This window comes from Amblyomma americanum, chromosome 4 (assembly GCF_052857255.1).
Source record: "Amblyomma americanum isolate KBUSLIRL-KWMA chromosome 4, ASM5285725v1, whole genome shotgun sequence".
NCBI classification, from domain to species: Eukaryota; Metazoa; Arthropoda; class Arachnida; order Ixodida; family Ixodidae; genus Amblyomma; species Amblyomma americanum.
Genome location: NC_135500.1, coordinates 36,514,094 through 36,586,182, shown reverse-complemented (window position 1 = coordinate 36,586,182; position 72,089 = coordinate 36,514,094). Strand labels below are relative to the sequence as shown.

Below are 72,089 nucleotides of genomic sequence, written 5' to 3'. Positions count from 1 at the left end.
GGGGCAGTCTTTCGGGGAAGAGTCATGAGGGCTGTGGCAGTTGGCGCACTTCAAGGCAGTCGCGCGGCAAACATCACCGCTGCGTGACTCGGAGCATCGCGGGCACACGATGGAGTTGATGCAGACGCCGCTCACGTGGCCGATCCACATGCAGTTCCTACATTGAAGTGGCACAAAAGGTCGAACTGGATGACGAAAGTGCCCAACCTTCACGTACGATGGTATGCAGTCACCCTTGAAGGTCAGCTTGATGCATGGAGATCTGCCTAACCGCTGAACTTGAATGATGGAAATGTCGTCGGTTGCCGGCTTAATCAACATGGGTAAATCTGCATCACAGATGGCGATATAGACGTTGTAGATTACGCCAGCCGTAGTGCCGCTGTCCTGGAGAATAAGGGGGCGTACACTGATGCTGCCGAGTTTTGTGATTGCGGTTAAACTCCCTAGTGCACTTCGCTCTACCACATCAATGGCAATGACGTTTTTGAACGGGTTGATTCTGACATCTTTAATGCCTCCCGGTGCGAGGCTCTCCAGATAAACAGAGATGACTTGCCTGTTCAGGAGGTTCGAGTTGTCCGTTGAGTTCAACGGCACAAACAAGGCTGTATGCGCTGAGGAACTTCGCGCCCTGATGATCGTTGGCGTTCTTGATGAGGACACCGTTGACGTGCTCGATGAGGACGATTCGGCTTGTCTACGCAGTCTGCGCTTGGCCTTCTTGCCAACAACCGGTATGAAACCGTCGTCGGCCGAGGACGAGGAGTCTTCACTTGGCACCGAGTACACAAGAGTGCCCTGGCTGCTCGAGTCACTCTGGCGGTGCAGGCGCTTCCTCTGGGCGGCTGCTGCCGACCCACCGGGTTCCAATAGAGGCACAACAGCCTCCACTTTCATTGCCGTGGCAAAAATGGAGCGGCGCCTCCCTGATTATAGCACAAATTACCGAAAAACTGCAGAGACGTGAAGTCAGCGTTCCGATACAGAACAACTTCCAAAAATGAAAAGCATTTTCAGTAAACTGCTGTGATTACAATTTATTTTTTGCTTAGCAGTGTGCAGTAGAGTTGCATTTCAGACAAATGCTTGCAATATTAAGTCCATTATCGTGGTTGCCATGGCTATTGGTAAAATGCAGCGATCTCGAAGTGCTCCGTGAGCCATGACAATCGGGATAGGAACTGTACTCTTTGTATAAGCACCTGATCCTATATTTATTGTTGCTTTTTACTACACTTCTGTCGCCGAGGTGCTCAACAACTTGACTTAATCGGTGTCGAACAGTTGTTAACTAGCGCTTCCTATGTAATCTGTACCAGCTTGTGTGAGACATTCTTGAAGCCTTTAGAAGAACATGCCATCAATGCACATGCATCTGCTGTGTTTATTTACCCCTGACTGCTTGCAGTGAACATTATTTGCCTTCTGGGTGAAGGCGATGGTGGGCCTATGACAATGTATTTGTCATAAATGTAGATTGCTTCCTAGAATTCCTTCGCCTTCTTTGCATTTGCTGCATTTCTAAATTTGTTTGCTTGAATGTAGATGCTTGTTCGCACCTTCTACAATGCTCAGCTATAGGTTTCTGTAGACACACATCTGTTCACATTTGTCGTATGGTCGTGACAGGGCCACATTTGTGCATATTGCCAAGCCCACTTTAACAAGGTTTATTTTGATTTTTCAAAATGTGCTAGGCGCTATTGCACTGTGGTTGGCCCTGCAATGCTGACATTGAGCCGTTTCTGAATGTCCTACAGTGCCGGTGCAGCCATCGACCTGTCGAGGTTGAGATCACATTTAATTTCAACCGATTTCCATACTGCTTGGATTGTATTTGGAGATTCCCTGCTTTGCACTTGTGCTGAGTTCTCCTCGTGGCCGACATGTTTTAACTCGAGTAGTTTTTTTCTTCTTGCCGTGTGCCGTGTTTAAAAAAAAGCATTTAATTAGTGTTACAAGTAAACATCTGTGAGATTATAACAAAAACGTTATACAGTCAGCGAGCGGCCTAATTAATTAATTTGTGCAGTGAACAAAGTGCGCCAGGATATGAGTCGCCGAGCCTTTCAGTGCCAATGATTTTGACACCAGAAAGAGAAGTGCTTTGTCAGTCAGAAAGTGCACGCGGAGAGAGTCAGCGTGCCTGGCAGTTCAATGTTTAACAAAAACTCCACGCTATGCTGCAAGTGGTATGAGGGCAATTCAAGGGTGCAACAGCGATAGGATTCAGTCTATTTGTCGCCAAACACTTCTAACATTCCTTGCGCTATGTTATAGTATCTGGTTACCACAGTCCATACGTTCGCATTGTAGTCGATATCACACGACAAAAATATGCGGGTCCCAATTAGCTTTGTGCATTTAAACCCTGTCATATGTCCGAACAGCAAGTGTCCATGTTAAGGCATGCATGCTTTGATTACATTTCATCCCCGGAAAAACTGTCCATAATTCAAGGCATCATATCACAGGGTGGATATTAACGAGGCATGGCTGCATACAGCAGAATGTGGTAAATTTTTTAGTTCTAATAATATCACAAGCACCAAATCATTGCACCATTTCTATGAGTAGCATGGGTTCCTAATCATGAAAAGCACTATATACTCTCACACTGCTAAATTGTTGTGGCCCATTAAATTGTTCCTTCCAGATCGGTACGCTTTTTGAAAAGCATTCCTGTGATAGCCAACTTTTCGTTCTTCATGACACGCACTTGCTCCTTAGTCTCTTTGAGAAAGCACGCGATACAATCCTTTATAAAATAATGTCTTGCATCGTACTGTTCTGAGCGGGATTTAAGGGATCCTAGCCAGTTAACAGCAGTTGCCCATGCTAACTCTTGCTCATCCTGTCTTTCTTTTTTTGGAATCTCGGGCAATCCGAAAGGTATTGTACTTGACCCTTCCCTTTTTCTTACGTTCATTAATGACCTTCCTTTCACTTGATGGGACTAACGCGCTACACACGGATAAAAACCGGCAACTGGAACGATGGACACAGGACAAGCTCCCTATTGTGCAAATCACAAATGTTCACCTTACTTTGAACGGACTTCAGTTTTAGCTCGTGCAAGGAACAAGAAAGAAAATAAAAGAATCATTTGAGATATGGGAGGCCGGTGAAGACGAGTGCTCAAGCACACCCTCGGTGAGGAGTTAGAACTAATCAAAAAACGAAGGAGCGTGCGACACAGCCAGTGGCAATGAATTGATTGTTTTGAGCATGTGCATGAAATGCATTTATGTGCCGTCGTACCAGAATAAATTTTTGTTGTTAGTGCGCGTGTTCTGTGTCCGTCGTTTCAGATGTCGGTTTTTGCCCATGTACGCGCGTTATTCCCATCAAATGTACAACCAACTAGCCCACATTGCTGCCTTGCTTCTTTTCACGGCTTCATTTAACTTGTCTTCATTGATTGCTATATGGACTGCCATATCACTATCAATATCAACATTCCAACACTCCAGAACAACCGTTTCTGTGATCGAAAATGGCCTATTTGGCAAGGTTAATAGGATTGCAGTTTTTACTGTCAGCCATACCCGTCTTCATTAAGAGCTGATGTGGGTCAGTATTTCCTTTGTGCTTTTATCCTACCCTGTTTAAAGCGAGGCAACACAGATACTTCCATTGTGAGATGTGGTTAAAATGCTAGGTGCGTGTGTTTACGCATGTGACTGTTATGTGCGTGTGTCATTTTATCCTTATCCTCATCTGAAATGGCCAGCCAGGTATGTTATGGGGCCAGCATTTACAGTGTTTATAAAAGGGTGGCTCCATCTCCTCTATAATAAAGCTAAATTTCACATACAGATCTTTCATCATGAATGGAGTCAGATTACAGTTGCTGTGAATTCTGTGTGTGAATGGGATTTTCTTACATTGACGGCAGTGAAACGCATGGAAAGGCGCAAACCAGTACTCAATATTAATTTATTTATAGAGTTACTATCTTCCTTACATTAGTAACAAGAGTTTTCATATAAGGCCTTAAGAAGGATTGTCATTTTGGTGCATTATTTTGAAAAAAGAGGCCACAAAACAAGACATTTGTTTGCCTAATACACGCAGCCCTTCAAAGACTATTTAAATTCACATACACGCTCTGTATGAAGCCGAAAAGTAGGCATAGCCTAGGCAAAGATCTTCAAGCAGTTAGGTTTACGACTAAGTCATTTTAACGTAAGGTATGCCTAAAGGGAACATCGCCAGTTTTTAAACTAAAGTGGCAATGAAATAAGCTTTACTTTGCAGAAGATGTTGCTAATAACAACAGCTAGCACGGCAAAAATTTTATACATGAGAAGTTGTGCAGAAAATGCTCACTTTTATCTGCTGTTCTGTGAACCAGAATCACTGTTACGATCCCTCATTTTTTTCTGCTCAGAAAAGAGTCTTAAACATTACTGTAAAGCTATATGAGAGGATATACGCATGTATGCCCTGCACACACTTAAATGCTTATTTTTTATTTCAGTGTGTTTTGCAACAACACAGCTTTCACCTTGTAAATATATATCATGTTATGTTTACACTGAAGGTAAAAGGCATATATGGCCTTTTACTAGGTACTAAGCAATCACCTTGTTTTAATTCACATGGACACTTGCAGAATTTTTTGGAGTTGTACATGTAGCATGCCAGCTTCTTTCTCTGTATGTCCCCATTGACTGGCTCTGAGCACAACACTACAGGCTTGTTTGCACTGCTGCATTCTAGCTTGTGCAATTGTCATTGCAATATAAGCTAAGGAATGACTGCTAAAATAAAACTAGTCGCCCGCTGTCACTGCAAAAAACAAAGCTGTGCATTTCAGCACAGTGATAGATAGATGGCTTAGCCCTTTTAGTTGTCACCACCACACTGTGCTATTTCAATTTTGCCTTTTATAACGGACCGAATAACATTACAGAAAGAAAGTAGTACTGTTGCACGGCCACTCTTCTGTGAAATACACAACTGCTGCAGTTACAACTGATTTTATATATTCCAAATTACTGGGAATGTCATAATTTTCTTGTGTATTTGAGTTCGTATTCGACAGCGTAGTACAAAAATATTGAATTTTTAATACATGCACAATTCAGATACACACTACATATATCGACGAATAGATAAGTGTCTTTTGCAATAAGAGTTAAGTGGCGGAGACAGCAAGGAGGCCTGTTTACATGACATTGTTACTGTCAACTAAAGTTTGCATGGATTAATGGAAAAGCTACAAAATAAAGGCAATTAATATACACGTAAAAAGACTGCAGTGTGCTTGTTCTAATAACTGATGATTTAACCTGTGTCTCGTCTCAGCTATGTGACTTTCCCTCTTATAAATACAAACGATCGAATATGTACTGCTAACCTATAGCTTGTTCTAGTCCCGTATCCTTGGTTCCGAGGATTCGTGATACGAATCGCGTCGTCGTTCTGAAATCGTTATTTCATGCTAGGGTATAGCGTAACTTTCAATGGAGGCACTCTTCAAACTAATATTAGGAGGCAAAAACCTTAGATCGGAGATAGAACGGTTGCATATACGAGTGGTCTTCAGCGGAGTCTAGCCGACTACCGGTCGAACGAGTTGTGTCACGATCGCGGTGTGATGCCTTGTTTCACTTTATGAAGTAGAAATAGTTTAAACCTTAATCGTTTCCCGCGACGCTGTTTTAGAACCTCGCCCGCGGTGTTGCCAAGTTTGTTGCGACTTCGTTCGTGGACGTCAGAATCGGCCGCGTCGAGATCCATGGCTATCACAGCCGATCGCGGTTTTACCTGAAAAATCTCACAGCTAAACATGTCTCGGATGAGCCACCATATCAATGTGTGTGTATTCGTACGACAAGATATCTTCGTGTTTTGCTACGGCACATGCCTGTGCTGCCGCACGGGCGGCACCGACGAGCGCGCCAATCAGAACGCCGGAGTCGTCCGCTCGGTCGCATGCAGCTAACTTGATCGTACAACACCACATCCGCAACGCACCCTCACGCGGCTGTGCGTATGGTCGGAAGGACGCGTGCGCATGGGGAAAAAAAGTGATCGTAGAGCGCCCCTTAATTACACACTGGTCGAAATCAAAAAAGCAAAAAATGGGCTTGGGCAGGGCGTGTAATGCGAAGGCAAGATAGGGTAACGGAGTGTATCCCGAGAGAAGACAAGCGTAGCAGGAGGTGACAGAATGTAAGGTGGCGGATGCGAAGAAGTTTGCGGGGATAGGGTGGCCACAGCTGACAAAGGAGGGGGTTAATTGGCTACAGGCGCATTTGGTGTGATGAGTGATGATGAAGCAGTTGATGTCTGCCTGGCATGTCACTTAGCCATCAAGAAAGATTCCAGTGCGATAACCTGTTCTGATTGTGTCTTCACCTACCATGATGGAAATTGCTCAGGGGTGGGAGAGGCAACCGTTAAGGCCAAACCTGACAAAGGAAAGTCATGGCTGTGTCCTACATGCAAAGCCTCGAAATTAAGAGGTAGCCAGAACTCTGGAAAGGCTAACATTGTGGTGAGGCTAGCCAATATGAACAGGAAAATTGGTGCTCTTCTCCCCCTCCTGAGTAAAATCGAGGAACGTATGACTATGAAAGAAACTGTGGAAGAAATTGAAAAGAACGTCAAGTTCTTATCCGATAAATATGAAAACATCACAGGGCTTGTGTCCGCTCAGCAAAAAGAGATAACTTAGGGAAAGGGTGGACAAAGTCGAATCGGAAACATCGCTTCAAGAAATTAAAATACTGAATAGAGAGATAAACGACATGGATCAGTATAGCCGCAGGCAGAACCTGGAAATTCATGGCTTGGAACATACCGAAGATGAAAATTTGCTAACAAAAGTCAACGGTATCGCACGGAAACTAGAAATTCCGGAAGTGACAGCACGAGACGTTGAGGCAATTCACAGACTTCCTTGCAAACCTAACAAGGTTCCTCAGGTGCTAGTGCAGTTTTCTTCGCGTACACTTAAGGACCAATGGAATGATAAACGATCACTCTTGAGAACGAAGGTACCGGGTATCAGACTGTTTGACAACATGAGCCCGCAAAACAAGAGGCTCTTTTGGCTGGCGAAAACCAGGTCAACCGAGAAGTCGTATGAATTTACATGGCAGAGGAATGGTAGAATCTACGTTAGAAAAAAATCAGGTGAGCTCGCCATCCAGATAAAGACCGAGGATGATCTCAGCAAGATTACCTGAATGACGCAAATTTCCTGTTAACGCCTTCGACCGATGTCACCGTCTTCCCGAAACGTGACTACTATGACGGACAGGCATTAGCTAATACTCTCGTCAACCTGCACCCATTGAGTAGATACTTATCAATTTTTCATCTCAACTCGCAAAGTTTGCATAGTAAACAGCTAGAAGTAACCAGCTACTTACCATCACTGCAACATGAATTCAGCATTCTTGCATTCACAGAAACGTGGTTTACTGATTCACATGATGCTATACAGTTTGAGGGGTACAGATGTGAAGCTCTCTTCCGCGACAACCAAAGGGGTGGCGGCGTCGCACTATACGTTAGAAACAATTTCAGTTATGCAGTCTTGCAAGAGTACTCTGTTATCTCCGTTGACTACGAAGTGTTGGCAATTAGAACTCAAGGTTTTATTATTGCTGTGTTTTACCTCCCTCCTTCCGGGTCCCATCTCGCATTCTTCAATTTCTTTCAACATTTCTTGGAGTTTGCTGCATCCACTGATTTCCCCGTGATTATTGTGGGAGACTTTAACATTAATGTGCTGTCTAGTGATTCATCATCAATTACTCTACTTGAAACAGCACATTCAGCTGGGCTGAAAATGTTTTTGATACGCCCACTCGTGTGACTGCCAAAAGTGAAACACTCATTGACATGTGCTTTACCAGCTGTTTAGAAGACGTCTACGCCGGCGTCCTAGCAACAGGTATTGGCGACCACATGCCTTTTTTCTGTTTCCACCCTGTTAAAAACCAATGTCCAAGTTCTCGATTTCAGCTTCCTAGACGTCACATTAGCGAACTTGGCATTATTCAGCTCCGTAACATGCTGTCAAGTACAGACTGGGGCGAAGTCTTAAACACTAGAAATGCCAACGATGAGTACAATATTTCTCTTGATAAAATGATTAAACTCTATGATATATCGTTTCCAGTTCAGAAGGTCCTTAAATGCCGCAAGGCTAGAAAACCATGGATTACAAGATAACTTTTGCAACGAATCAAGGACCGTGACAAATTATTTCAGGAGTTTATCAGGACGAAAGATATAAATAAATTCCTACAATATAAGAAAATCACAATCAAGCTTAGCACTGCTCTCAAGAAAGCCCGCTCACAGTATTATGTCAACAAGTTCACGGCAGTTCTCGGTTGCCCTGACAAAGCCTGGCCTCTAATGAAATCACTTTTATCGCAGAATGCGCACACTGTCCCACAAGAACTCACAATTGATGACGTTGCATATTCAGGTTTCACCTTAGCTGAAAAATTCAATACCCATTTTTTAATGTCGGGCATTTCCCATTGTTGTGAGAGCGTCCACTCTGAATTGTACTTTGATGGTCGATTGGCAGACTCAATATTTTTCTCCCCGACTACACCCTACGAAGTTGAAACCGTCGTAAAAGGTCTCAAGGCCAACTGTGCAAGCGGATATGATGAAATAGCCGTTCAGCCAGTGAAAACGGTAGCTAACCTTCTAAGCGTAGCTCTTTCACACATCTGCAACTGCATCCTGCGCGATGGTGTGTTTCCGGAAAGAATGAAAATCGCCCGCGTCTGCGCGGTGCACAAAGGAGGTGACACGAATATTCTGGGAAACTACCGTCCTATATCTATACTTCCTGTATTTTCAAAGATAGCAGAACACGTAATCAGCAAAAAATTGGGTAGCTTTTTATTCAGCAAGGACGTTATCAAACGCCAGCAGTACGGATTCCAGAAAGGTAAATCGGTTGAATCTGCTCTGTTAAACATAAAAGAAAAAATAATTTCTAACATAGAACATAGACTTTACACTGTAGGCATATTCTTAGACTTCAAAAAGGCCTTCGACTCCATAAAACATGACATTCTTTTCCATAAACTTGAAAGATATGGTATTCGTGGCAGTGCGCTTCGTTTAATCAAGAGTTATTTGCAGAATCGTCTCCAGTACGTAGGATTTGGGACCGTAAAATCAAGTCTGCAAATTATAAAATACGGCGTGCCACAGGGTTCAATTTTAGGACCTTTACTGTTTCTTGTGTACATAAATGATATTGTGATGATACCTCAGACGCTAAATATTATCTTGTACGCAGATGATACAAATGTATTTTTTAGTGGATGCGATCTTTTGAATGTAATGAATATGGCAAATGAGAGACTTCGAGTTCTTGAAACCTGGTTATCATCAAACAAATTAACCCTTAACGTAGAAAAAAACCAGTTACGTAATATTTAGAGCGAGGAATAAGGCAATAGACAGTAGTGTAAAGTTAACTTTTCAGGACCTTCATATAACTAGAGTGGATGTGCAAAAATTCTTGGGAGTGTATTTCCATGAACACATGAGCTGGGCACATCATGCACCAAAACTGCGCATAAATGCTTCAAGAACCATTGGCTTCCTCAGAAAGTTAAGGCTTATTCTTCCTTCATGGTTTAAACAGAAACTATATTACGCGATGATCTTCTCCCGTTTATACTACTGCATTTTAGTGTGGGGCAGCACAGGTAAGAGCAATCTTGAAAAACTGCATGTTCTGCAAAAGAAATACATTCGGTTTATAGAAAACAAATCGCGATATGAACATGCGTCCCCACTGTTTCCTAAATATAAAATTTTGCCTGTTACGAACGTTTACCAGCAAAGCATGGCGAATTACCTGTATCATAAAATAAAATCCCATGGCACAAGCTTTGTTAACAGATACAAACGACCAGACTGTGGTTATGCTTTGAGAGATGAAAAATACGTGAAACAAGGGGCTAGAACTAGGTACGGAGAACAATCAATAGATTATCAGCTACCATTGTTACTAAACACATTTCCAGAAATAGTTACCATCGCATCCGAGAGCAAAACACGCTACTCCTTTAAAAGGCGAGTGAAAGAAGTTCTATTGCGAAATGCCGCATAGTAACACCAAGTATGGCCACCAAACTATGCCATGAGGGCGTTGTTCACAGTTCCGAAGTGCAACAGGCACACTTGTAAGAAAGAAGCAAAAAAGGCCACCAAAACGATTTGGCTGATATCGCAAATTAACACGGAACCACGTCTCGCTTTCACTTGCAGTCTTGTTACTAATCCATACCGTTATCACCTGTGCAAACCAAACCCTCTTTATTTATGCTGCCTGTCGGCGTTGTCAAAGAAAATGTGCAATTGTATTGTTGGTTGTCCGTTTTTTTCGTGCAGATATACTGCTTTGCCTGCATTACTTATTTTTTTTTTCAAAACTTGTCGCGTTTGGCTGTCCATTATATTTTCCTTTTCGAAACTTGTCGTGTTTGATCTTCTGTAAAACTGATGTCAGACAGTTCTGTTTATCGTCATCTGGAATCTACTGCCACTGTACGCTGCCGCGCTGCGCACGTGAAGGTCACGAGGCCATGTCAGGCGCCATATGACGCCTTTTGCCTCGGGAACCTCAGCAGATGTAATCACGAAATGAATCCTATATGTACTGCAATTCTGCTGAAAAATAAAAATACTACCACCACTACTACTAGATATGGTATTTAGATGCCTTTGTCCTGCAGTGGGCTTAGTCAGGCTGATGATGGTGACTGTAGCCGGTGCTAAATAGCCATCAAACATGGACATACCTGCGGAAAATACTTACGCTTTTGGGATAAAAACGAATTAAAAATGAATGCGTTGTTTTTTATCGGTGCTTATCAGTTTCAAGCGATAGGCCCAACCCCTTAGCTGTAAACCACGGTGGAAGATGCTGTAAACCAATTCTTCCACCCTGCTGTAAACCAAGCGTCAAGCGTCACCAGCGTGGGTGGGCGTAACTGCTTTCATTTTCCGCGCCATGCTGCATGATGTGACCGTGAACTTTTGTCTGTGAAATGTATGGCACAAGCTTGCTGATGTTTTCGGCCAGCGCGTATGCGGACATCGTCTCTATAGCACGTTTTCGCTTTGTTCATCCCGCCGCATGCTGGTGGGCTGTCGCCTTCCATCTACGTGCGGCGTTCGATATGCGTTTTGAATTATTTTGCCGTGTTCACACAGGCGGTGGAATCCCTTAAGTGAGGGCGACTGCGCACACGTAACGCCTTGGAGGCGCCGCACCGAGACGCAACTTCCGGTTTTCCTCTGGCGGAGGAGCCGGAGATTCGGCATCGTCGGAGATTCGGAGCCGGCATCGCCGTGCAAGGAGCCTACGTGGCTCCGGGAACGTCCACAGAAGAGACCATAGACGTAGTCGCCACGTGTGTTCCAGCCTACGGATCGGTTCCAGAGCTGTGCCTAACTATCAGATATTTTAACCGCAAGGAAGACGGATTCAGCGAGCAGATGAAGCGAAACTTTTGACTTTGACTTAGTCTGGGATCCTCACGTTCAGACTACAAGTGGGGAACCGCGATTGACCTGGCCTATCAACGAGAAACCTTCAAATCTACATTCTACCTGGCCAAGATTGAAACGGCAGCAAACTACTTTTACAGACCACCGAACAGTCTTCGTCTTTATCAAAACAATTAATGAATAAACATGTGCATGACATACCTACCGATTCGCAACAGTGTCTTTAATTGCTTAAGCGGCAGAGACAAACATACACGAGCTCTCTCAGATAAACCAAGCTTCCCGACCACAGCCAAACCTAGACAGGCTCTCTGAGATAAACCAAGGTAAACCATGCCAAATGTACCTTTCGCTACGTACATCCTGCTCTAGCTGAGCTAAGCCACTGCTGATTTTTTGACAAAATTATCGAACGTCATATCTGTGTCATGGCGCCGAAGATTGTCAGGTTCATCGAAGTTTACATTGTATTTGCTGAAACGAGCATTCACTCGCGTCGTAGGCGCACTAAAGGTGTCTAAGTAAACAGCATTCGGTTTAAACTTCACTTTTGAGATCCCCGAAGGTAATGCATTATAATTTCTCGACCTACGCCTTAAATTTCTGGACTACCATGTTTGATGGGGACGCCACACGAGGACAGTCAAACCACTGCTGCACTTCTCAGGGCACTGTCAACTTGTCAAGACTGGCATCGTCCAGTCATGCATAACAGCAACATTATTTAAGTCGTGTTATCATGCGAAGGCTAGTGTCGGAGCACAGGTCTGCCGGCTGTAAAACGCTGGCTATCATTGTTACATCATTTCCTGGGCATGCGAAAAGATGACTAGGATGGTAAAAAAATGCCTGTGGACAATCCAAACATTCCTCTGAGGATGGGCAGCGGAGAAAACATTCATCGAAGGTGGCTGCACGTTACAACGTTGGCGTTGTATTCTCTGCTTCAAACAAGCTCAGTTGAATTTATGGCGTGATAGAAAAAAGGCAGCCGGAAAAGAAACCGCGTGCATGCGCAAAATAAAAAAATGTAGTATGAAAAAAAAAATCGATGGTAGTAAGAGAAACGTGGTATATGAGATCCCTGTGTCGTGTGGTGCTCTGTACATCGGCCAAACTGGCCGTTGCATCAATACGCGACTCACTGAACACTGCAGAGCAATGGAAAATGACAAAGGCACTCACCTTGAATGTCATGTGCAAAACACTGGGAAACAGATAAAACCTATGAAACCCGCCTGGACCGAACATCTTTAACCTTCACACATGAGGATCAGAAGTCTCGGGAGATTATGGAAGCTCATTACATACCAGTGACAGATCATTGTGTCCGCGATCCATCCGTTGCACTGACGAGGAAAGAGATTTACTTTTTAGATCGTAATAGGAAATATTTGTTTTTTATTTTAGTTCCCATCTTTCTTTGGCTTGTTTTCGTTGCTCCGTATTTAAAATACCGAGCGTGTGAGTAAACGCCTGTGTTGATAGCAAGCGCTCGTCACGTGTGCCTTCGAGTCTCTCGTCCCCCTATTTTGCGCTGTCCTTCCATCAAAACCATCCTTTTTTTTGGCCGTTGCTCCCTACTATGACCAGAGTACCTGCAACTGCGACGTCCCTCTCGGCTCCCGTGGCTGCCTCCGGGAGGCTATACAACGCGCATTCCTCCGAGCCTGGGTTCCCGGTGTGAACACAGCTTGACGAGTCACGTCCCTGCGTTCCACCCGACAAAGGCTGCATGATGCGCGAAGTTCGTGCTGCACGCAGGAGGTGGTCACGTGATCAAGTGCACCAAGCGCCATTTGTCATTTTGTCTTGACGGTGTCAGGCCGGCTATGCATTGCTACACAGTGGCAAAGAAAATCGAGGTCATCTAGTGGCGTCGAGTAAATGGGAAATACGTACACCAGACGTCTCGGCACTCCAAGTGCGGCCAGAAACGGATACGGGAATGGGACAGGAATTTTTACAGTTTGCTAGAGCGAAACTACAGGAACGCCAAACTTCGGTGAAAGCTAAGTAACGGCGCGCCGGTGTTCAGTGAATGTGTGGACGATGCGCTGATTGAGTGGTTTGAGCGCCAAAGAAGCACAAGACGCGCAGTTAGCAACGGGCTTCTTCCTGGAGGAGCTTTAAGAAATCTTTGTTCTAATAAAGCTCACGCCCCCAAAGATGAATACAACTTGAAATCAATGTGCATTTTTTTTTCTAACGGGGAAATTTTGTCGTCGCCGTCTTCATTTCGGTGCCGTTCAGGGATAGCGCCCCCCTCCAATTTACCAATAATTCCGACTTGCATTTTTTTCTTTTTTTTTGGGTGGGGGGGGGGGGTGGCGGCGCTTGTTCCGAATTTTACGGTAGTCACATGGAGGAAGGAAAAGGAAGAGAGGCACCGGCTATCCTATAGCTGCTTTGAAGAGAACGTGTCGGAAGTGATGTGCTTTTTCACAAGGAGCACTGGTATTTTTGTCAATGGAGAATACAGCAAGTTTGACAGAAATTGCCATCGTAGCAGCTATCCCGAAATGCTTGGTCGATGCTCCGGCGTTGCTGCAGCAGTGGAGAGGCTAGTCGCGTTCGGCTTCCTGACTGATGGAGCCCTCACTTTGGGCTTAAGCAAAGGTGTCGTACGTGTCTCTGCTAACTTGTTTCTTTCCTCCATACCTAGTCAAAAAAAGAAAAAAAGCGAGAAAGTCAGCCGCTCGTGAGAGCCTGCGGCGCGTTTTAATGACGAGGATTGGGTCTCAACTGTCACATAGGGCTGACTTTGGCGCTACCAGAGAAAGAAAGAAGGGGAACTGTTTCAAGAAAGTTTGGTATCAGGAGTCCAGCCTAGTGGCTGTTTTTTCTTACCGCGATGGTGCGACTGTCGCAATGAGATTCCTTGTTCTTTGACGCCGCCACCAAAATGCTCATTGTCGGTAGTTTTTGTGAGGCCTTTGGAGCGAACTGCAGCGGCCATTCATTTTTTATTCAAGCACTGCTAAGAACGACACACTTGCCCACTTTTTTCATTTCTTACAGCCGTCTCCGGTGAAGGCGGTGGTGGCAACAGCGTTCGCAGCAGGCCACCACTGCCGACGCTGCGCAGCCGGCCAGCAGGGCGGCAAAGGCCACGGCGAAGCGCAGCAGCGAGAAGGCCGCCACGGCGCGGCTTCCACCGGCCCCAGGCGTCGCCGCGGCGTCCCGAGACAGCCCGCGCAGTCGTCGCAAGCGCTGGGAGGCGCTCACGTTGCGGACATCGGTGAGGCGCTCGTGCCAGAGCGTGTGGCCCGCTTCGAAGACGCGTGACGTCAGTCGGCGCATGTGCTCGGCGTACGGCCAACCCACGGGCGCGACCGGCGCCCCGAAAAAGGTCACCAGGGAGTCCCTGCGGCGAAGGGAGCACCGTGACGCGGGTGCAGAAGCATAGGGGGCGATTGATTTCGTACGGTACCATTTAGAGCCTTCAGCGTGGCGGCGCCGCCACGCTGTCACATGTTTTGTCACGTGGTGCAGATCAGCTGCCGGCGGCGCGGCGCAGTGGCTGATCACGTGGTTCGTCACGTGGTTGGTTACGTGACCAAGTTCCACTCGGCCAGCTGTAGCTATCGCGTCACTCCAGGTTTAACGAGAGCTAAACCACCGCCAATTTTTAGCACTGTTTTCACCGCGCCCAAATGCTACCAGACACATTGGTAAGCTAACCGCGTCTTTGTTAATTTCGGAGCAGAATGACAAAATAAACAACCCCAGGCCACCGCAGGAGGCTTATGCGTCCTCATTTACCCACCCCTCTAGGGCACGTTCGGCATTACTACCCGTCACTTACCCACCCCTTTGTGTATCGTTTGTCACTACTACCCGCTGCGATGACTCGATGGTTAGGGCGCTCGGGTACTAAGCCGGAGCACCCGGGTTAGAACCCGGCCGCGGCGGTCGCGTTTTGATGGAGGCGAAATGCAAAAGGCGCCCGTGTGCTGTGCGGTGTCATCATCATCATCATCATCATCATCATCAGCCTTACTACACCCACTGCAGGGCAAAGGCCTCTCCCATGTCTCTCAAATTAACCCTATCCTTTGCCAGCTGCATCCACCCTTTGCCTGCAAACTTCTTAATCTCATCCGCCCACCTAACCTTCTGCCGCCCCCTGCTCCGCTTACTTTCTCTTGGAATCCACTCCGTTACCCTTAAGGACCAGCGGTTATCTTGCCTTCGCATTACATGCCCTGCCCAAGCCCATTTCTTTCTCTTGATTTCGACTAGGATGTCATTAACCCGTGTTTGTTCCCTCACCCACTCTGCCCGCTTTCGATCTCTTAACGTTACACCTATCATTTTTCTTTCCATGGCTCGCTGCGTTGTCCTTCACTTAAGCTGAACTCTTTTCGTTAGCCTCCACGTTTCTGCCCCGTAGGTGAGTAACGGTAAGATTATGCTGTTGTACACTTTCCTCTTGAGGGAAATTGGTAAACTGCCACTCATGATCTGCGAGAATTTGCCAAATGCGCTCCACCCCATTCTTATCCTTCTAGTTATCTCCCTCTCATGATCCGGATCAGCTGTCACTACCTGCCCTAAGTAGACGTATTCCGTCACAATTTCTAGGCTCTCGCTGCCAATTGTGAACTGCTGTTCCCTTGCTAGGCTGTTGAACATTACCTTGGTTTTCTGCATGTTAATTTTTAGACCCATCGATCTGCTCTGCCTGTCTGACTCATTGATCATAATTTGCAGTTCACCTCCTGAGTGACTCAGCAAGGCAATATCATCAGCAAATCGCAGATTATTTAGGTATTCTCCATTTATTCGTATTCCCAACTCTTTCCAATTCAGGCCTCGAAATACCTCCTGTAAACATGCGGTGAACAGCATTGGCGAGATCGTGTCTCCTTGCCTGACGCCCTTTCTTATTGGAATCTTATTGCTGACTTTATGGAGGACTATATTAGCTGTGCAGTTGCTATATATATCTTCCAGTATTTTGACATAAGGCTCTTCTACCCCCTGATTACGCAATGCCTGTATGACTGCTGAGGTTTCCACTGAGTCGAATGCTTTCTCGTAATCAATGAAAGCTATATATAGAGGTTGGTTATATTCTGCGCATTTCTCTATCACCTGATTGAAAGTGTGAATATGATCTATTGTGGAATATCCTTTACGAAAGCCTGCCTGATCATTTGGTTGATTAAAGTCTAATGTTGCCCTGACTCTATTAGCGATTACGTTAGTAAATACTTTGTAGGCAACGGATAGTAAGCTGATCGGCCTGTAATTTTTCAAGTCCTTGGCGTCTCCCTTCTTATGAATTAAGATAATGTTTGCATTCTTCCAAGCTTCTGGTACAGTCGAGGTTAAAAGGCATTGCGTATACAGGGTGGCTAGTTTTTCTAGCACGATGTCACCTCCATCCTTCAACATATCTGCTCACTTACGTGCACGTTAAAGGGCTCCGGTGGTCAAAATTTTTCTGGAGACCTCCACTACGGCACCTCTTTCGAACACACACACACACACACACACACACACACACACACACACACACACACACACACACACACACACACACACACACACACACACACACACACACACACACACACACACACACACACACACACACACACACACACACACACACACACACACACACACACACACACACACACACACACACACACACACACACACACACACACACACACACACACACACACACACACACACACACACACACACACACACACACACACACACACACACACACACACACACACACACACACACACACACACACACACACACACACACACACACACACACACACACACACACACACACACACACACACACACACACACACACACACACACACACACACACACACACACACACACACACACACACACACACACACACACACACACACACACACACACACACACACACACACACACACACACACACACACACACACACACACACACACACACACACACACACACACACACACACACACACACACACACACACACACACACACACACACACACACACACACACACACACACACACACACACACACACACACACACACACACACACACACACACACACACACACACACACACACACACACACACACACACACACACACACACACACACACACACACACACACACACACACACACACACACACACACACACACACACACACACACACACACACACACACACACACACACACACACACACACACACACACACACACACACACACACACACACACACACACACACACACACACACACACACACACACACACACACACACACACACACACACAGAGGAAAACTGATAGGCAATAAAATCGATTAATGTGACAGAGTATGCGTATATAACAGCTGTATCTTACCGGTACTCATCTACGGGGCAGAAACGTGTAGGCTAACGAAAAGGATTCAGCTCAAGTTAGGGGAAATGCAGTGAGCTATGGAAAGAGAAATGATAGGTGTAACGTTAAGATACCGGAAGTGGGCGGAGTGGGTGAGGGAGCAAACGCGGGTTAATGACATGCTCGTTGAAATCAAGAGGAAGAAATTAGATTGGGCAGGCCATATAATAGGCCATATAAGGGTAACGGAGTGGATTCCAAGAGAAGGGAATCATAGCAGGGGGCGGCAGAAAGTTAGGTGGGCGGATGAGATTGAGAAGTTTGCGAGGATATCGTAGCCGCAGCTGGCACAGGACAATGTGATTGCAGAGACATGGGAGATGCCGTTGCCTTGCAGTGGGCGTAGTCAGGCTGCTGATTAAGGTTAACAGACGAACTCAGAGGAGAGGTATATCCTTCATATCCTTTTAAACGAACACTCGCCAAAGTCATAAAGGAAAAAAATAACCGTAAGAGAATTGACGTTTCGGCACCACTACGGGTGCGTTGTTCACAATGGGATGAAAAACGAGACGGGCTGCTGCTTATGTAGGGAAAACGTTGCGTATCGTGCGGATGTATATCTCGGGTACATTGCCCTGCGTCCTGTTAATCGCTTGGCTGGTCATTTGTATGTCAAGGGATTCCTTGAGCAGACGAGTAGATAATGATTTTTCTTTCTCAAGTATGCGCGTGGAATCCCAGTCAATCAAGTGGCCCGTGTTTTGCTGGTGTTCGGCGAGAGCGTTATAAGTCACTTTTTTGTTTTTGACGTCACACTGGTGTTCTTTAAATCGTCTCCTGAAGTCCCCTGTTTCGCCTATATAGGCTGCACCGCATTCTTTGCAAGGAATTTTGTAAACTACCCCAGGGTAGCTGGTTTTTTCAAGCGGGTACTTTGCTCGTACCAAATGGTTTCTGAGCTTGCTGGGCTTGCTGAGCTTGCTGAGAGGAGAGGTCATGGATTTCGAAACATACGCTAGTTGATGAAATAAAGAAGAGAAAATTCTGAAACAGCGTGTTGGCTCTCTTCCGCAGGCCAGGTATATGACTGGTGTCAAATCTTTCCTTAGTAATTATGTTGGCCTTGTACTGCTGCGTTGCCCATGTAGGTTCAAGCGCTCTGTTGCAAGTTTCTTATGCATTTTCGTGGCCCTCCTTTTGCAGTCTGGTGACACTGAACAAAACACAGGGCCTTATTCTCCTTGAAGAAAGCAGTTTGATATTCAAACTCCCAGCCCTACTGAGGGTGACACACCGCGAGTGACACGCCAAGAATGCTTGGTTTATGGTTTATGGGGGTTTAACGTCCCAAAGCGACTCAGGCTATGAGAGACGCCGTAGTGAAGGGCTCCGTAAATTTCGACCACCTGGGGTTCTTTAACGTGCACTGACATCGCACAGCACACGGGCCTCTAGAATTTCGCCTCCATCGAAATTAGACCGCCGCGGCCGGGATCGAACCCTCGTCTTTCGGGCCAGCAGCCAAGCGCCATAACCACTCAGCCACCGCGGCGGCTTGCCACGAATGCGGCGTGCACGGGAAGAACCGCCCGCCATTGCCGGCGCATACAAGCGTTCGCCGCCGATACCTCTGAAGTCGCGCCCCTGCCCCAGCTGGTAAATCTGAAGCTCTTCTTACGTAGCCTTCAATAAGACGGAGAGTTGAGCGAGTTGTTACGTACTGCTGGGAATAACAGCGCTGAGACGAGTCTTCTTTCTTTGTCCCTCGCCTCAACGCTGTTATTCCCAGCATTACGTAGCCTTCTATTTCCGAGGAATGCCTCGGTGATGTTTTGCAGCTAGCTGGCCCGCTCTGTGTATTAATTGCAAATATAATAAATAGGATACGAGTGTTCCCGCTTTGTTGTCCCTTCCCTTTGTTCCCTCGAGCACGAACCCCTCCGCGGAGTGGAGTGGGAGTGCTGAGAGGAAGACTGGTTCCCTACATTTCCACAACTTATAGTGACACACCTGGTCTCGCTGATCACGAGCTTATTTTATTGCTTCTTGAAGGTTAGAAAGAAATCATCAAGCGCGAGAATGATTTTAATACAGTGCAAGTGGCGTTAACAGATACGTTATCACTGTAAAACACCCGGCTTGGTTCTCTTGAGTCGCCACTTGGACAACTAAAGTCTTGTCAAATGCAAGCAGCTGCTGTCGAATCCAAAGTAAATGATATCGAAAAGGCCATGACGACATAGCTGGCATAGTCGATTAACTCGAGAATCGCAGCCGGCAGAATAACATCATTATTTACGGTTTTGAAGAGCCTCCTGATAACTTTTTTAAAAGATAAGCTCATGATAACGGTTTCTAGAATGGAGTGGTGCCACAAGTCCAGGAACGAACAGACCATCCAGATCCACGCAGTTATCATACGATTAGTCGATTACCTACCGGGAGAAGTTGCACATAATAAATTGGCCGAACCGGAAAGGTTCCAAACAATACTTGACGGTGGACGTTTCTGAAAGGGTGCGTGAGTTTAGGAAGAAGCTATGGCTTAGCCTTCCTAAAACAGAGGAAGAAAAACTTTTAAGGTTGTTCTCGATAAGCTCTCGGTTAACAGACAGTTTTAAACTTGTAGCGAGCATAAGGAAGATAAAAGTAACTGTTTTAAATTGTGTTTACACGTGACAGCCACAAGAATGTCACCTTATAGGACTAATGTATGTAAACTGTTGGAGTGAAGCTAATGAAAACCTTGATCTTGAACACCTCGTCTCAGTATATGAACCTGACCTAATTGCTCTGAGAGAAACATGGCTTCAGGACGGCATCTATGACAGTGAATTTTCACCTCGTGGTTTTGGTGTTTATCAGAAGGATCGCAGTAATATAGGAGGAGGGGTTGCACTGTTTTTTAAAAATAACGTGAAAATATAGAGAATGAGTAATGCATCCTGCGTTGGAGCCATGTTCTGTAGGATGTGCTACGATAATCACAGTGTTGTCATCGGCGTAGAGTACAGGCCACTAGGCTACCATCTGCAAATATTAGAAAACCTCAAGAGCTATGCCGCGTCTAAAACAAGTGACAATAGTAAGCGTATTATTTCTGGAGATTTTAACCTGCCCGGTATCAAGTAGTCTTCTTTTTGATCAGCTGACAGCGATACTTCCAATAATGAGGAGCTTATTGATAGTGTAAGACTGTACACGGGCTTTAGAATCTTCAGAGGCTGGCGCTCAACGAAGAAGACGACGAGAAGCGCCGAACATTGCGAAGTTCGAGCGCCGAACACTTCGAAGCTCGAGCGCCGAACGCTCGGTCGCTCGTGCGTGCTCTGGACTGAACGCGGTCTCTGTTCTGTGCCTGGACGGTTCGGCTGGTTGTTCGTGACGCTGTGCTTATTACTGTGCTGTGCTCTTATTACTGTGCTGTGCTGTGGTTTGCTCTGTGTGCTGTATTTGTAGTGTGCTGTGTTCTTATTACAAGTGGTGGAGGTGCCAACGATCCCTCGCCCTGGAGCTTCGCAATGTTCGGCGCTTTAGAATCTTCAGAGTCTGGCGCTCAACGAAGAAGACGACGAGAAGACGCCTACGCCTGCGCCGTCGCTCACTCCCAACCTACAGCGTGCTATTGAGGAGCAGGTCGCTGAAGTCCTGCCACCTCCTCCTCAGCCACCCCTGATCGCGGCTCCTCTTACGTACGCCGATGCCGTGGTGCGGTCGCGGCCCTCCCCTGCTGCCCCTGTCTACAGGCCACCTACCCAACAGTTAGAACCCCAGCGACCTGCAACCCCACCTTACCGTCCGGTTTCCCGCCCCCGATCACAGCCGCAGCCACTCAACCCCTGGCGCACACAAGACAACCGCCCTATTTCCTACGCCTGTGGCGTGGCTGGTCACGTGGCTCGTTTGTGTCGCAGTCGTGACCACCGTCCCTACGATTATAGGCGTGAGCCGACGTACGACCTTCCGCCGTCGTCCTCGCCTGCGTCACACTTGCCGCCTCCGGATTCTTCTTCTCCTAGTTACCATCCCCGCTCCCACCGCTCGCCGTCTCCTGGCCGTCTTTCCCGTTCCCCAATGCTCCGTCGCCAACCCGCCGTCCACGCGGAAAACTAACCACCGCAGTTCCGGAGGCAAGAACTGCGTCACCAGCGGCTCACTCAAGACCTGTTTCTGCGCCTGCCAATATTATTACCGTTTTCGTTGAAGGAGTCGCCATCGAAGCACTTGTTGACACTGGCGCAGCCGTTTCGGTTCTCAGTCACACCCTCTGTCGCAGACTCAAAAAAGTGACGACGCCCCTTCCTCCCGTTTCTCTCCGGACGGCCAGCGCTCAGGACATTCGACCGTTAGCCGCCTGCACCGCCCGCATGCTCATCGGGAACGTTCCCTACACAATCGAGTTCATCGTCCTCGCCCGCTCCTCTCACGACGTTATCCTGGGCTGGGACTTCCTCTCCTCACATCACGCCGTTATTGATTGCGCCCGTGCTCAGCTTGACTTGTCGTCCTACAGTGACGCCACCCTGGACGTAACCGGTGCTGCTGCCGCTACTGTGGTCGTCTCAGAGGACACAGACGTTCCACCTTTCTCTTCAGTGCTGGTGCCTCTTTCTTGTGCTGCGTTCTCAGATGCAACAGTGACTTGTACCCCCTCTTTACGATGCGCTGACCAGAAGTCTGTTTTGCTGCCTCATGCTGTGCTGACAATTGTTCGTGGCTCCAGCGCTATTTATGTGGCCTACCCGTTCTCCTGCCCTACCACTTTACTCCGTGGCCAATCGCTTGGTAGCGTTGCCGTTTTCGATCCCGCCTCCGCATACCCCCTCGTCGATAGCGCGGCCGGCCTTCACGTCAGCGCCATTACGCCTGTTCCCATCACGAATCAGTCGTCTGTAGTTATTTTTCACCGTTCCCTCGACGCTGCCCTGACGTCTACCCAACGAGACCAGCTTGTAGCCATTCTGCAGCGTTTTCAAGCTTCGTTTGACTACCAGCAACCTTCCTTGGGCCGCACCACCATCGTTACCCACTGTATTGACACTGGAACACATGCCCCTTTGCGCCAACGTCCGCACCGCATGTCAGTCGCAGGGCGCAGCATCATTGACGCCCAGGTGGCCGACATGCTCCAGCGTCACGTGATACAACCGTCGCACAGCCCGTGGGCATCGCCAGTGGTTCTGGTCAAGAAAAAAGACGGTTTCATCCGTTTCTGAGTGGACTACCGTCGTCTGAATAAGATTACACGCAAGGACGTTTACCCTCTCCCCCGTATCGACGATGCCCTTGACTGCCTGCAGGGCTCTGAGTTCTTTTCTTCATTGGACTTGCGCTCCGGTTACTGGCAGGTGCCGATGGCGGAAGCCGATCGCCCAAAAACTGCATTCGTCACACCCGACGGGCTCTATGAATTTAATGTCATGCCTTTCGGCCTCTGCAATGCACCCGCCACATTCGAGCACATGATGGACAACATACTCTGAGGGCTCAAATGGCACACATGCCTTTGTTATCTAGACGACGTTGTAATCTTTGTCCCGGACTTTCCGTCTCACCTCCAGCGCCTCGAGACTGTTCTTCGCTGCCTGGCCGACGCCGGCCTCCAACTTAATTTGAAAAAGTGCCGCTTCGGAGCTCGGCAGCTCACCATTCTCGGTCATGTCGTATCGAAGGATGGCATTCTCCCGGACCCGGCCAAGTTGCGAGCTCTGGCCGAATTTCCAAAGCCCACTTCTGTAAAAGATCTCCGCAGCTTCGTCGGCCTCTGCTCCTACTTCCGCCGCTTTGTCCGCAATTTTGCCAGTATCGTCGACCCCCTGAACAAGCTCCTTTCCACCCACGACCTTTCGGCCTGGTCGCCAGCCTGTGATGAAGCGTTTACGACACTCCGTTGCCTCCTCACCACTTCACCAATTCTGCGTCACTTCGACCCTCGTTCTCCGACGGAACTCCACACCGATGCCAGTGGCGCCGGCCTCGGTGCCGTATTCGCTCAACGCAAGCAAGGCTTTGACGAATACGTTGTCGCTTACGCTAGCCGGACACTCACAAAAGCTGAAGCCAACTATTCTGTCACCGAGAAGGAGTGTTTAGCCATCCTTTGGGCGATCGTCAAATTTCGCCCCTACCTGTATGGGCGCCCTTTTGACGTTGTCACCGATCACCACGCCCTCTGCTGGCTGTCCTCTTTGAAAGATCCCTCTGGTCGACTGGCGCGTTGGGCTCTGCGACTCCAAGAGTACGACATTCGCGTTATATATCGTTCCGGCCGCAAACATGCCGATGCTGATGCCCTCTCACGTTCCCCTGTACCATCTGAGGCAGCGCCTTGTATATCCGTCCTGTCTTCTTCCAAGTTTGAGTTCGCTGATATGGCTTCCGAGCAACGCTAAGACCCGTGGATCACTTGCCTTTTTGATCTCCTATCTGGCCAATCGTCTCGACCTCCTTCCCGTGCTCTCTGTCGTCAGTCCCACCATTTCGCCATACGAGACGAGCTCCTTTACCGCCGCAACTATCTCCCGGATGGTCGCAAGTGGCTTCTCGTCATTCCGACACATCTGCGCTCCTTCATTTGCTCTTCCTACCACGATGGCCCCCAGTGGGCCCATGCCGGATTCTTGAAGACTTTCACCCGTCTACGACAGCGGTACTACTGGCGTGGGATGGCCCGTTACGTCCGCCAGTTTGTTCAGTCATGCACCATATGCCAGCGACGAAAACATCCACCTCGCCGACCCGCCGCTCCTATGCAGCCGCTGCCTTGCCCAGTAGAGCCCTTCGAGCGTGTTGGCATCGACCTCTACGGCCCTCCTCTTCCCAGCACATGAACCGGGAACCGCTGGATTATCGTTGCCATCGACCACCTTACACGTTACGCTGAAACATCGCCTTTACCATCCGCTACAGCCCACGACATTGCATCCTTCATTCTCCATCGCATCATTCTTCGCCATGTTGCGCCCAAAGAGCTGCTCAGTGATCGAGGTCCTGCCTTCCTCTCAGAAGCTGTAGAAGCTCTCCTTCAGGAATGCAACATTGTTCACCGCACCAGCTCCGCCTACCATCCCCAGACAAATGGTATGGTTGAGCGTTTTAATCGCACCCTCGGCGACATGCTGGCCATGTATGTTGCTTCCGACAATTGTAACTGGGACCGCGTTCTCCCATTTGTCACATACGCTTATAACTCCGCTGCTCAAGCCACCACCGGATTCTCTCCGTACTTTCTCCTGTACGGCCGTGAGCCGTCTTGCACAATGGACACCATTCTACCTTACCGCCCTGATGCTTCCGAATTTCCAACTCTTTCTCAAGCCGCAACTTATGCCGAAGAATGCCGACAGCTTGCCCGGTCATTCACTTCTCACGCCCAGCAACAGCAGAAAAGCACCCGTGATCCCCCTGCACATCCTCCCGCTTACCTTCCTGACTCTGGTCTGGCTCTGCGTACCCTCCTCAGGTCCCGGCCTTTCCTCCAAACTTGTTAGCAAGTACCAGGGACCCTACCTATTCTTCAGCAGACATCCCCCTAATAAATAAATTACCTCATCGAACCCCTTACGCCATCCCCTGATCATCGCCGCCGAGGCTGCGAAATTGTCCACACGACCCGCCTCAAACCTTACTACGACCCCGCCGTCGTCACATCGCCCTAGGCCGCCAGGATGGCGCCCTTTCTCCCGGGGGGAATTGTAAGACTGGACACGGGCTTTAGAATCTTCAGAGGCTGGCGCTCAACGAAGAAGACGACGAGAAGCGCCGAACACTTCGAAGCTCGAGCGCCGAACGCTCGGTCGCTCGTGCGTGCTCTGGACTGAACGCGGTCTCTGTTCTGTGCATGGACGGTTCGGCTGGTTGTTCGTGACGCTGTGCTCTTATTACTGTGGTGTGCTGTGTTTGCTGTATTAGTAGTGTGCTGTGTTCTTATTACAATGGAGCATTTCGTTTTGATCTGGTTAAGTGGTTTGATCTGGTTCTCTGGATACACAAGTGTCAAGGGAAGCAGTAAACGAATCCTAGACCTCTATTTTGTACTAAGTAACATTACCGTGAAAATCTACTGCGAAGTTGTGGAGGGAACTTCTGATCATTCTTCTCTATAAAGGATAAGCAAATAAGCAACCTGTGTAAACAACCCGTGTGGAATTCTTCTCTTCGTCCAATGATGTGTCTATTATAGACATATTAGAGTTAGTCTATGAAGAATTTTACTATAGCGCTAGTAATATTTTGTGTGATGTGAATTCACTTTTGTTAAAATTAGGAACTTGCATGCATGTATTTAACTCTACGTCCCATTCAGAACTAGGAATGTGAACACAGTAAATCTTTGGATTACAACAGAGGTTATTCATTCTGAAGGAAAGTCAATTGGCTTAGAAAGCAGTTAGAGAAACCCAGATGTTTTATTCCGTGATAAACTTTCCCTTTATAGCAGAAAACTTAAAGATAAGATCAAAGAGGAGAGGAATCGCTTTTACAATACGCGTTTAAGCAAGATGTTGACCGAAGTCCCCGTCAAGTTCTGGAGATTTATCACCTGAAATGTCTGGCAGAGATACCTTTATTATCAATCGTACCTGCATCTCAGATGCATCTAAAGCTGCCAATGCTTCTATTGAGCAGTTAAAATCACTTTTTACTAGCGATAATGGCTTTGCTCGTCCATTTCATCAATTTATTCATCAATTTGAATTGTTGCCTCCTATTGAGGGCATGCATATTACAGAGTTTGGTGTATTTAATCCCCTGCTGCATCTAGATGACCGGAAAGCGTCGGGTCCAAATGACCTTACAATTACATTTTTAAAGGTACACTGAATTGTCCTCTAATGTTTTGGCAGTTATATCCGTATTTCCTTTCCACAGGAGTGTTTCCACATAACTGGAAGTTATCTAAAATAAAACCACTCTTTAAGCATGTTAACAAAAAGCTCATTCAAAATTACCACCCCAGTGCTCTAACGAGCACATGCTGTAAGCTGCTAGAGCACATGACTTATAGGCACATCTCAATTGTTCTGGATACCCACTCAATTCTGTCCCCTGAACAACTCTGCTTCATGCAAAGCTTCTCTACCATAATCCAACTGGCAGAAACGGCTCATGATTTTGCCTCAGTTAGTAATGATCAAAGTCAAATTGTTGCAATATTCTTTGACTTCGACAAAATGTTCGATAAAATGTCGCACACTTAATAAGTGATAACATATTAAAAATAAACTTTTTTGCGTCTGGATGCAGCCCTGCCTATCATCTAGACATCAGTATGTAATCCTTACCAAATTATCTTCAGAAACATCACTTGCGTCCGGTGTTCCACGGGTGTTTATATTGGGTCCTTTGCTATTCTTAATGCTCATAAATGATATTGTTGATGGACTCAAATGCAGCACCCGCTCTGCACGGATGACTGTATTTTATATGATGTTATTAACACAAATGATGATCAGATGCCCCTTAACAGAGAAGTAGAGAAGCTATTGGACAGGTGTGACACATGGCCGATGTCTGTCAGCTACAGAAAAAGTGTCATCATGTCGGTGACTAACAAAAACCACCACTTATCTTTCAGCAAGCAACCAGTGGCGCAGTACGTGAGCGTGTTACCGAGACCAAACATATTGGATTTTATTTTAAAAGGAATCTGCACTTGGACCGCCACATCACATTTATTACAAACAATGCAATGGGTAAGCCACATTATCTGAAAGGAACTCTCCGATACGCTTACAGTGACACAAAGATTTTGGAGTATAGATCTCTTGTACTTCCGACCATTCGACATGAAAATGTTACCTGGGATCCGTATGCTGGCATGAACACTCGTAAAGTAGAAAGTGCTCAAAAGGAGGCCGTAAGATTTATTTTTAATAAGTATAGCGTATCGTCAGCTTGTAACGTGGTTCTGAGAGCAGGGCTGGTATCCATTTCAGAAAAAAAACAATATCCTGCTTGGACATCGTGTCAAAAATACTAAAGAGTCACTTGGAGAGCAACGCATCCTAGTATATTGCGTTTTCTTCTGGCTACACCACTAGAAATAGGAATAACTTTACTTCCATTTAATTTCAGTAACGATGTTTTTAAGTATTCCTTCTTTCCGGGTACTGTCGTTTATCGGAACGGACTCGATGAACGTGTTGTCTCCCTGAATGACTGAGAAATTTTTTGCTCAGTGTGTGGCGTGACTTTTTGCGGTAATCTGTTTTATGATCATGTTAGGACATGACGGCGTTTTACGACTGTTTCTTTCTACTGATGTAACTGTTGTTTTTTGTTTTGTTGCTGTTGTGCAACGATGTAAATCCCACTCTGCCACAACTCCTTTAAAAGGAGTTAGCGGTACTGCACATAATAAACAAATATTTAAAATGGGCGTGTAATGTAAGGGGAAAATAATAGGTGATCCCTAAGGGTGGCGCAATATATCTGAAGATAATGGGAACGTATCAGGGGGCGGCAGAGAGTCAGGTGGCAGGATGAAAGTAGGAAGTTTGAGATGATATGGTACGGGAGCTGGCACTGGACAAGGTTAATTAAAGGCTAGTGGGAGAGGTGTTTGCCCGGCAGTGAACGCGGTTATGCTGGTGAGGATAATGATTATGACAATGCTGGTGAAAGGTAAAAAAGTCGAATCGTGAGAACCTGCCGCATTGCACACAGCTTGCACCTTCTTGCGAGGTGTCTCCTGATTTCATTGTTTGCGATTGTGTTTGCCTTTTTATAGCGGTGCTCGTGTAGGTCGGCTGGACAGAGAAATACTGCCTAAGTCGGTGCTGACGGCCAAGATTTATGGCATGCTCTGGCTTGCCCTCTGCACCCGCGATCAAAATTTTATAATCATCATCAGCCTAACTGCGCCCACTGCCGGACAAAAGCCTCTTCCATGTCTTTCCAATGACCTCTGAGCCATGTCAGCCGCAGCCACCGTTTCCCCGCAGAAGCTGCTAATCTCACCCGGCCACCTAACGCTTTGCCTCCACCAGCTACGCTCGCCTTCACTTGGAATGCAGCCCGTTACCCTTGAACGACCATCGGTTACCTTGCTTGTGCTATGTTTTCTATCCATGGCTATTTCTTCCTCTTGATGTCGACTAGGGTATCATTAACTCGTCATTGTTCAATTACCCATCTCCTTTATTCCTATCTCTTAAAGTTGCACATGTCATTTTTCTTTCCACAGCTTGTCCTCAATTTATGTTCAACCCTTTACATTAGTGTCTAGGTTTCAGCCCGGTAGTACCGGTAAGATATAGCTGTTATGTACTTTCCTCTCGACGGATATTGATAAACTGTCATTTATCATCTGCGAGTACCTGCTAAGTGCACTCGACCGGATTTTGGTTCTCCTAGCTATTTCATTCTCGTGGTGCTGATCTGCGGTCATTACTTGCCCTAAGTAGATCAAGATTTAAGCCACCCCAATTGGTGTCCAACCACAGGCACTGACTAAAGTGAGACATCAACCATTCATGGAACTCCGAAGTTAGCACCTGCAGAGTTGAGGCTACACAGGGCAGCAGCAGAACTTTTCGAGGCCTACAGAACGGAACAAATAACATGCCTTAAATTCACGAGAACGGGTATAAGTGTTCTCGGAATTCTGGGACAACCTGAGTAGAACCACCCACTCGCATAGAAAGCACGAAAAATCTCATCGGGAGTGATAGCGAAGACACTAATTGCTATAATTCCGAAGAACGAAAACCGAGAATTACTCTGAGGTAGCCGAGAATCCAAGATGAGAACCCTCTCACAACAATACGGAACGAACACGAAAGTGTTGCATACGGACGCAGCTGAACAGATTAGGAGAAAATGAATGGGATGAGCGGGACCAACGTAGACGGCACGGTGTTAATCACGGTCTGGGTAAACAGTACAAACACAAGCAGACTCGCAGAAGACACCGCCATATAGTGACGGCGATTACGCACCTATACCACGAGAACGCAAAAGAGTACCCGCAGTGTGTACACCAAGGACACGTAATACTCAAAGACTCACAGGCGGCATGCAGAACGTACGCGACAAACGAGCAGTCCAATCGAGAAAGTTTAAACCCTCCGCCATGCCTCCTTTCAGAGCAGTGAGCGAGCAAATGTGCTAGCCGCAGGGATTTAGGCACCCGGGAACTGGCAAAGGAGGGCAGTCATAGGAGGGGGGAAGAAACAGGCGAAGAAGGAGGAACCGACAGCGAAACGCTGAGCACATTTGGACACATACAGAACACTACCGCACACAAAGAATTACTCTACCGCTACTCCACCCATCACTCACCAAAACCGAGACTATGGCCCGTAGAAATTACAACCGCACGCATGCCAAAACCTCCATCACGAACACATACTGAATTCGGACTTCTACTCAGACACATGCCCCAAAAGTAAAGGGAACAGATCGACCTTTTAACAAACTGTACGGGCCTACCTGGGATCCCACCTACACAAAAACCGCACTGCTGCCTCTTGAGAGTCTATGTCCAGCTGAAATAAGGTTCTCACCTGGCGGATAGTAAAACCGAGCAGTAAGAGGCCCCCGTCAGGGTCTCAAACCTTTTGAGCAATAAAGTTATTTGCTCGCTCCAGCCATACTGCCATAAGTTCGCGGAAGTTTTCCAAAATTAACGTTCTCTTCTTCAAATTCGTAATTCGTAATACCCTATTTAGGGCCAAGGTAACTAGCATGACGCGAGATTTGTCTGCGCTCTTAATATATACAAATAGGTTATTTCTCACTCGATGCATTGACAAGTGACTCCTGCAGAGTCGCTTGTGGTCTCACCTGGATGCGTCGATGCGGCAGCGGAAGGGCGCCCCCTTCTGCCAACGGAGAAGCTTGAGCGCAGCGCGGTAGTCGATGTACACGTGCGAACCACGCTCTACCTTGGTCAGGCATCCGAGTTGGTTCAGCGCCACGCTGTCCGTCAGGTCCCGGAGCGCCAGTCGGCGCAGCTCGTAGAGCACGCCCGCCTCTCTACCCTGGGTCCAGGCAGCGCGTGGAGAAGTTGCTATCCACTGGCAACATCTTCATTAGACAGGTGCGAGAGGCCACAAAGAGACCCCTCTCTATTCATGACAGGCGAGTCCCATCTTCCCACCCAAGAGCGCGCCTTGCGGGACCAGAATGGGACTGTTTATACGTGCCACGGCAGCGTACATCACTGATCTCCACTCGAGGGTAAACCCTCTCTACAAAGCACCCCAACTTCGACAGTAGGTTAGCTGCGCAGGCCAGTTAAATTGAAACTTAATTCTCTTAGAGGCAGTTCTGGACGCTTTAAGTTTAGTAACTTTTGTCGCATTTGCATTGTAATGAGAAAGGTCGATGGAAGCGCGGGAAGCGTTCCAAGCGAAAGCCCGTCGCTGGACGATGACCCGAGGACCACGGTGACTGTCGTCCATACGAGGGCATTCACATGAAATTCCTTGACCTCACTTCAATCGCAAAGAAATTTCGGTGATCTCACTCAACCTGAACCTCATCATTTGAGATAGAGGTCTCCTCAAGAACCCTCACTTTATTTCTCGGGGCTCCAGCTACCTGACTAAAAGTCACCTCAACCTTAAGTTCCGAGCTGTGATCGGGTGCTCAACCTAAACAAAAAAAAAGAAATTGGAATAAATAAGTAATTAATCTCAAATCATGAATGGCAGTTTACCAATATCCCTGAAGAGAAAAGTGTACAACAGCTGTATCTTACCGGTACTCACCTGTGGGACTGAAACGTGGAGGTTAACGAAGAGGGTTCAGCTTAAGTTAAGGACAACGCAGCGAGCTATGGAAAGAATGTTAGGTGTAACGTAGAGAGACCGGAAGCAAGCAGAGTGGGTAAGGGAACAAAAGCGTGTAAATGACATCCTATTAGAAATCAAGACAAAGAAATAGGCTTTGGCAGGGTATGTGATGCGAAGGCAAGATAACCGCTGGTCGTTAAGGGTAACGGAGTGGATTCCAAGAGAAGGCAAGCGTAGCAGGGGCGGAGGAAAGTTAGGTGGGCGGATGAGGTTAGGCAGTTTGCAGGGATAAGGTGGGCGCAGCTGGCAAAAGACAGGATTAATTGGAGAGAAATGATAGAGGCCTTTGCCCTGCAGTGGGTGTAGTCAGGCTGCTGATGAAGTAATTTACTGAAAGCTGTAATTAAAAATTGATACGTTGAGAATCCTGATTGTGAAACAAGCCAAAGTGATCGTGACAGCGGCATAATGACTAGTTATGGCATTCAGGGTGTACTCGTATGTATTAATTAAGTAATGTTCATATAGTATCAGTGCGCACGTAATAGGAAAAAGCTGGCGGCGACACTTAAGCTCCGCCTTAACGGTATGACGCGATAGCGTAGTGGGTTGATGCCAATATATGAAGAATTGGTCATTCTCTACACTATATTTACAGATCCCTCGGAGTCCACAAACTACTTCTTGCGCGGTGGTGCTGCGGTTAAACGATGCACCACTGCCCTGCGATGGCAGTTGATGTCACCGGTGTGGCTTGTGCGACCCAGGTTGCTCTTCCCGAGCAACCTCTAGAGACCAAAGCTTAATTCAAGCGTCACCTGCCACGGTGGTCAGTTTGCTCACAGTCCGGTGGGCAGGTTGGGATGACGCCTTAACGTCACGTGACCTAAGTGGCCCACTTGCCTCCTAGTTTGCTTCTCGGAGATTTTTCGGGAATTTTTCGCTTACGATCAACGACGCCGACGACGACGCCGGAATTTCTGCGACACGAGCCCCTTAATTATATCGCGTTAAAATTGGTATTCTAGAGTCAGAGCACATAGTGTTTGTTCATGACCTGCACGGGGAAGAACTACCCTCTTCCTCGGTTGCTCCAGGGCATACTTCGGCTAGTCGTGCAGCTGGACCACTGTCCAATCGCTTGTGGGCAGAGGTGTGTCCGTGGTGACCACCAGTACGCAGCAGGGTAAGTATGTAACTGTGTATTTTCCTGTCTAAACATTTGTAAGCATATCGGTTTTTGATAATGTCACAGTGTTGGTGACAATAACAACGCTGTGAACTGAAGCAGAGTGGTGATTCGGGCTTGTTCGTTCATGGCTTCAATGAAAGATGAAAGCGCAACGAAAAAATGGACAAACATAAGCCCTAACTGCTACCAACAGAAACTGTTTATTTGCTTACGCAATATACACTGTCCTGGAAAGAAAAAAAAACATCACGTGGTCACAAAGATAAAACATTCGTCGCAACCAAATAGTTGGATGCATATACCTAAGCGTTAAGATAGAGCAACTCTTCAGGAGCGTGATGGAAGGTGTGCGTTGCAATCCTGTAACTCACTGCAAAATATGTGAAGTAAGCCTAAGCTTCATCAGACGAAAGTGTTGAGAAGAGACAAAGAAAGAGCAGGCAAGAAAATCTACGAGTCCTACATCATCCACACGGGGGCAGGGACTTGCGTCAGCAAACCTTCAATCACGATGCTGAAGAAAGAGTTTCTCTATCTTAACGCCTAGGTATATATATATCCCACTATTTTATCGCGGTAAACACTTTATCTCTATCATCACGTTGTTTTTTCTTTGTTGCACGTATATATTTCTGAAGATAATAAACCGTTTCTGTTGGTAGTAGTCAGCGCTTTCGTTTGTGCATTTTTTCGTTGCGCTCCCGTCGCTCAATGTAACAACGTTGTCCTTGAGTCGAAACATTGGTACGCAGCTTCGGAGCGCGTACTAAAGGAGCGAAGCCGTGAACTTCATCTTTTTTGATCAAACGCGACCTGGCATTCCCCCTTCATAGCTGAGAGTAAGTACATGGACACAAACACGCGCAAACGCAACAGAAAGTAAAGTGCGAATAAGCCATAGTCCTTAAACGTACAAGATGTGGTTTCTACGTAGAACATGAAGGATTGCGGAGCTGTTGGTCGGCGCTGCCGCTGGCCGGGGCAGTCCGGGAGGACTTCATAGTTGACGGCATTGATGCACCGCAACATTTTGTAAGGCCAGAAATAACGCGAGTAGTTCTGCGGAGAAGTTTTGCAGCGCACAGGGGTTACACCCAAAACGAGTTTGGCGGGATTGCAGATGAATTGTCTGTGGCTAGGGCTATGTCGAGCGGGGGGAATTTTCATCCTGTTGCTGGCAGATGTGCGAATGTTCTAGTTGACGGGCCTGCTCGGCATGTTGGACAATCTGCTCAGCGTCGAACGCAAGTCGATCTTCAGCGGTGCTAGGCAGTATTGCTTCTAGCACTGTCTGAACTTCCATGCCGTAGAGAAGGCGAAATGGTGTGAAACTCATCGTTTCCAGAAGTTCCACATTTAAGGTGGAGATGACGAACGGGAGGGTCAGGTCCTAGCTGTTGCGTTGGATATCGAAGTAGATCCGTAGCGTGCTGGCGACGTCCTCAAAGCCTCATCAGCTCATTCGTCTGTGGGTGACAGACAGTCGTTTTGCGATGGCTCATGCTGCTTAGCGGAACAGCTGTGGTCATAACTACTAAGTGAAGACAGATCCTGTATAAGTAAGTAATAACCTCCTTCAGGGCGCTGTGCCAAAGGAAGATCCGCTGCATGAAGAAATGGGTGACTTCAGACATTGTGCCATAGTGTAACGCCTTGACCGGAAGTCTAACGAGTGAGGTAGCCAGTGGTGACCAAGGCCCACCGGCCGCGATCCGAAGACAGAAGAAAATGACTGAAGAGGTCCATGCTGTCTTCTTTAAACGGTCCACATGATTGCTCAATGGGTTGAACGAAGCCCACAGGTTACATTGGCGAGGCCTTGCGGCATTGAAACTGACTCAGCTCTCTGAGTACCGTCTGACAGTGATGGCAAGTCTGGGCCAGTGAAAATCTGTAGTATACTCGCAAACATTTGGGAGTAGCCCAAGTGGCCAGAAATTGGTTAATCGTAGCACGCAGAATGGATTACCCTGCGTAAGGCTGCCAGTACGACTAAGAGGAAGGCACCCGAGTTTGAATTAAGATTCTTTTTGTACAGCGCGCCTCGTTTTAGACAGAGCGATGAGAGGCTTCGAGAAAAACACGTAAATAAGTATGCTGACCGCGCTATAAATAATCGATGCGAGGTCGTAACTCTCGGTCAGGTCGCTGCTGACTGACCCCAAGGAAACCGCGCTCGTCGTCCACGTTGGGAGAAGTGAATTACGCAGGTGGATGAAACAGTTGGTCGGCGTCAGCGTGCTTTTGCCCGGCCTTGTAGACAATGGGGAGGTCGACCGCCTGTAGACGGAGACTCCATTGCGCTAGGCGTCCGGATAGATCTAGAAATTTGGCCCATCAAAGCAAGGAATAATAATCAGCGCCAACTTTGAAAGCGCGACCACTGAGATATATTGCCGCGAATCTTTGTAGTGTTTGTTTGTTCATTGTTGAAAGCTTCCGGCACGCCGCTTTATCGCTTTGTTTGCGATGCAAGACGAGACCAGATTTATCTCGATTGATCGCATCCAGGCGGAGCCGATTCTACGTTGTTCCAGTATGTGGTAGTAACTTTGCGCGCGGTATCTCGGAAGTTTGCTATCAGCTTTAAATTGAGCACGCCCGAGAGCAGCGGACATTTTTCTGTTCGACTACCGCCGAGAACGCTTGTTGCTACGCCGCCGCTGAGTGTTTCAGTCCATTGTGGGCGCAAGTCACCTCAAATAAACAGTTTTGCTTACAAGCCATTTTCGCTGTGTTCCTGCTCTCCGGACTGCAGTCACCACTACGCGAGATCTGGTGGAGGTGCTAACGGATGTCCCTGGCATCCTCATCCCGTGGAAGCCACCAAAGCAGCCCGAACCGTCCCAACCGAAGACGAAGTGCGAAGCAGCCGTCGTCTTTAGAGGCGTTCACCTGAATACGGACTACTACAGCATCGCACGCGAGCAGAGGAGGACTCCTCAACGCCGATTTCAGCCATGGATACGACACCAGCCTTAATTATTTTTCACCAGCCCCGACTGCCGCCCAGGTTCAATGGTTCACTGGGCGAGGATCCTGAAGAATGGCTGGAACAGTTTGACCGTGTCACCGACTTACCGTATTCAACTGTTGGGATTACCAGACTAAAGGGAGTCATGTTTTCTTCTCCCTGGCAAGACCAACCAGAAATTGGTTTTGAAACCACGAAGCTTCTCGAGCGACGTGTGGATCATTCAAGCGAGAGTTCCTGAAGGCACTCACAAGCATCGTCAGGAAAGAAAGAGCTCAGCTGCTTCCACAAGCACACATCCAGCACCCGAATGAGACTGCGACCGCATACGTAGAAGACATGACGCGCCTTTTTGTACGTGTCGATCCTGGCATGACGGAAGAAAAGAAGTTGGAGCTTTTTATGCGTGCTGCTAAAGAGGCACTTTTCGCTGGTCTGACCCACAATCCACCGAAGACAATCGCTCATTTCATTCGCGAAGCTGCCACCATTGAGATAACCTTGCAAACACAAACCCGACATTTCCCTCGACAGCTCCAAGTGACCTCGACAACCCTCTCGGATCAATCAATCAATCAATCAATCAATCAATCAATCAATCAATCAATCAATCAATCAATCAATCAATCAATCAATCAATCAATCAATCAATCAATCAATCAATCAATCAATCAATCAATCAATCATGTTTATTTATCATGACGATGTTGGGCGCGCCGACAAAAAGCCATTGGGAAGGCTTGACGAGGCCGACGCACCCCACAAGGGCATTGCAGTGGTACACAACATGGTAGCACTTCCAGGGATAAAAAAAGAAAACGAACAAAAGTAACATATTTGGCATTAGCTGTACATCAATTCGGACTCCTTATTTAGTTGATGAGGGAGAGTGTAGCTCAACATTTGATAACCATAATTTGGATGGCACAGCATTCATGGTAACCTGCGGGATGTCATCCGCGAAATTGTACGGGAAGAGCTGGGTCGCCTGTTACCACCTTCCAACCAGCCTCAAGTAGCGATCCTTGAAGAAATCGTCCGGTAAGTAATGTAGCGTGCGCTTGGCACCCCGTCATCGACGCCTCCAGCTGAAGCTCCAGCCTTGACCTACGCCGCTGCAGTACGCAGTCCTCAACCCAAACGACACAACATAAGTCCGCCTCTTCAACGTGAACCAGCTGTTCCCGAATGCCGCCTCCCTGTCCCCGCCCGCCCAACCTACGAACGACGCTGAAGCCACAGGGAATGCGACGCCTTGAGGACTTCCGACTCTGCCCTCTGCGCTTCCATTGCGCAGAAGCCGGCCATATTCTTCGTCACTGCCCGTGCCGCCGTATCGGTCTTCATGGCTTCACTCTTGGCGCATCACGACAACGATTCGGCCAACGACCGCAAGAAATCGACGAGTACTTGCGACGAGAGGAGTATTCGCCGAACCGCCTTTCGCCGTTAGCCTCGCGTTTTGCGTCGCCACGCTGCAGCTACGCAGCCGCGGTACGAGGAAGGTCTCCCAGCCCCCGTAGGGGAAACTAAATACAGCAACCTCTGGAGGTGAGGTTGCTCCCGAGCGAAATGCCGAAGATTCGCCAACAACCATGCCGCATGAAGACCCCACCCCCGACACGCCACCGCCGCACACAATGACAACCTCGACCACGACGCGAACCGCCTTTAATACGACGCCGCCATCCAGAACGGCTTTGACGAGCCGCCTTACCCACGTTTCACATACCCGACGAAGCCGTGATCCGACGCCGAGGACGACGTGCAACGCACGAGCCACGACATCTGACTTAGAAGTGGCTATCGACGGCCGGAAAGTTACCGCTGTGGTTGACAAAGGAACTGATTACTCGGTGATGAATGGGACATTTGAACAACATAACAATGAAGAGCGCGTCTACCCCCTACCCCACATCGAAGACACACTGGACCCCGGCTTTGCAACGCCAAGTATTTCTCATCGAGGAATCTTAAAAGCAGCTACAGCAAACTGAGCTCGATGAAAGAGATCGCGAGAAAACCGCATTCATCACTCCCAATGGGCTTTTTGAGTTCAAGGTGATGCCATTTGGCGTCTGCTCAGCACCAGCGACGTTTCAGCGAGTAATGGATACAGTGCTCGCAGGACATAAGTGGAAAATTTGTCTGGTGTATTTAGATGACGTCGTTTTCTTCGCCTCGAACTTTGAAGAGCATCAAAAAGGCTTCGAACAGCACAGTACACAATCGAGTCATCCGGCCTAACCTTGAAATCAGAAAAATGCCAGTTTGCCTATGAAGAGCTGCTGTTTCTAGGCCACATCGTTAGCAGGAAGGGAATACGTCCAGACCCGCAGAAAACAGCTGCTATCGCACTGTTTCCTCCGTCGGCCGATAAGAAAGCTGTGCGCAGATTCCTAAGACAGTGCACATATTACCGACAAGTTGTCAAGAACTTTTCGCGCATGGACAAACCTCTGACCCACCTCACAAAGGTAGACGTGTGATTTAAATGGGAAGCACCGCAAGCAGAAGCCTTCAAGGAACTTCAGCGTCATTTACAGTCCCCAACGATCCTCGCACACTTTGATGAAAACGTCGAGACTGAAATTCATACCGACGCAAGCAGCGTGGGCCTAAGCGCCGTCCTCGTTCAGAAAACTGACGGAGTCCAGAAAGTAATCGCATACGCTAGCCGCTCCCTGTCCAATGCCGAGGCTGACTATTCGGCAACTGAGAGGGAGTGCCTTGCCTTCATCTTGGCTACATCGAAATTCCGCCCCTACTGTACGGACGACCGTTCAAGGTGGTGAGCGATCACCACGCACAGTGCTGGCTTGCCAGTTTGAAGGACCCCTCCCACCTCGCTCGATGGAGCCTGCGCTTCCAGGCAGGAGTTTGACGTCAGAGTCGTTTATTGGTTCGGGCGCAACACTCAGACGGCGAATGCCTGTCACGAGCCCCTGTAGATGCACCGCCGCGGGATGACGATGAGGACGCTTTCCTGGGACCCATCAGCACCAGCTCTTTTTCTCAGCAGCGACGCTCGGACCCAGACCTAAAAGACCTCATCGAGTACTTGGAAGGCAAGGTTTCTTTGCCCCCTGCCTCATTCAAGCCAGGATTATTTACGTTATGTGTATACAATGATGTCCTGGTGAAGAACTTCGCAGGGAACAAAACAGCCTACCTCCTTTTGGTACCTTCAAGTCTGTGCGAAGATGTTCAGGCTACACACGACGAGCCGACAGCTCGACATCTCGGGTTTTCTCGCACCCTCCGCCACATTCAAGACAAGTATTACTGGCGCCGACTCTCTGCCGATGTCGCATATTATGTGAAATCCCGCCGAGGTTGTCAGCGACGAACGACCCCTCCCACCCGACCAGCAAGATTTCTGAACCCCATTGAACCTCCCTCAAGGCCCTTTCAGCAGACCGACATGGAATTGCTTGACCCTTTCCTGAAGTCGATGTTTGGAAATAGGTGGATCGTCATAGCGACCTACTGGCTGACCCCCTATTCGAGGCAAAAACGCTACCAAACGGGACAATAGCAGAAGTCGCCAAATTTTTCATGCAGTGCATTTTTCTGCTACACGGCGCCCCCGATGTGCTCATCACGGACAGAGAAACAGCATTCACGGCGGAAATAAAGCAAGCCATCCTGCGTTACATCCAAACAAGCCACTGCAAAACAACCGCATACCATCCGCAGACCAATGTATAATGTAAGCGCCTGGACGAAACCATCGCCGACATGCTCGACATGTATGTCGATGCCGGACATAAGACCTGGGACGTCATCCGGCCTTACATCGTTTTCACCTATAACACCGCTGTGATGACCCCCATAATGCGCAGGTCCACACGGGACGGAGAGGCAAAGGGACACCGTATGGCTCAGTTTAAACAAACAAATATATTCAATAATTATACATGATTAAGATTCAGAGGCTGGGGCGTCCGAGCTTACGTGCCGACGACTTCATGGGGGCGATGGAGTGGCTCCGGAGTTGGGCTCGAGCGGTTGCTGGCAGAAGCTGCACGCCGTCGGGCTTCGGCGCTGAAGGCCCTCTTGGCGAACGATGTCGTCCTGAGCGTCCTCCTTCCGTACTGCTTGTCGATTTTTATATCCTCTTCTCCACACTCCCTAGGGTGAGGACGCCCACGCCGGAGGGGAAGGAGGGGGGTTAGGGCTTTCACTTGGGCGCACAAACATACCACCGCACTTATGGTCTCGCCCCCCTCACGTGTTGAGTCCAAGGGAAAGAAGGTTGTCTTCGAGGTAGCGCATAGCGTCGGCTGTGGTAAGGCGCGCTCTGGCCCGCTGACAGTTCCCGCGGGTCACCGGCCTCCGCTCTCCATCCATCAACTGACACTCGCTCCTCAAGGTAAGGCGCGCTCTGGCCCGCTGACAGTTCCCGCGGGTCACCGGCCGGGAAAGTGGTCCCTTGTCCTGGGATGTGCTCGGGAGGCCTCCCCTGGAACCGCCACGGCAATTGGGGAGGATAAAGCCCGTTTCCCCGCGGCGGCGGGTCCGGTTGGGTCCGGTTGGGCTTAAACCCCTTCGTTCTGGTCGTCACTCTCAAAGAGCATGGCTGGGTAATTGATGATGCCGCTGTCATCTGGGTCTCCGTCTACGCCGCGCCGTCGAACGCGGAACCTCGTAGCACACACAAGGAACGTCACACCGCAGTGCAGGAGACCACCCAGATGACGATTTTTGGGCTCGTCCATGGCAGGGAGGCCACGACCACGCTAGATGCCATGCTGCCCAACGTTACCAAAGAAGATAACGTCCACGTCGCCGCCTACCTTCAACGCGCAGGAGAACCCCGAAGACTTGCCCGAATACGGATCAAAGACCAGCAGCGGACCGACGCCAGACGCTGCAACCTACGAAGACGCAACGCGGAATGCAAGCAAGGAGACCGAGTCTGTGCTTGTACGCCCATTCGCAGCCAAGCATTGAGGGAAAAGCTTTTGCGCCGCTATTTCGGCCCGTACAAGGTTACTTCGACCCGTGCAAGGTGAACTGGACTATGAAGTCGTCCCTGACGAAACAACTGCATTCCAGCGACGCCGCATACGACCAGAAGTTGTCCATGCCGTCCATCTAAAGGCCTATTATGCGCGCTAAAGGACGGTGTGTTTTCACACTCGGTAGTTATTTTTGTACAATCCGATTTATTTGTTTCTATAGTCAACTTATTTGTTTTAAAGCATCGGGTCGATGCTTCTTTGAGAGAGGGTAAATGCTTGTAGTGTTTGTTGATTCTTCAAAGCTGCCGGCACGTCGCTTTATCGCTTTGTTTGCGATGCAAGACGTGATCAGATTTATCTCGATTGATTGAATTCAGGCAGAGCTGATTCTACTGCAAAGGCTGTTAACTGGGCTAGTTGGTTGCTAGAATCGGACATAGTGGCTAGCGCACAAAAAAAGACGCACACAGTAGCTAGGTAGACAGGACATACGCTAGCTTGTGTCCTGTTTGCGAATATTGTTCCAGAATGTTGTAATTTGGCACGCCGCATCTCGAAAGTTCACTATCAGCTTTAAATTGAGCATGGCCGAGAGCGGCGGGCATTCTGTTCGAAGACCACCGAGCATGTTCGCTGCTACGCCGCCGCCATACGATTCAGTCCATTGTGGCCGCAAGCCATCGGAAATAAGAGTTTGTTTACAAGCCAATTCTCTCTTCCTTCTTTCCGGACTGCAGTTACCGGTACGTGACAATATAATAGAAATGGTGAAGTATTCTATTTCTGTCGTGGTGTAGGTAGTCTCGGTGCACGACAGGGCACGACTGACATGAACGATCACTCGCTCAAAGCCGTCTTGCCGCTGCACAAAGACAGCACCAGGGCTAATGCTGCTAGCATCGATATGTGCTTCAGTGTCACCCTTCTCTTCGAAATCGACAAGAACGGGTGGCGTTTAGAGTTGGCGGCGTAGCTCAGGGAAAACTGCATCTTGCTCTTGGGCCCGAACAAAAGTAGTGTTTTGCTTTTAAGGGTAGTGATCAGTTCAGCGATATAGGCGAAATTTTTAATGAAACGGCGATAGTGCACCCACAAGGCGAGGAAGCGATGAGCAGGTTTTTTTCTTATGAGAAGGGGGAAATTCAGATAGAGCTGCAAGCTTATCGGTGTCAAGTCTAACTCCGGCAGCGCTCGCGCCATAGCCGAGGAATTTGAGCTTCCGTAGCCCAATTAGCATTTCTCTTGGGTCAGGTTAGCGCAGCGGAAAGCTTTGAGCACTCTTCTGAAGGAAAACAGCGCACAAAAAACACAGACCTAAGAAAGAAAGAAAGACAGAGTCTGTCTGTCTTTCTTAGACCTGTGTTTTTTTTTGCGCTGTTTTTCTTCAGATGTCTCACCAACTTGCCCAAAAATACGCCTTGATGCAGTTCCTTTGAGCACCGTTCCCAGGTGCTCAAGACGTTGGCTAAACATTTAGACCGGTCAGGACCGAATCTGTCATCTGTTCAAAGGTTGCCGCGGTAAAACATTAAATTTACAATGGCCGTCCGGGGTGACAGAGACTTTCTTCACACGGTCCCTTCCACCTACCTCTACTTCTTCTCCTTAGTAAGAATGGCACATACCCACGCAGGGGGATTGGCCAAGGTTCAGTAGATAATCCCAATGAGGTATTTACGCTGGGAAAAATAGGCGTGAGAAGACTAAATCATTAGAAAAATTGGAACAGTCAAATGAATTAAAGAAATGTGAATTACCAGGAATAGAATCGAGCATTTTTGGACACGCGACAAAATTTTGTATACAGCTAACAAGGTAATCAATTAGCTGCACTTATGTAATCATGAAGGCAGCCGCAGACACTGCCTAACGGGAATCCCTTTGCGCTCGCACCGAACGAAAGAATAACTGGAAGAGACAGTGGGAGTCCTAACCTCGAAAGAGGGACCTCCCAATACTGTTTTCTCTGAACTGCGAACCGCCGGCAAGAGAGGAGAAAATGATCTATAGTTGCAACTTGCCCACATGATACACAAAGGTTTGTCGCAGCGAACCCACATCTGCATAAGTACAAATTTAAGTGAGGAAATCTGCATCGCATAAGCGTCATTGACACCTCACAAAGCCTTGATTTACACCACCTGATATTCCATGGGAACTTTAAGTGGCTAAAATCTACGGTATTGAGCAATGGATCCCTCAGGTTGGCTGAAATATGTTGGAAGCGCTGGAAACGTGAAGTTTCTAACAGAATGATGTGAGGGAAGGGATAGATTACAGGAGCGCTGAGAGCTGACCTTGCCAATAAATCAGCCACCCCGTTAAAATAGACGCCCGAATGCCCAGGTACCCAGACAAAGCGGATCCCACGCACTGTGCGCGGAACAAAAAAACCTAAGCGAAAGATTCAATAAAGATTTTCCAGAATTTTGGAGAGAGACTAGAACTGAAAGGCAGTCTGCAAAAATAAGGACCCGTGCTACATGCCTAGGAAGTTTGAGAAGAGCCAAACCAATGGCCAGAAACTCTGCGAAGAAAATAGGAGTATAATCTGGGATACGAACGGAATAGCTCCACGCCAGCTCTTGCGAATATATCCCAACCGCCGTCTTCTCACAGCTGCTGGAGGCATCAGTGGAGATAGCAGTATGAAGAGGAAAATTCTGCAGGTGTTCAGAAGGGGACCATTTAGGATATTTTCGGGCATATGTTTCGCATGGGACGGGAAAATATAGTTATAATAGAAGACGGTGTCAGCCTTCGTATCTGCAACTTGTTGCAAGGAGATCAGATTAACCTGAAGCGGGGCTAACAGATTATGCGTGAACCTAACTTGCGGAAGCTGATAACGTGGCCAATGATTAGTGAAAAACAGGTGTAATTGGGATAGAAAAATGGGACTACGAACGCTGGGGCCCGGGTCAAAGGACCTGAGAAAAGTACGCACTGTTAGAAGTTGGAAGCGGGAAAAGAGATCGGGGATACAGGCTTCCAGGTAAAGGACCGCGTTTGAAGCTAATTTTGGGAGCCCGAGGCATAGCCGTAGTGCACGCCTTTCCAGTAAAGCTAATAGCTGCAGCTTGTAGTTTGCGCTACCAGAGAACAAGACACAACCAAATTCCAGAATCGGTCCCATATAAGCTTTATAGAGCAACAGTAACGTGTCACGACGCATGCCAAACTTCTTATTGCCAACTCGTGTCAACCGGCCCAGAGCACGTTCCCCTTTATAACATTATTCTTAATATGGTGTCGCCAGTCCAAGTTTTGATCATGAGTAACGCCTAGGTATTTAGCCGACTCCACCTGCGGAATTGGAGTGAAGCGGTATACTAGCGATATGTACAAAGGAGTGTCGGGGGGAAATACCAGCACGCCACATTTGCTGACATTAAGTGATAAATTAATTTGGTTTAGCCAGACTTCAATAGCATTCATGTATGCCTGCAAACACTCGAATAGTGCATGAATATCCTTTGCTGATGCGAAAAAAGCTATATCATCAGCGTATACTAAACTGCAATGTTTGGATGAATGGGTATGTCCCGAACCAATATGTTAAAAAGCAGTGGAGACAAAACAGATCCTTGCGGCACACCTCTTGATTGAACATAGGTATTAGAACAGAAAGATCCGTCTGTACAGAAGAAAAAACTATTTTAAAAATTCACAAATCCAAGCATAGATGTAGTGCGGTGGATGTAGCTAAGCAAGATTGTTAATAAGGACCGTGTGTTCAACGCTGTCATAGGCTTTAGCAACATCAAGTGTCACCAAGGCCGCAACTTCTCTCTTGCGCATTGAGAGCCGTATTCGGCTCTCGATATCCACATGCGAGGACCATATGGAACGACCGCGACGAAAGCCAATCTGTGCGGAGCTGAGGCCGTTAACGTGATGAACATGCTCTGTGAGGCGACTGTGTACTACTCTTTCTATTAGCTTTACTAAATTTGAGGTTAAAGCAATCGGCCGAATACTGTCTAAATGAAATTCATTCTCTGCATTTTTCAAAAGTAAATTTATTTTCGAAATTTTCCAACTCTAAGAAATCCGATAGTTTTCTAATGATGCATTTACAATATTCAGAAGGTGAGTTTGAAAGTCTTGCGCTAAAATCTTTAACATGCCCACAATAACCCCGTCAGATCGCGGGGCAGCGGACTGCATCGAGGAAACAATTGGGAGGAGTTCCGACACGTCCACCTCGGGATATTCCGAGCTGGGGGTAAGAGTGGTGGTGGTGGTAGTGGTTTTATTTAAAATAATAGTAAAAAAGAAGGAAAAGATTTTTGCTAGCCCCGGCATCTGCCATCGATACTGAAGCACCTGAGCTGGGGCAGCGGAAATAAAGGATAGCAGGCAGAATGGAGAAATGAAATGAAAGAGGTGAGGGTACAGGAATAGAGGATAGGGGGAGAAGTAATATGTACAAACTATTTACACAATAAGAAGTGTGTCCTGGTTGTGCGCGTGATTAGTTAATTTTAGAGGAATTAGATCACACACGCGCACAGCACTGTGTTGGTTACAACTGGAGTGGGGCGTCCAGTTATTAATCGTTCAAGGTAGCACTCGTGGAGCGTTCGGTCACTGCGTGTAACTACCTGACGGAGAACAGTGTGCAAGAGTGTGCAAAGTTTCCGTTTTCTGCACTTGGAAACGTAAAGCCAGCCTCTGAGCGATACGTTCAAGGTTTTTCTTAGCTTCCTGCGGAGACAATACCATTGACTTTATGCGGATGGAGGCCGGAGAGTTGTTATTCTGCGCCATGAATCTATATAGAGCCTTCTTATTCTGAGGTTTAGAGAGATATGTGTTTAAATTTTGATTATAATCCTCCTTTGCTTTTTTAACAGTTCTTTTGAAAGATGCAGAGTGGAACTTATATTTTATCCAATTAGCTGGGCTCTGATTATAGGAACGGCTTTTCCATGCTTCTTTTATAAGGCGATAAGCTTTCTCACACTACTCCGTCCACCAAAGAGACGGCTGTCTGGCAGGGGCAGTAGCGCAAACAGAGAATACAGAGCTCTCAGCAGCATCTTGCAGAAACGAAATTACACGCTGAGCTCTTTCTGATCGACCTGAGCTAAGTATGGAGGAAACCGAGGCAGATATCAATTTTTTATACGTAATGTGATTTACAAATTTCTGGTTGCACCTCCTTTTCGGAAAGGAGAGGACACAATAGTAAAGGTTATTGGAAAGTGGTCACTAGATGTACGTTGACCATGCAGTGTGTTGTGTTGGGTTTAATGGCACATAAGCAGCTAAGGCTATCATGCGCCAGGCTCAAGGTATATGGACACTTTTCTGTAGGTGGGGGGAAACATGGTTGTTTAGAGGACTTAAATTGCTATTACGTTCTGGTAGTAATAAGAGAAAGAAGAAATTTTATAAATGGCTAAAAATAAACGCTTTCAAGAAGGTCAGATAACCTCAGTAGCCATCCTTGGCTGGGCAAGGATCCTGAGGCTCCCAACCATTCAAATACCCACCTCAGCCCTCTTCTCATGGAATGAGAAAATGGCTGAAATGCATAACATTTTAAAGCAAAGCTCTGGATCAAAGTTTACAGTTTCTGAAGAACATCTGCTTCTTTTAAAAAGCTAAAAACGGAAGATATGTTAACAATGGCATTTTCGCCTAAAAGCAGCGCTGGGTGTAAAGGAATGTATTCATTATAAAACTTCGTAAAGTGCTTATTTCTTAGTTTTTCGAGTTTTGCACAAGAGAATAAAATATGGTTTATTGTTAGTTCGTCTCCACATCTTTCACAACGAGGTTTGTCTTGTTTCGTTAGTAAGAAATTATGTGTAATGTGTGTATGTCCAATGCGGAGACGACATAAAATTACTTCAATAAATCGTTCCTGGTGCCTACAGGTCTTCCATTCACCCAGGACAGGTTTTACAAAGTGCAGCTTGTTGTTAACCTCGTTGTCCCAAGAGGCCTGCCATTTTTCTCTCAATTTATTCTGGACTGACTTGATGCAGTCCTTATGCGGTATGTTTACTGGTTTTATTTTTGCGTTAAGGGCAAGTGCGGCGCTTGCATCAGCCTTTTCATTTCCGCTGATGCCCACGTGACTGGGAACCCAGCAAAACTTTATTGTATGTCCTTGTGAATCAGCTCGTATTACATTATGTATTATGTTTCCTATTAAGGGTTCAGTTGCATTTCTGGGGTTTATTGCTGTAATTACGCTGAGGGAGTCACTGTAGATAACACTGTTCTGTATGTTTTTCTTCAATATTTGTTCTACAGCTAGAGCAATGGCGTAGCATTCTGCTGTAAATATTGAAGCGCACTGAGACAGCCTGACTACTTTTTCCCATTTCCCTTGCACTATCGCGCTCCCTACATAGAGTGCTGTCTTAGATCCATCTGTGTAGAAATCTGTGCAATTCTTGTATTTTTCGCTTACTTCAAGAAACTCTTGCTGTATATGTTCCAGTGGGGTATGTCTTTTTTGAATGTGTGTCAGTGCGAAATCGCATACACCAGGAAACAAGTACCAAGGTGGCAACCTATCGGGTCTCTGGGCAACATCAGGAAGTGCATCTAGTATGTTTATTTCTTGGCATATTTCTTCAAAGCGGAGGAGCAATGGTTTTACAGCTTGAGGTTTGTTGGTGAACAGTGTTCTGGATGGGCATTTTGTAACTATGGTGTAACAAACATGTTTCGGTAGCGACCTTATTTTCAGTACGTATGCACAGGTAAGCATTGTTCTCCTGTTGGTGAGGGTCGGTTCATTTGCTTCTACGTGAAGGCTATTTATGGGTGATGTTCTGTAAGCACCAGTTGAAAGGCGCAACCCGAGGTTTTGTACTGGATCTAGCTTTTTAAGGTATGATGGCCTCGCAGACCCATACACTATGGATCCATAGTCTAACGAAGAGCGTACTAGAGAGCGATAGATGTGCAATAGGCACCTCCTATCGGATCCCCAACGCTTCCGTGAGAGTACTTTAAGTATATTCAGGGATTGGGTGGCTTTCTTTTTTAGGGTGTTTATATGTGGTAGAAACGCTAGCTTTTTGTCAAAAGTTAAGCCTAAAAATTTGTGTTCTTGTTTTACTGGAAGTGTGATGTCGTTCAAGTGGAGGGTGGGATTAATCTGCAGTCCTCTCTGCAGCGAGAAAAGAACCGCAACAGTTTTCTGTGGAGAAAACCTAAATCCATTTCTGTCTGCCCAAAGTGCTAATTTGTTTATTGTGAGTTGTAGTTGTCTCTCACAAGTTGCCAGGCTAGAAGATGTGCATGCAATTTGAAGGTCATCAACGTAGACCGAGTACATAATGGACTGTGGAATTATACTGGTTAAAGAATTCATTTTTACTATGAACAATGTAGTACTTAAAATGCATCCCTGAGGAACGCCGTTTTCCCGAGTAAAATTATTTGAGAGGGTTGCGCCGAGACGAACTTGGAAAGAACGGTTGGATAAAAAGTCGCTCAAATATTTCAGCATCCTCCCGCGGATACCAAGCTCTGCGAGGTCGCGAAGAATCCCGAACCTCCAGGTCGTGTCATATGCCTTCTCCATATCGAAAAAAACTGAAAGGCAGTGTTGTCTGTGTATAAAGGCCTCTCGGATTGTGTTTTCCAGGCGGACCAAATGGTCGACTGTGGAACATGTTTTTTTAAAGCCACATTGGTGGACATCAAGAAGCTCTCGGGATTCCAGAATAAACATTAATCTAATATTTATAACACTCTCAAAAGATTTGGCAAGACAGCTTGTAAGGGTTATAGGCCTATAACTGTTAGGGGAGGTTGGTGGCTTTCCTGGTTTTAGAAATGGAACAATAATGGCTTTTTTCCAAGCAGCTGGTATTTTCCCTACTACCCATATTTTGTTAAAAAATTTTAACAGAACTTCTACAGATTGCTCAGATAGATGGGACAGCATTTCATAATGAATTTCGTCGGGGCCTGGTGCAGTTTGTTTACCTATAGACAGTACTCTCTGTATTTCGTGAAGTGTAATCAAATTATTGTAAGGCTCGTTTGTGCTGCCTGCCGTAGGGAGTCTTTGTTTTTCGGTTATGTTTTTGTATTTTATGAATGACTGTGTATAGTGGGAAGAACTAGAAACTATAAAAAAATGTTGCCCCAAAATGTCTGCCTGTTCTTTAATACTTGTCTGAATTCCAGGATCCGTCAGCAGAGGAAGGGTGAATGGTGAATAGCTGCCATTTACTTTTCTGACCTGCTCCCACAGTTTTTTTGATGTTACCGAGCTGTTTATGGACGACACATAATTTTGCCAAGACATTTTTTCCGCGTTCCGCCGTATATATCGGGCTTTAGCTCTTGCCTTTTTGAAAGCTATTAGATTTTCGTGAGTAGGATACCTACGAAATACACCCCAGGCCTTATTTTGTTGTTTTTTGGCTTCCCAACATTCTCGCGTCCACCATACCTTGTGGTTCTGGCGCACGACGCCTGTGGACCGGGGAATAGCTAGCCGTGCAGCATCGATGATACATTTTGTGAGAATTTCATTGATTTCATCTATGCTAAGTGTTTCTGAGTAAATGTCCTCTAATCTGGCCTTTTCTCTAAACAACGCCCAATCAGCTAGATGTAGCTTCCATCGCCGTGGTTTGGTTGGGGTGACTGCAGGTGAGGATGTTAGGCTTATAAAAACAGGTAGGTGATCACTCCCAAACGGGTTGTCTAAAACGTCCCACTTAAAATCACTAAATACAGAAGGTGAACAAAAAGACAGGTCTAAACTGCTCATTTTCCCAGACGTTGGGGAACAGTATGTGGCCTTTTTCGTATTTAAAAGACATACATTATTCGTCAGGATAAAATCTTCGATTATTTGACTTCTAGCGTCACAGCGTTCGCTTCCCCACAGGGAGGAGTGAGCATTAAAATCCCCAAGTAACAGATATGGCTCCGGAAGTTCTCTGATCAGTTGCTGTAGATCATGGAGTGTTAACGTAAAATGTGGAGGAATGTATACGGAACAGATTGTTAGTGTTTTGTAGCTTACGATACTGACTGCAACCGCCTCAAGTTTTGTTTTGAGTTTAATTTCTTGAGCAGGGACACCGCTTTGAACGACTATCGCGACGCCTCCCGATAGCCGATTTGCCTGCTCTCGATCGCGTCTAAAAGTTTTATAATGTTTCAGGATATGTACATGTTGTGGACCAAGATTGGTCTCCTGAAGACATAAAGCTGTGGGTAACATTGACCCTAAAATATGTGTTATGTCGCTGTAATTCCGCATAAGTCCTCTACAATTCCAATGGATTAAAAAAGCCATGTTTATGTTTTTGAGAGGAAATTAAAGGGGATTTACTTAAGTAGTGGGCCCGTTATTAGAGGCCTGTCTTTTTTCCGCTCAAGAGAGCTGTTCCGCCTCTGTGGTGGAGGCGGAGTGGCAGTTATATCCATCGCCTCACGAGAGGCGCTGGAGGACCGCGGGGAAGCCGCGGGTTTGTGGGTTTCAGTCCTCCCCCGGTAGGGGGAAGTCCTGCGGGATGCCGACGCATGGACCGGCGCTCCCTGCTTTGACACTGGCAGGGCAGCTTTCGCTGACCCTGCCTGGGGCGTGAATGGTCCTGCCATTGGCTCGATGGAAGTGGCCTCGGCAGCGACCGGGGTGCTGTGTGGTGCACCGCCCCTGCGCACCACATCAGCAAAGCTGGATTTTGCTGTGAAGGAGAACTGGTTGGTAACGGCAAATCGCCTTCTTGCTTCTCTAAATGAAATGCTTTCTTTGGTTTTTATCGTGATAATCTCTTTTTCCTTCTTCCAGGACGGACAGGCCCTGGAGTATGCTGCATGTTCTCCTTCGCAGTTAGCGCAGCGCAGGGCTGCGTCACATTCCTCAGAAACGTGATCCTTGGAAGCACATTTTGCGCACGTTTTGCGGCCGCGGCAGCTCTGTGAGCCGTGGCCAAACCTTTGACAGTTAAAGCATCTTCGTGGGTTTGGAATGTAGTGTCTGACATTTACTTTCAAGTATCCTACATCGATGGTTTCTGGTAATGTACTTGTATTGAATGTTAGAACCAAGTGTTTTGTCTCTATTTCTTTATTGTCTTTCCGGATTTTGATTCTGTATACATCTGTGACATTTTGATCAGACAGGCCTTCCAGCAATTCTTTCTCGGTTAGGTGTATGAAGTCGTTTTCAGAGATGACACCACGAACTGAGTTTAGGGATCGGTGCGCTGTTATTGAAACTGGGATTTCTCCGATGGATGCGATGTTTGCGATTTTCGAGTTCTGGGTGTTGTCAAGGAGTTCTAGCAATAAGTCTCCGCTGGCCATTTTAGACACCTTGTAGCCAGGGCCCAGGGTATCTGTTAGGCATTTAGACACAAGGAACGGAGAAATTATTCGTGCTTGTTTTTCATTACTTTCACTGTGGATAACATAGAACTTGGTGAATGTCAATGTCGGTTTCTTTTTTGAGAAAAAGTCTGCTGCTTCGTTCCGCCCTCTCTTGAGAGAGCGATCGGGTTTTGAAAGGGGGGGAGCCATAAAAAATTAAGTTTTTCAGTCATGGTGCCAGCCACCCACCATGGAGTCCAACAAGGGGACGGGACAGGAACTTGAACGCAAGTCCTGCCCACGCCAGCTGTACACCTCAACTATAACCAAATCCGACACAACTCAGGGTGGCTGGCCACACAAGGTTAACCCTCGCCGCCTATGAAAAGTGAAAAAAACTAAGAAGTGAGTAGGAGACAGGAGAGTTGTGAGAAAGAGATAGGAAAGTGAAAGACAGAGTGGAGGATAGGAAAAGGCGACTGCCGATTTCCCCCGGTCGGGTCAGGCCGAAGGTGCCGTCTACGTGAAGCTGGGGCCAAAGTGGTGTGTTGCTTCCGCCGAGGGGCCTTAAAGGTCCAAACGCTCAGCATCGGCTCAACCACCAGGATCCCCTTTTCCCCGGACACGGCGATGCCACGCACGGCGAAGCGTGGGTGCTCGGGTCCGTGGTGATGCACAGTTCACCATCATCCCCTTGCGGGGATGTCCCTGCGGATGCTCGGGAACTCGCGGTGTCGCCAATCACCGTCGCGACGCCTGCAAGCTGCAGGCGCCCCCCTGCGGGGCGTTGACCATGCAGATACTCCAACTCCACGAGATGCTAATGTTAAATCTATGACTGAACGAGAAACTCCACGCATAAAGGTTACTGCTCCGGAATTGCAGCAGCGCACTGCATTCATAGACATCCATGACCAGAGAAGCTGGCCGCAGGAGTCAGAGCCACTACCCCAGACACTGTGGTGCGAATTAAAATCCCCTGCGATGACTGTGTTGTTTGCTCCGCTCAGTAAGGTATCCAAACAGTCTGTCCTGTGAACACCTACAGGAAAGTAGACGTTAGCAATAGCTACTGTGGCGCACTGTGGAACGGAGATTTCAACTGCCAACAACTCATAGTCAGGAAGCATAATTTTTTGCGAGATTGAAGCCCGGTGACATATTCTTGTAGAGATCATAGTTATTAACACATCACCCCTGTCATTAATGCGGTCTACACGGAAAACACGGAATTTTTTCATTGAAAATGAAGAAAGTACGGAACGACAATTCCATTGCAGAACTTTTAGACCCGCCATGATCATTGACTGATGAAAGAGGCAGCAACAGCCTCCTTCAGCACATCAGTCTGGGGGATTAGTTTGGGAGGTCCTTTCTTTGCTTTGATTTGCGGAACAGCTGACATCGAGGGCGAGAAAGAAGCTCGACGCTTCTGGGAAGGACAGAGCATTTCAACATCCGGGTTACAGATATCTACGTGAGAGACACTGCCAGGGGCGCTGTTGGCAGGCGGGACTTGGGACGCGTCAGGAGGCGACATGGTGTCACTCTTACCAGCAGCACAATTTAGGAGCGACGCAGTCGTCGCCGCCGAAACAGATGATTGAGAAGGCAGAGACAGGCCTGCAACAAGTTGAGATAAAGCCTCGGTGAAGTTGCACACCATTCGCTCGACCACCACAGAGAGAGCCTGTTCCACTGAGGACACTATCGAAGTAGTCAAACTTGACTCTATATCTGCAACAGAGCTTCGTGCACGCCTGGCATATGTATTATTCTTCCGATCCAGAACTGCATACGCATCTGCTCTCGAGCATCGCTTCGCTTGAATTATATCTAGCAGGCTTTGTTCGTCAGCTCGCTTCGAGCAGTTGGCATGATCAGCTGAGTGGTTACACTTGCAGATGCAACATTGGGGCTGATCAGAGGAGCAGCTGTCATCCGAATGCCCTTCTCCACAAACACGGCAGCGGGTCGCCGATTTACACGCTTTACCACTGTGACCGAACCGCCAACAGTTGGTGCGTTGAAATGGATGGGGTTGCAGAGGATCCACACGATACACTATTGGCCAGACCTTGAGCTCGGAAGGACAGGAGGAGCCAGCAAAAGTAGATATAACTGATTCTGTCGCTACACGCACACCATTTAATTCTCTACTGCACCGGTAGACAGAAAGAACCCCCACACCTGCATCCTGAAACTCCTCCAGTATTTCCCGTGGGGAAGATGCTGGGTCCACTCCACGAACAGTACCTTTGGAGCATGCGAGCTGTTCAGGGATGAATGCTTTCACTGCTAATGACTGAAAAATTTTGCACTGGAGCAGGTCTGTGACGCAAGCAATGTCAGAGGACTTGAAAACATGCCTCTACGCCCGAACGGTCGCACCTCAGAGATCTGGAGGTAGTGGGTAGTTAGAGACCTTGCTCCTCCTGAAGAACCTTAGAGGTTTTCATCTTGATCATTTCTTCACCGATCGGTACAGCGCCACAGAGATGACGTCCATTCCATTTTTCCTAAAAAGGTCCAGCGGCAAGCTTTGGGTGGGCAGGCTGGCAAACCAGGCTGCCGACCCTCTTCCCGGGGAGGTCAGCGACGTACCTGAGCCAAACGCTCCCTCAAGTGCACATTAACCGCGCCTACAGACTTAACCTTAGACCTGGCCAAATCCCCCACGCAGAACGGCCTCACCAGAGATGAGCACGCAGACACCACCAGGAAACCACAGGCACCACAGGAAACAGCCGTTCAGAACCGTCCAGGTGGCAATCATCGCACTTGCTCCTTCGTGCCCTACCTCTATCTGAGTCTACCTCTACCTCTTCATCTACCTCCAGCCAGCAGCGACTTTTCAGCTCGATGGAAGAAAAATACTCAAGTCGCCGCCGGCGATCGAGGAAGTCGTCAATGCGCAGCAAGCAATACACATATTCCTTAGTTTGTTTAGCTTTCGGTAATTAATGCAGAAACGTAATGTTCCGTTTTTCCTTTTGACGAGGATGATCGCCGAGGAGAAGGGGCTTTTTGAAGGCGCTTTCTTACAGCATTTCATTAGCATGCGGCTTAATCGCTTTGCACTCTGTCGAGGAGACACGGTAGGGCTGTTGTCGGATTAGGCATGCGTCGTCAGACGTCACGATTCAGCGTTTAGTGATCGTAGTATAAGCAAATTTTGATTAGAAGGCGCAGCACTCTAAATTTGAGAAAAATGCAGAGAACTGTGGAAATGGACTGGCAGCTGGGAATTGGCACAGATACTTTCAAGAGACGCAGCGATCTCCGCCATTTCCGAGATGCATTCGGAAACGATGGCGCCTGCTATGCGTTCGACAAATGTTATAGAGGTGCCGATGCTGGTGCCAAAAATTATGGGGACTGCCAGTGACTGGTTATCGTGAATGTAGATGGGACTCTGGGCCACGCACACACCTTGCATCAGCAGCGAAGGTCACCTTCGGCAATAACATCACCGTTGTGGAGCGCATCTCACTCGATGTAGCGAATACACTGGTTTGTGGTGGCAGCGTGATTCGGCTGCGACGGGTAGTATAACCCGTGCTAGCATCTTTCTCGTTAGAATATGTATAATCTTGGACTCTAGGAGGTCGATATCGCTCCTCCTGAGTAGCGGAGAAAGTCCACTCCTATAATAAGTTCTCGGGAACAGCTTTCAAGAAGACAGCCTCCGACAAACATACAGTCCGAACGTTTAATTCGTTCCGTGCAGACGGCGGAAGGAGCGGTTAGGTGTCTAACCGCCGTTCGAACATGTGTCCCAGGCCAGGGTTTCGAAACCTGCTCATGAAGTGTGGCCACCTGATTGATCAGGACAAAGTTATTGGAAGGAGGTGCTGCTCCCACAAGAGCTGCACGCAAAGTGATTTATTTGCGCGTGCCTTCGCTCACTTGTTCTTCTCATCGTGCGCGGCGCTCACGTGCCACCACAAGCTCCCCCCTCCTCAGCATACGGAGTCGTCCCAGCGAACGCTCTTCGGCCGATAGCCGCCGCGTTGGCTGAGTGGTTAGAGCGCTCGGCTACTGAGCGAGAGTTTCCGCTGTCGAACCCGACCGCGACGGCCACGTTTTGATGGAGGCGAAACGCAAAAGGCGCCCTGTGCTGTGCGTTACCAGTGGACGTTAAAGATCCCCAAGTGGTTGAAATTAATCCGGAGCTCTGCACTACGGCACCTCTTTCTTCCTTTCTTCTCTCCGCCCCACCTTCGTCGCTTCGTTCACGGCAGACTGACAAAACTGAGGTGGGCCGATGCATATATGAAGGTGAGACGTGTGAACAAGGTATAGGTCATCGGGGAAGTAGCTACCTCTGCAGAAGACGATTAGCTGGTTGAAAGACAACTCATTCTCGCTCCTTCTTGCTGACAAGGACGAAGGTTTTGTTGAGCTGGATAGGGATGCGTACATGTCAAAAGCATCGGAAGCTGTTCTTGCTGTGTTTGATGAACGCAATGATATGTCGATTGCCAAGGTCATGAGCAAAGCAAAAAAACTTGTCAATAAGCTGAAATTAAATACGCTGTCAAGTAAGATAAACAGCAGCTCTAAATCCTTGTTGGAATTGTTTTTCACAGCCAAAACCCGTAAACCAGAGTAGCCGTTCCGCGTAATAGTCTCCGCAAATGGAACATGGCAGCAGCATGTAGCGAAATTTCTGCAGAAGAAACTGAATGGTTTGTCAATATATGATCCTGTTAGAGTAAATCGCTTGGACGATATGATAGATTTGTTGAAATGCAACTAGTATAAGAAGGTTCGTGGATTTTCAGCCTATGTAAAGGATCTGTATACACCTTGCCTCAAGAAGAAGTTCTGTCATCTGTAAACGACCTCACTGACCAACATGGCGCTATAGCGTTTCAAAATGAGTGCGGTATTTTCATTGGTGGCTTCCTCGAATTGCTTTCATTCTATCTTGTCTCGACGTTTGCGGAATGCAAAGACGAGGTTTTCATTCAAAATGATGGAATCTGCACCTTTAGCACCTTTTCTTAGGGATGTGCTCCTGGCTTCACGCGACAGAATGTCGAAAGAGCGTTTTAACAGGTCCAGTGCTTGTCGCATTTTTATATTTGCATACGACTACTTGGTGTTTTTAGACTTTGACAACCTCGATTTCGAGCAGCAGTTGCATGACGTCCTGTCGGTATATTTAGATTGCCTTAATCCATTGATGTTAACACACGAAGTACCAGTAGATTATTTTATTAGGTTTTTACATCTTTCGCTTCATTTTACTTCATCTCATGTTTGTTGGGCTTTTGAACCCCGGGGTGCAAAGCCAATCTTGCCTCTTTCATCAGCTCATTCAAAGCTGGCGAAGAGAGCAATTGTTTATTCTGTGCTTTACAATGCTGTAAAGAAATGCTGTGTGTACAGGTTGGAGCTCAGCGTCTGCAATCAACTAAACGCCTGACAAAGGCTGCCTACCCCCAGAGGTTTTAAGTTCTGTTGCAGAGAAACTGCAGGAAAAGTTCAGATTCGATAGGATAGGTGAAGCGAGACAAGAGGAAACGAAAAGGATTGCCGTGGTACCGTATCTGCAGCAAGTCTCGCGCAACTTGAAAAGAATTTGGAAACATGCTGCGGTCGAAGTTGTCTTCACGGCGCCTAAGCGACTGTCTAGCCTTGTCAAAAAAAAAAAAATCAGTGGAAAGAGAACCAAGTAGCTGCTTGATTAGGCCCGCGAAAGAATTGGCGCCTTGCCAGGAAGGAGTAATTTATTCTCTGCCTCTGTCATGCGGCAAGTGTTACATCGGCCAAACTCGCAGATGTAACACCGGTCGATGTGTCAACGAAAAATTGAAGGAGCACGAATATATTGTCTCTCGTGTCGCCATCACATGCCACGTAGCAAAACACTGGAGACACTGAAAAGACGACGAAGACGATGAAGGCAACGAGGACACCAAAATCTGTTTTCCACTGTATGAGGAATGCACTGTTATAGCAAAGAACCGCGACTCTCTAGCAAGGGAAATAATAGAAGCCCACCTGATAGCTAGGAACTCAAAAAAATGTGTCAGTACTCCCTCTGTAGCGCTGCCAGATAAGGAACATCGTTACGTTGATTGTGAACGCTAACTTGTGCGTGCTGTAACGCTGACATTTTTTGCCAAGTATGACACTTGCCTGTTGACACGTGCTTGATGAACTGGCGTTTTTAGATTTCACGCGTCAAGCGTGCTTGTATCCTTCCGGCCACCAGGGCAGTATTTATACTGCTTGGCGGCCAATAAATGTTTTAGTTGTTAGTCAGCGCTCTGTGTTGTGCTTGTGTCCCTTCTTCTCTGTCCCTTCTGTCGCGCTGTTATGGATCATCAGGAGGAAAACGGTCTCCATGTAAAGAAGAGGGAATGGGAATAGCATGGGAAACTTATCCAGAGGGTGTTTACTGTGTAGGGAGGATAGCATTGCGAGCGCGCAAGTAGGGGCAACCGATGAGTTGTTGCCAAGGTAACCGCACAGAAGGTAGTTGCTCGGAATAAAGAAGGAAAGTTTCCGTGGAAATAGTAGGGAATGCAAAGAGCCCAGTAATCTTAACCGAAGGGTGGTTAGTGTGGAAGGAGGCTTGTATTGGGAGAGCGCAAGTAGGCGCAACCGGCGAGTGGTTTCCACTGGAAACATGTAATCCAAAGATGCACCAACTTGCCCAGAAAGACGTTCTTTTATGCAGAATGTAATTAGTCGAAAAGGACGAGGAAGGCGGTTTCCATGTAAATATCAGGGAATGGAAAGAGCTTAGGAAACTTAAACGGAGGGTGCATACTGTAGGAGGAGGATTGCATTGCGAGAGCGCAAGTTAGGCACACCAATGAGAGGCCACGAGACCTAACCGGAGGGTAGTTACCTTAAAATAATGAGTTTTAATAATGGTTTATGGGGGTTTAATGTCCCAAAGGGACGCAAGCTGTGAGGGACGCCGTATTGAAGGGCTCCGGAAATTTCGACGACCTGGAGTTCTTTGACGTGCACTGACATCGCACAGTACACGGGCCTCTAGAATTTTGCCTCCATCGAAATTCGACCTCCGCGGTCGGGATCGAACCCGCTTCCTTCGGGTTCGATCAACCGCGGCGGCAATAATGAGAAGGTTTACCGTGGGAGTTGAAGGGTATGGCGCTTATAGTGAAACGTCCTGGAAAGGAAAGCTAACCGCAAAAGGAGTTTGCGGGGAAAAGTAGAAAGAGGGTTCTAGAAACATACGGATATGAAATCGCTCTTATATTCTGTGCCTCAGCTCGTCGCAAAATATTATCTTAACAGATATCGCTGAATCTGGTGTTATGTAGAGGTAACCGTGTTGTCAATTTTTTCGTGAGTAAATCTGTAAAACGGATGCTTGGGCGAGTTGGTAAGTCATTTTAAAACAGTACAGCGCGCCATTTGACAGGGACTACGTCGAAGACACGAACAGAGGAGCGCTGAACTTGCAACTGATGTTTATTGCTTGGAACGAGGCATATTTATTTATTTATTTATTCAAAATACCCCCAAAGGCCCTCATTTGAGGGTACAGTTCCAACAAAAAGAAGAAAACACAGACCTCTTCATAGATTCAAGTCATTCAAACATGCTGCACTGAACAAGGACGATAACTAAGATCATCATTCCCCCCCTCCCTTGTTCTTTGGAATGCCAGTTCTTTGGAACCAATCAATAAAGAGGGGCTGCTGACGCAGGCATCTTTTGACCAGGCGATGTGCGCTGCTTCAATTATTTCACGTGTTAGTTGGCTACTGTGCTTGCTTAAAACTTGTGTGCGAGTGAAGTCAGGGTGGCAAGTTTTGCTGTCACAGTCTCTACAGTGGATTCGCTCGTCTGTGTCGTGTCTTCCTCGTAGTCCCTGTCAAAGTGCGCGCTGTTCTGTTTTGAATCTGTAAGTTTGTTTTCGTTTCTGCGATAACAGAACCGCTAGTTACTAAATACTAGAGGTTCATCAGTACGTGTTAACCGTCGCTCTCGATTCCCGGACATAATTTTCTTTTCTGAGACGACCGAGCTTTAACGGCGCTTATACGCTGCTGTTGCGTGGTGTAACAAACATTGCCGTTTTTGTCAAGAGTGCCTGGGCTGCCCTTACCGCTTCTCATGCTGTTAGTTGGGTTATGATTTAGATGAGGAGGGTGATGGGATAGGTTCACATCACTCAGGTCATCTTCGCAGCTGACGCGACCTGGCGACCGCAGCGTCGCCGCTCTCCCTCGAGCTCGTTTTTTTCTGTGGTTACGGCGTCGTGGCTACTTTTGATAAAGATGACACGTGCGCACGCGTGTGTCGTCTGGCTGGGCCACTCACGTGGTCTCCGCGGGCTTTGCGCTGCAGGACGTACTCAGCTGAGCCCGTCTTGTTGACAAGACAGGGCCGCACTGCGCCGACCGCGAGAGCGGCGCCCAGCCGCTCGGCGCTGTCCAGCGACTGCGGGGCCGGCGGGGCGCGCAGTTCCGTGATAAGTTTAGAGCGCAGGCCCGTCAGCAGTGCCACGGCCGACAGCAGCCACACGGAGATGAGGAGCCGCGCCGCGCTCAGGCCGCCCCTGCACGCCGGAAGTGCAATACAGATCGCTGATTTGATAATATTTGTTGAACTAATAGTTGGTTAATTCTTAGTTTACACAGAACAAGGCTGGACAAGTCTCGTGAAGTCGTCACGATGCATACCTTTTTAAAGCTTAAGATTAAGAAGGTAGCTTGTCTTTTATATGGGGTAATAATAGAGAGTGGTGACATCCTATATAAGATGCTTCTACGAGTCTGCTGTGATGATTTTCGTTCGCCTCTGTGCTAATGAATCTATCTGTTTCACCATCAGTCTAAATTACTCTTGCGTGTATAGTCTGCAGAAGACCCTTACAAAATTCGCCGTCCTCCTGGCTTCTCACGCCTATGAAAACGCCTATGGAAACACCCGCGGCCGAGACCCACTACACTCGCTGCACTCGGACCAATCACGCTCGCAACATTTGACCGTGACGGAGCAACCACTCCCAACAGCACCCCGATGGATTGGCGCGCAGCGGCGACAGAGGAGGATGGCGAGAGTACGTGAAGCACCCATGGCGACGCAGCTAACTGACCGAATAGGATTTCTGATGCCCCTGTTAAGGTTTATTCAATTATAGATCATATTCAATTTGACCATTTTTTCCATTCTAGATGCCCGTCGATGCAGCTTTATCTTTTATTGTGTCTTGCTGTGGTCCTTCTCATCAACTGCAGCAATGGCTGTAATGCCGTCGATTTAACTCAGCAAGCATGTCGACTAAAATCGCCAGCTAAAACATATTATGTTCTAAGTTCCTATATTGATGAGCTTCTTAGCAGCGGCGAATTAAGAATGTTACGAGCGAACACATAAACATCGTGCACCCACGCGACAGCAAGCGTGCCTAGTGTTACTGTATATGCTCCCTCAGGGAGCAGAGTTGCGCGACTGTTTCCTCGCGCCGCTCTTGACGCCATTCGCCGAGCGGCCGTCACGTGATTCCGCTGACGACGTTTGTTCTATTTTGAAGTGGAGGAGCCGACTTTCCAGGCGCAAAGCCGGGTCCTCGCCAGCCCCAGTACCTTCTCGCCTGCCATCGTGATCGGACGCGTCCGGTGCAGTCGGCTGCGGTGTGTTCCCGCCTTTTCCGTGCGTTACAGTTGTATATATTTTGATAGTGTGCAGTGACGGCAGCCTAGTCTGATAAAAGTTACAGTTCAATATAAATTATAAATTGTTCAGCAGGCACGCTCAAACTCCATGCGGCGACTCATGTTTGCCATCAACAAATTATCTTCGTTTTTCCTGCAACGCTACAAGTTTCAAATGAAAATGTGAACAAAGGTTTTGTTCCTAACCTAACTGTACGTGACAGAGCATTTCTCATGTGCAGCCGCTGCCAGCCTGTCTGCTTATTCTGCTGCCACCTCCAGCATTTTGCGGAAATGGTTTGTTTCGTGAAATAAAGAATGTGTGACAAGCAAACTGTATGTGAAATTTTGTTCTAGTCCCAGTCAACTACACAGAAGTGGGAGGCCAGTCTCTCTGCATGAGAAAAAGCTTTGCCCAGGCTATTTAACTATTTTATTTGTTAAGAATACCCTTAAGGTTCCACTGACAAGGATGTAAACACTGGAGGAGAGGGGAACAAAAATAGCATGAAATACTTGAAAGCAAAATTGGATATTCTGATAATTAGTTTTCCTTGAGTAAAAGCATGGAGCAGTCCAAAACAAAGATATTTCAGAATGCAGTGAAGGTACATATATTTCAAGTAGGTCAAGAGAAAACGCTATAGTGTTTAGGGAAAAACGAGCAAATTACAGCACCAGAAAGAGATACACATCACTTTTCGAGATCCTTGGAATCTATTAAAGAAGTACGGCACGTGATGTGTTTGGCTTGAAAAGATGACCATATCATAGGAAAAATGCAATGGAGGGCTAGAAGTCAGAGCGACAAATGATAAGTATATTTTCTGAAAGATAAGCGCGCGAGTTTGCGATATCTGTGCCTTTGGTTGGTTAGATTTACTTGCGTGCAAAATGCATTGCTTTATACTGCCCACATTCACATCGTATGCAGCGTGGTTTCACAAGCTTCGTGCAACATCGGCGGTCGCAACCCTAAAGAATAATGTATTTCAATGTGGTTCTGCAGGGAGATGCAATGCCGCACTTCTCTTCATCGCACAACTCACGCAGGTTTTTCATTTTCAAGCATTTCTGCGCCATTAATGTCCGTACTGCGAGCTATCGCTGTCATTCCGCGATCTTTCGGTCGTGCTGTATGATATTTTCGGCAAATCAGATTATTTTTCGGCGTTTTTTTCAACGAAGTATGATGGGCTTAGTATCGATCCCTGAGCACTGAGACAGTAAAAGGAAAAAAGGATGCCCGCAATCCAGCGCCATTTGTAAGCTTTTCAAAAAAAAAAGCGAACTGCTCCACAACGCCAGCACAGTCATGATCCCAGCGCCTGTGCGCTCGAGGAGCTGCTTTCCCGCACAGCCTGGAACAAAATGGCGGACCTTCGCGCAACTCTGCTCCCTGCGGGAGCATATACAGGAACACTAAGCGTGCCTACCTTTTCCTGCCATCTGGTGGCCACACTGCTGACCTCGCTCTGCCGGGAACTGGCCGGCGACGATGACGGCGACCGCCTTCGGGCGAGGACTGCCGTGTGCGCTGGTGCGCGGTGGCGACCAGGTTGTCGCGCCAGTCGATCGGCTGGCCGAAGCACAGCGCCACAAGGCTAGCCGCCAACGAGAGGGACTCCGCCGCATTTCGTCTCAAGACCTTGCCTCGGCGTTCAGGGACCGCATCACTCTGAAGCAGAACCAAGCCCAGTGAGCTCGTTAGCCGGCGCCTGTTCGCTGAGCATTGCTTCTCAAAGTTATCAGCGGTTATGGTGCTCGGCTGCTGACCCGAAAGGCGTGAGTTCGATCTCGGCCGCGGCGGTCGCATTTCGATGGAAGCTTACCCCCGTACTGTACAATGTCAGTGCGCATCAAAAATGCCAGGTGGTCGAAATATCCGGAGTCCTTTTCTATTACGGCCTCCCACATAGCCTTAGTAGCATTGCGACATTAAACCTTATGAAACCAAACAATTAAAAACCGGTCTTCAGACAAGAAAAAACAAACTTAGAGAGACTCAACGCTGCTGGGCCGAAGGTGGAGCGATGGCTCTGACGATATAAGACACAACACTGGTTTCAATGTTGTTATATTTCCCTTGCCCGGTCTGGAGCTTTGACTGTGGGCGACCGGGCGTTGCAGTAAACACACCAGCGTTCCGTTGAACGTATCAAAGAGCACCAGCGTTCTATGCAGAACCCTCATTCATGCCCTGTGCATGCGATGCTGGCAGACGCTTTCCCGCTCCATTCGGTCAAGGAGTGTGACGTCACGGAGGGAGTGCGCAGCACACCTGGGACGCCTCCTTTCCTCCCATGTTCTTCGAAACGCGGCGACGGCGACCAAGCGCACATCTGCCGGAGCTCTCCGCGGCAGCGCGCGCATGCGCACTGCGGCAACTGCCCTCCTCCTCTCTGCGCCGCGCGCGATGTACCTCCTCTCTACAGCGGCTGGGACGCGCGGCTTACGTGACTAGAAACACGTGTGGCTCTTCAGAGGACAAATTGCGGAGCCAGAGCTCGTACCCTGAAACTCGCCGGAGGGGCTTCATGATAGGAATAGAGCTATCGCTATGAAAGAAGCGTGGCGAAACAGCTCACTGAGCCGCGTCGCGCATCTTTACTTTCTTGCCTTCCAGAATTACGCTAAAGTTAAATAAACTGCGTCAGCTTGATGACGCTATAGGCGTTGTAGAGTCGATTAGGGCCAATGCAGCTCAGTGGAGGCAAAAGAAAATAATGCTTTACCCAAGAAAACGTGGCACGCGGCAGGCACGAGCCGGACATTCTTATTGGTGTTGTTCAGCCCAAAGACATAGCGACAGTCCACCTGGTGCGAAGAAAACATGCGCGCCTACCAAACCAGGGAGCCAGTCACTCTGACAAGTTTTTCATTGGAAAGAACCAGTTCGCATTACAGTGCTCGGTTATAAAGGTGAATAAGAAGCACACTGGTCACCATGCAATTTATGGCTAGGCCCTATCCTCCCCTTTCATCCTTGTATAGCATTGTTACCTTGCCAATTTATGGGAATAATTCTTTTTTGTTATTCCCTGGAAAAGGACAGGGGTAATTGGAGAGACATAGGAGAGGCCTTTGCCCTGCAGTGGGTGATTCAGGCTGATGATGATAATGATGATGTTATTGAACGTTCGAAGTTTTCTCCTTAAGAAATAGGTTGGCACCTATTGATACTTGGCCGGCAAAAAAAGCGCAGTTATTGATGATAAAAATTGCATCTAAAAATTTTCACGACACTCGATTCACATCGCCGTTGTGAGGTGAACGGCGGTGCTGCCTTGGCTCTTTGATCGGCGATTTAAAAAGATGGTCGATTTTCGTAGTCAAGCTAAATGCGAATGAGGTACGCTAGCAGTTCGCTTTTCATTTTTGTTTGGATAGCGATAGTGGGTTAAGGTCCATATATGCGGAATTCGTCATTCTCTACATTCCTACATCCCCAGGAATTTGCCTGCCAATCCTGGCGCAGTGTTGCAGCTGTCAAACGATGCGCCACTGCACGTCTATGGTATAGGTGCAGTAATGGATGGGTTGCTTGGGTTGCTTGGATTCGGCTGCGATCAAAGTTGTTCTTCCCGAGCCGCCTCTCACGATTAATTGAGCTGCCGCCTGACACAGTGGGCAGGGTGCCCACAACTCGGTGGGCAGGTGAGCATCCTGCCACAATACCGGCTTCAGACGCACGGACGGATCGACGGACCGACAGACAGACAGACAACGGCTAAATGCGGGGAATGACGACTAGAAGTGCGAACTGAAAAACTGTGTCGACGCGCACAGTTTATGAGCGTTATCGACCGGCGGTAACGATACCTGTATGTTATTTTTGTCTTTTTGAAGCTTATATATATGGTTTACAGTGAAATCATCTTCGCTGTTGATAGAATGCCGCAGTGGATCGGCACAGACACCTGAAGTAATGTGGCAACTACGGTACTGTGCGGATTCAGAACGAAACAGACATAAAGGAGGAAAAATAATTTAAAAGTATCCAGGCTATACCTGTCGTCCACCCACAACTCATAAAAAGTTTCGATCTTCACGCAGAAAACAGGTGCTTGCATTGGCTACTGCCTTAAAGCAATTTTAAGGGGCATTTTCTATCATTTTGCAACAGAAAACACTGTAGCTGCCGAGCAGGATTAGGCGTCGCAAAAATGGTTAGGTCTGATGACGGTTGCATGGTGCTACTACATTATAACAGTGAATGCCTACTTCTGTCACCGCTGTTGTTTGTGCGTTCAAAGATCGTGTCTGAACTTTTTTAATTGAAACATGAAGCTCAAAAACATGATATCAATTATTCTTGGCCCTCTCCCTCCATTTCTCATAGCATCATGTCTACAATTGCTATGAGCCCAAAGCTAATAAGCCCCTCCGCCCCATTTTTTTTTATTTGAAAATGAAACTGAGCACAATTCAATATGTACAATAATAACTGGACCCATAGCCAGGGGCTAGTTTCGGGTCCAACACAATACAATACAACATATTTGCAGCACGCGTAAACGAACATTTCTATTCCTAAAATGAAAATTAGAACGTTATAAGATTTGCGGAGAAAAAATACTGGAATACAAACAAAACGCTCACAAAAAACATATTTCTCTTCGAAACAAAAAGTAAAAATTCATACCATATACTTCACATATTCATCAGGAACATTTTGAGGGATTGTACAAAATTTGTTTCTGTTTTAACCTCATTAGGAATGCCATTCCAGATTAAAACTCCATTGAATTCTAATAATCTTTGCCCGTAAGTATTGTGACAGGCGGGCAAATTGAAATGTTTGCACTAGCAGCCCTAGTCTCCCTTTTAGGAGTTATAAAGATACTGTGGGGAAGCGGTTCATTGAGCTGTAGTATTTTATGAATTGTCTGGGCTATCTTTAATGCATACATGGAATGGAAAGGTAGAATGCCGATGGACTTGAAAAGTGGTTCAGTAGAGTCAGTATATTTTGAATAAGTAATTATTCTTATCGCTCTCTTCTGCAATCGGATTACAGGTTCGAGATATGTGGGGTATGTGTTACCCCATGACTCCATGCAGTAGATTAGCTGGCTTTGTATAAAAGCAAAGTAGAGTATTCAGAGTATAGAGAAATGAAAACATTCTCGCGCTTGTAATAAAATATGGCAACCATATGCCAGCTTTGAGCAAACTTGCTTTACTTGATTCTTCCAGTGCATATCAGAATCAAGATATACGCCAAGATATTTAAAACTGCTTACTTCTTGTATTGGCTGGTTATTTAAATACAAAGCAACATTTTGGTAGTTTAATTTTTTTCCCCTAGAGCGGAACAAAGTATATTTGGTTTTCTGAATGTTAACGGAGAGGTGGTTGTTAGTAAACCAGTTAAGAACCATTTCCATCTCTTCGTTTATCTTTTTGTTGAGTTCATCGATTGTGTCTCCTATAAATATTAAAGCTGTGTCATCAGCGTACATCACTGCTTGAGAATGTTTTAGTATAGACGGGAGGTCATTTACATAAAGCGAGAAAAACATTGGTCCCAGAACTGAGCCCTGTGGTACCCTAGTCAGCACGACCTGCGCCCCAGAAATCACGTTATTCATTACAACATGCTGTACGCGGTTTGTAAGGTAACTATTGAAAAAATCTAACATTTTCCCTCGGAAGCCATACTTACTGAGTTTATCAACAAGGATTGTATGATTAACCGTATCGAATGCCTTTTTAATATCTAAATACACCACTATGGCAATCTTATTATCGTTGAGGGCAGTATTTATCATTTGCGATAGGACAAGGACTGCGGATGCTGTTGATCTATGCGGCGTGAAGCCATGCTGACTTGGGCATATAATATTAAACTTACCTATAAATTTCTTTATGCGTATACATAGTATTTTTCAAAAACTGTATTGATGACACCAAGGACTGAAATTGGCCTGTAATTACTCGGTTCCGACAGTTCCCCTTCTTTATGGATAGGCACGGCTTTAGCTACATTTAGTCTTGCAGGAAATATTGAACATTCTATAGAGTGCGTAAATAGGTGTAATAGGTGCATGGCTAATATGTCAATATTATCTTTGATTATTTTTACTGGAATGGCGTCCAGACCCGGGGATTTGCTTACTTGAAGTGTGCTTACTACACTAACGATTTCGCCCAGCTCGAGCTCTTTCATTACAAAACTATTTATAACAGGGTTTATAAGATTGCTAGGATCAGTTATCGGGATCAGCTGCTGGGCTAAGAGAGGCCCGATATTTACAAAGTAATTGTTAAATATGTCCACCACATCCTGATCAATTACATCAGGTTGTACTTGTTGCTTAGAGGTAGGGCGAATAGCATCCTTTACGATGTTCCACATTTTCGCTGTATTTCCATTTGCTTGCTGAATAAGGAAGGAGTAATATTTCTTTTTTCTTTTTCTCATCATGGAGACTGTGGAATTCCTAAGGAGCTTAAATTGGGTTAGGTAGTATTCATTTCTTTTATTCTGTTTCCATTTTTTATACCAGTACTCTCTTTTCTTTAGATCACCAAGAATGGATTTTGTCATCCACGGGCAAACAGGTTTCTTGTAGTTTCTTATGCATGTTTTCTCACTACATTGTGCAATTATACTTTGAAGGGCGTCAATAAAATTGTTAAATTCTGTGTCAACATTACCGTCATATGCAGCAGAGAAATCTGTTCCAGTAAGTTGCGAAGTAAGCCATGATTTATTTTTTTATGATGTTTAGTGTGATTATGCTTCACACACTCTGGAGCCTTATTTTCCAGGGCAGCAAATATTGGCAAATGGCCGGAAATTGGAACAGAGCACACACCAGCACAAACAATGTCATCCCTGCTACAAAGGACATGGTCAATCACCTTGAATAAACAGCGCGAACAAAGACGAGCACAAAAGACAAGAAAGCGAACGACACGGCGCTTTTGTGCTCGTCTTTGTTCGCGCTGTTTATTCAAGATGCTTAACCAACTAGCCCGCCAAAACGTGTTAATGGTCAATCAGTGTACTTGTGGTGGTGGTAATCCGGGTGGGCTCAGCTATTAGATTATGTAAGTTGAAGGATTCCAGCAACAATGTGTAATCATTTTGTGTGTCTGATAACGAGATAACGAAGTAAGGGATGTTTCAAACCTTTCAGTGAAAGACCCCAGTGATGAACTTGGGGGGCGGTACACCACTCCAACTGTTATGCCATTTGCCAGTTTGATAAAGAGTGCTTCTATACAATCGTCGCTAACAGATGCTGAAGAAAGGGCCCGAAATGCAATGTTTCGTTTAATGAATAAGGCTACACCACCTCGTCTTGCATGCGACTCCCGTGGGAGTGACAATAATTTATAGCCGGGGATTGAAATGGTCTCATTTTTCCTCAACCAAGTTTCACTTAAAGCAATTAAATCGAAAGTAGACTTATGGCGAGAAATATATCCAGTCAGTTCATTGAGGTTTTTACGTAGGCTTCGAACATTACAGTGTAGAATTGAGAATGTGTCTCCGTTTTCTATCAGTTGGTCTATTTGAGAAATAGTGTACGGCATTTTCTGCCTTAAAAAAAAAACAAAAACAAAGAACACAAAACAAGATGCTACCCTTGATTCGGTCAGTCTACTCTCCCTAAGCCGTCCTCTGACGCAATGTGTAGGACAGACGACTTTTCCACTTTCCTCATCAAGATTTTCCCTTGTTCCACCCAAATGAGCTTCCAGCCTTTGTCTTTCTTGAGTTGCCGGGCTTTGGTGAGTAGACGTTTAGTTTCCACACAGAGATGCTCATTAATATACACTGGCTCCTCGCCCTCGAATCCCAGATCCCCGGAATTGATCCTTTTCTTCCTAGCAGCAGCAATCAATCTATTTCGGGCAGTCTTAGTACAAAACTTCACAATAACGTTAGGTTTACCCTTATCTTTCGACCGCACACGGTGAACCACATCGATGTCACCCTCCGAGACAGAGGCACCAAGGTTGAGCGCAATGTCCTCAACCGCCTTCCGCAGGTCTTCGTCTTTAACCATAGGTAGCCCCCGAATTTCAACGTTCATGCTCCTGCTATACTGCTTTAGTTCCACAATCTCCTTCCTGGCTTCTCTGAGTTCTTCGCTTAGCCGTTCGGTTTCTATTTTGCTACTGGCGTTCTGACTCTTCACCTCTTCAAGCTCTTGACGGAAGCCTTCAACATTCTTTCTGAAATTCTCAAATACACTGTTTATATGGTTCATGGATTCACAGGCGTCGGCAAGTTCCTTTCTCATCTCGGCATTTGAACTCGTCACTTTTGCTACATCGCTCTTCATTTCTTTGGCAAACACATCAAGCCTTACTACCAGATCTGTAAGGACATTTACAACTTCTTTTATACTATTAGGCTGCTTCTCTGTAATGGTTGCTGCAAAATCACCATGCTGTTCACTATTACTTCTATTCATGTTACTGTTCAGTGGCAGCAGTGAAATCCTGTGCTAACAGGACCATCCAAGGCAATCAAAGGAAGACACAAGAACGTCACAACACACTTTTTGGCAGCAGCAGCGGTAGGAGCGCACAGGCTTATTCTACTGAAAAACCAAAAGGTATTCCACCAACCTGTGAATACAGAAGCACGTCGCATTAACGTCCGGCCTCCGTCGCCGCTGCTGCCGAAGTGATTAGGCCAGCCGAGATCAACGCCCACGCGATGTGGCGATAACAGTCCCGTTTTCCCAGTTCCGTCGGAAAATGGCAGCTCCTACAATGGCGGGAAGCGCGAACACGCTGCGTCGTTGAAGAATGCGCTGCACATTTCCAAGTTCGGAGTGCTGTTCCCAGATCTTCTCCGCCAGGCAAGCTTGCTTCTGTGTCAACGTAAGTCCTCGTCGGGATAGGTGTAGATCAACGGGCACCTGTGAATACAGAAGCACGTCGCATTAACGTCCGGCCTCCGTCGCCGCTGCTGCCAAAGTGATTAGGCCAGCCGAGATCAACGCCCACGCGATGTGGCGATAACAGTCCCGTCTTCGCAGTTCCGTCGGAAGATGGCAGCTCCTACAATGGCGGGAAGCGCGAACACGCTGCGTCGTTGAAGAATGCGCTGCACATTTCCAAGTTCGGAGTGCTGTTCCCAGATCTTCTCCGCCAGGCAAGCCTGCTTCTGTGTCAACGTAAGTCCTCGTCGGGATAGGTGTAGATCAACGGGCACCTGTGAATACAGAAGCACGTCGCATTAACGTCCGGCCTCCGTCGCCGCTGCTGCCAAAGTGATTAGGCCAGCCGAGATCAACGCCCACGCGATGTGGCGATAACAGTCCCGTCTTCGCAGTTCCGTCGGAAGATGGCATTTCCTACAATGGCGGGAAGCGCGAACACGCTGCGTCGTTGAAGAATGCGCTGCACATTTCCAAGTTCGGAGTGCTGTTCCCAGATCTTCTCCGCCAGGCAAGCCTGCTTCTGTGTCAACGTAAGTCCTCGTCGGGATAGGTGTAGATCAACGGGCACCTGTGAATACAGAAGCACGTCGCATTAACGTCCGGCCTCCGTCGCCGCTATTACAAATTAGTTTAAAGGAGCATTATCAGCTTCGCGAATACCGTTCAAAAGTCATGCCATAACCTTCAAACGCCGTTTTGATAGCCACGTCTCGCACGTTGCAGCCACCGGTTACCAATCGCAGTTGTTGTTGTTACCCTCATACAATGGCATATGCCCACATAGGGGGATTGGCCAAGAATTGGGGGCACAGAGAGTTTTTCAGGTAAATATTTCCTAGACGAAAATAAAATAAATGCTCAGGAAGGAACAAGTAAACAAAAAGGAACGACGAAATGAAACGGGAAGTGCATAACGGGACCGCAGTTGTCGACAATGGCCGGCAGCGGTTTTAAGAAGAAGCGAACTGAATGCGGTTCCGATCAACTTAAAGAAAAGGAAAGACTGCCGTTGTTCCTACATGCAAGTTTTAGTCACAGCCTGGAAAAGTCTGCCAACAGAATCGGTGGAAAAGTTGTATTTTCCACACTCATCAGCTATAGGTAGTGTTGCAAATGGGTTGCAAGCCCCAAGGGTAGCGTTGGCCTGGCGGCCTGGGGCACAGCTGGAAACATCCGAAGGTCCTGGCAAAGGATGAGTCGACTGCCAACAGAACAACTTGTTTATTCTAGCATCGCAAAAGAGCAGCCGGTCAGGTCGACCGAAGTGGAGAAACGGGCGACCACGTTACTCGACGAAAGAAATCGAAGCCTCCCTTTTGGCGTCTGGGGCAGCTGCCTTTATACCCTCGGAGTCGAGGGCAGGAAGGAACGGCTCGGGATGAGGCGCACGAGACGGCGACGCACGGACACGTTGAGACGTGACGTGACGCGTCCGCCGGGCCGGCGCCGGTCAGACCTCCTCGCCTCCCAGTTGGGGAGCTCCTCTCCCCGGCTGCCGCGCTGACAAGCGTGGGCACCAACATGCACACACACACACACGCACACAAGAAGACACGTGGCATTGAAACCTGCCTGGACGCGCTTGGCGGGAGGCGTTGCGGCAGCGCTGAACGGGCCAAAATGACCGCCACTTTGAACGAAGCCCCGGCGTCCGTTGCATCCGCGCCGGCTATACCGCGCGTCGTAGGCGAAACGTAACAGACCGCCCCGCCGGGAGAAGGAGATCCTGATGGTCAGGGGACTGCATCCGCTGTCCGGAGAGATGTCGCTCGATGATGCTCGTAATCGAAATCGGTCGTCCCTCGGCGTTGCCTGAGCGCAGCGCACAGAGAAGGCCTCGTTCTCAGGTTCAGGTTCACACAGGACACTGCAAAGTGACTTCGGGAGAGTTGCCATTTTTGTTCTCGTTCCCAGCAAGCGTTAGAACTACGCCGAAACGCAACCGCTCAGTCAGCAAGCATGACACAACCCTCACTAAGCTCTGCCAGGCTCTTTCCCCTTTTATACTACTGCCTAGTTCCTTACAGTAGTCAAGCAGCACTCAGAACGCGTCCACAAATGGGAAAATTGCACTAGAAAGCACATCATCACTTTGAAACACTAAACAAAAGCAATATGTTAAAAATCCTGCCTCAGGAAGAAAACATCAGTAACAAACAACTTTGAGGCGGATTCCTACGTTAGGGGCCTCGACTTAAGCCATCGGCGTTACCGTTGAGACTCCCCTTTTTGTAACGCACCTCAAAGGAATATTGTTGCAAAGCGAGGCTCCAGCGCAGGAGGCGGCCATTTTTGGGAGAGATGGTCTGCAGCCATTGGAGACGGCAGTGATCCGTCTCAATGATAAACCTCGAGCCGGCTAGGTAGCACGACAATTTCTGAACGGCCCACACGAGACACGCACACTCTTTCTCGGTGGCGCTGTACGCCTGCTCACGAC

The 72,089-nt window shown here is 47.4% G+C and overlaps 1 protein-coding gene across 1 annotated transcript; it reads right to left on the bottom strand.

The window, feature by feature from the left end:
- Nucleotides 1–14,467: 14,467 nt before the first annotated feature.
- On the bottom strand, nt 14,468–63,042 carry LOC144129458 (uncharacterized). The gene is made up of 5 exons (XM_077663638.1): nt 63,019–63,042; nt 62,174–62,415; nt 59,401–59,638; nt 30,691–30,887; nt 14,468–14,887 (listed from the first exon to the last, which is right to left on the bottom strand). The coding sequence occupies exons 1-5, from the start codon at nt 63,040–63,042 to the stop codon at nt 14,536–14,538; spliced, it is 1,053 nt and encodes a 350-aa protein (XP_077519764.1). The 3' UTR covers nt 14,468–14,535.
- Between the last annotated feature and the right edge of the window lie 9,047 nt (nt 63,043–72,089).

Coding starts and splice junctions, on each gene's coding strand:
- LOC144129458 (XM_077663638.1), bottom strand. CDS start 63,042: ATGGGAGGAAAGGAGGCGTCCCAG. Junction 62,416..63,018: donor GAGGAAAGGAGGCGTCCCAG/GTGTGCTGCGCA, acceptor GTTCTGCTTCAG/AGTGATGCGGTCCCTGAACG. Junction 14,888..30,690: donor TGCCGCATCGACGCATCCAG/GTGAGACCACAA, acceptor CCTTCGCCGCAG/GGACTCCCTGGTGACCTTTT.